A 72,089-nucleotide genomic window follows, 5' to 3' on the forward strand; every position below is an offset into this window, starting at 1 on the left:
TACTCTAAGTTGAGTAATGTAATGGATTTTTGCTAATTTGTCTTTACATTTTCGCGAAAATATGTTCATTCAATTCCTCCCCAATGAAATGAAGAAAACAAATCCGAAACACAACTCCATAAGGCTGGCCAACAACCCCAAAACTTCTAAGGATGCCCTTTTGAAGTCTTGCAAGGCAAGCAGATAAAATGAAATGAATTTTTCTTGCTTCTCATATAAAGAAGGCAAGGGCAAACAAACTTCGTTTGCTTAGTTAAAATTAAAGTGATATCAAAGGAATTCCTGTACGGCCAACAAAGGAATGTATTTGCAACACATCCACAGAACAAGCAAGGAACAAAACAGGGATGATCTCATGTTCCTTTTAGTTGCTTTTTTGATATTTTTAAAGACCTTGCCGCATACATATTTACATCAAATAAATTAAGTGCCGGTACTTTTTTGGTTATATTATTTTTATGAAGTTTTTAATGAAGATGCTTGAGTTGTTAACCCATCCATCTTTTTATAGGGAAGACATTTTGCATGACTATACATTTCTTAGAAAGCTGGTTAATATTTTAGTCCCATACCCTAGAGTTGCTCTGAACACCGATTTTATTTGTGAAATTATAATAGATCATTTTTGCCTAGGTTTAGCTTATTAGGGTCATATTTTGGTCTAATCATGAATTTAGTTTCATCCGTAAAACCGATATCACCAGAAAGTTATCTGTTGAAGCAACCTTTTTTAGATTCATTGAGTACGCATTATCAATGAATGAACCGTGGTTCCAAATTGGGTATCTACTCATACATGAGCATATTTTTGACCAAACTGTTGTTGAATTAAAGCTCTGGATGAGTTTTCTATTCAAAAAACATGTAAACAATTATAAGCTCAATATTAACCAAACTAAATTTTCTCCATGGGATGTGAAAGTTCCTTTTGAATTGCCCTGTAAATAAAAGGGTTAAGAATACATTCATAAACATAAAGAAGACAGTTTAGCAGATTCTTGAATCACAATTCTAACAAATAAACTCTACTACGATAATAAAGTTTTAATTTCCTTTCATGTCAAGTTAGAAAGCGCCCAGCCATCCTTAAAATCCAAAATAAAATGAGATTTTTTCTTTGTGCTTTTCATCATTATCTTCTTCCTTTTTGGTCCCTTATAATGGCATAAATCGGGTTTAATAAACCATTTAGATCTCCGTTCCATTCGTCGCATTCTTGGGCAAATGCTATTTTAGCTTTTCTTGTTTTTTTTTGTTTATTTGTATTATTTGCTTTAATAGCTGATGACTTTTCATGTTTTATTATCTCTTCTTGTTGTTTTTCTATTCGCTTTTGTTTATATTGTCGGTTTTTGTTTTGCTTCATTAATCATCATTTTTGTGGCTCTTAAGAAAATATGTTGTCTCCTGTGCCATTTTCCTACTTTATTTTTAATCAAAAAGAAAAACACAAGAATACCAGAAAAACACCAAAGAACCTCTTCACTTTTTATGTTTATCCTGCTGTCATAGCAAACGCTTTGGGCGACATAAAAAACCGGATATATTTGGTCAAAAGTTTTTGCTGTTATATTCCACAATAAAATAAATACTTAACTCGTAAAAATATGCAGCAAAAACAAAAGTTCGGATGTAGCACTTTTTTTGCTCGAGTATTTCGGCTCCGGCTGTTAAAGTCATCAAAACAAGAAATGGTAGAAAATGATGCGATTTCCGTCCTATGAATATTTAAATGGGAAAATATTTATTATCTGAAATGTTAATAAATGTGATTTTTTTTTTGTGCGGTAGATTTGTTAGGCAATAAAAATAATGGAGGAGACAAAAAAATTGTAAAGCAAGATAATGGGAAATGTTCTTGATGTTTCACATTAGTGATGAAGTGCTTAAGGGCCCATATACAAAAATAAATATTGGTATATATTAAGCAAGGATTCTCATGGAGTGGGCTTATAAGTTTAGATGTGCCAAAATCTGGAGCTATTAATAACTACCATGCCCTTTGGTCCTGGGAAGTATATCATCATTTCGCTATCGAATTTTCATTATGGGGCTTAATTTCCTTATAGGTGGACCACCGAAAGGTGGAGTGGTGATTAAATACTTCGTGAGGCAAAATTATAACTGTCATATTTGCCAGATCCCAAATGTCCATGTCGTATTGTCGTCCATTATCATTTTGTGGTATTTTTCTCTATTTTTCATCGACTTCGGGTTCATAGAAACCAAACCATTACGCAACTTCCTACAATATACAAACTTTCAATGATTGGTTCTTAAAGGACAAAATGGTCAAACATCTTAAAAAATAGATTTTCTTCGTTTCTGGTCCATAGAACCGAAACCGTTCAAAATTCAATGGAAAATCCAACTTCAAAAATGTACCTAATATCACATTAAACAACTTTTTTAAACATACGAACTTTCGAAGAATCGATCCTCAAGGCCAAATAGCAAAAAACCTGCAATTGTTTATTTTTACAATATTTTCGTTGGCTTTGGTTCATAGAGCCCAAACCGTTAAAAATTCAAGGAAACAGCCAACTACAAAAATCTGCCTAAGGTCACACCAAACAACTTTTTAGAACATACGAATTTTCTAGGAGAGGATCGTAAAGGTCTAAATATTAAAAAAAAATACCCGGGGTTTTCGCCCATACTGTATTCGTATGCACCTAAGAATGATAATTTACATGGTTTAATTGCTTAAGACATCAGAAAAATCTCTTAAAAAAATTAATACAAACTCAAAATATTTAATATTTCACCTATCTCCATTCCTTTAACCTCTCAAAGTTTCTTCCTCAAGTGATTGGCCATTTATTCCATTAGCTAGTGATGTTTACATTTAATTTTATATTCCTTCAAAGTACGAATTGTGTTTATTATTACTTTAGCTATCCTTTACTTTGTCTGCACGGTGCAGGAGGTGATTGTACTTTGAAAATTATGAATTCATAATTTTGTGAACTTTGTCATTATGTTTTGTGAAAGAACACTTTAAATCCTTTGCTAACTTTTTAGCACAACATTATGCCAAAACACTAAACAACAATAACTGGCTACGCACACACACACACATACACCGTTAAAGCTATTCTTGGATAACCCTACTCCACCTTCTTTTAATAATTTACTTGTAGCAGAAAAAAAACTTTTTGCAGTTCAAAGTTCAAAACGTCTAACAACCTAAAGATGAAATAACCATTTGAAATTATCACCGTTGTCGTTCAGTTATTTGCCCGACAACAATCACATTTTCCTTGCTCCGCTAGAGCTTCCCCCTCCCCCCAATCATCCATGCTGGGTAAACTGTAACAAAACTTTTTCACACGCCATCATAACAGCGAGTAAGGGTAAAGACTTCGTAGTTGTTGTTGTTGCCATTTTTGGAATAGTCTCCAGTCTGTTAGAAAGGTAGCTTGGAAGAAAAAAACACCAACTGCCATTGTGTTGGGGAAACAAAGCTGCTGCTGCCGTTTTTACTTCCACTTTGTTGTCGTGGTGTTTGTCGGCAAAGTCAAAGTATTGTCCTTAAGCTCTCCATGAGCTGTGCTCTAATTCCAAACACAAATAATTATTTAATTTATTCTCTGCCTAGGATATGACGCTTCCACTGTTGTTGTTTTTGCTACTGCTGCTGCCACTGCTATTGTTATTGCAGCATAACAAGCGCAGCAACCACAGCAAACGCCATACTACGACGACAATGGCATAAAATAACATTTACGTTAATAACATAAAAATGTATTGATGTTGTTGGCAGTACACGAGAGTTGTAACGATGTAGACGAGGTAGGATATAAGAAAAATGTATGAAAAGGGTTCAAAAAACCACACCCTTTTCGAAACTGGGAACCACGCCTTCAATAAACCACGACCCTTTTTAAATAACACGCCTTCAAGAAACCACACTCTTTTTAATATCTCTCCCTGGGAACCAGGTCTTTGATAAACCACACCCTTTCCTCAAAACTGGAAGCTACGCCTTCAATAAACCACACCCATTTTTAAAACGCATCCCTGGAAACCAGCCTTCAATAAACCACACCCCTTTTTCAAAACACACCTCTGGAAACCAAGCCTACAATAAACCACACCCCATTTGAAAACTGGAAAGTATGCCTTTAATAAACCACAATCCTTTTTGAAACACACCCCTGGGAACCACGTCTGCGATAAACCACACCCTTTTTCAAAACTGGAAACCACACCCCTTTTAAAAATTGGAAACCACGCCTTCAATAAGCCACACCTCTTTTAACAACTGGAATCCACACCACTTTTGAAACCACACCACTTTTGAAACCACTCCTCTTTTGAATCCACACCACTTTTAAAACCACACCACTTTTGAAACCACTCCTCTTTTGAAGCCACACCTCTTTTGAAACCACGTCTCTTTGAAAACACACCCCTTTTTGAAACCACGCTTCTTTTGAAACCACACCCTTTTTGAATCCACGCCTCTTTTGAAACCAGGCTTCTTTTGAAACGACGTTTCTTTTGAAACCAAGCCCATTTTGAAACCACACCCTTTTTGAATCAACGTTTTTTTTAATCATGCCTCTATTGAAACCACGCCTATTTTAAATCCACGCTTCTTTTGAAACGACGCCCGTTTTAAAAGCACGCTTCTTTTGAAACCACACCCTTTTTGAATCCATGCTTTATTTTAAATCATGCCTCTATTGAAACCACGCTTCTTCTGAAACCACACCCTTTTTGAATCCACGGTTTTTTAATTCATGCCTCTATTGAAACCACACCCTTTTTAAGACCACGTCTCTTTGGAAACCACGCCTCTTTTGAGACCATGTCTCTTTGGAAACCACGCCTCTTTTGAGACCACGTCACTTTTGAATCCACGCCTCTTTTGAAACTATGTCCATTTTGAAACCACCCCTCTTTTGAAACCACGCCCATTATGAAACCACGCTCATTATGAAACCATTTCAACAACGCCCATTTTGAAACCAAGCCTTCACTAAACAACGCCCATTTTGAAACCACCCCTCTTTTGAAACCACGCCTTCATTAAACAACGCCCATTTTGAAACCACCCCTCTTTTGAAACCAAGCCTTCACTAAACAACGCCCATTTTGAAACCACCCCTCTTTTGAAACCACGCCTTCATTAAACAACGCCCATTTTGAAACCACCCCTCTTTTGAAACCAAGCCTTCACTAAACAACGCCCATTTTGAAACCACCCCTCTTTTGAAACCACGCCTTCATTAAACAACGCCCATTTTGAAACCACCCCTCTTTTGAAACCAAGCCTTCACTAAACAACGCCCATTTTGAAACCACCCCTCTTTTGAAACCACGCCTTCATTAAACAACGCCCATTTTGAAACCACCCCTCTTTTGAAACCACGCCTTCATTTAACAACGTCCATTTTGAAACCACCCCTCTTTTGAAACCACGCCTTCATTAAACAACGCCCATTTTGAAACCACCCCTCTTTTGAAACCACGCCTTCACTAAACAACGCCCATTTTGAAACCACCCCTCTCTTGAAACCACGCCTTCGTTAAAGAACGCCCATTTTGAAACCACCCCTCTTTTGAAACCACGCCTTCATTAAACAACGCCCATTTTGAAACCATCCCTCTTTTGAAACCACGCCTTCATTAAACAACGCCCATTTTGAAACCACCGCTTTTTTGAAACCACGCCTTCATTAAACAACGTCCATTTTGAAACCACCCCTTTTTTGAAACCATGCCTTCATTAAACAACGTCCATTTTGAAACCACCCCTTTTTTGAAACCATGCCTTCATTAAACAACGCCCATTTTGAAACCACCCCTTTTTTGAAACCATGCCTTCATTAAACAACGCCCATTTTGAAACCACGCCTTCATTAAACAACGCCCATTTTGAAACCGCGCCTTTATTAAACAACGCCCATTTTGAAACCACGCCTTCATTAAACAACGCCCATTTTGAAACCACGCCTTCATTAAACAACGCCCATTTTGAAACCACGCCTTCATTAAACAACGCCCATTTTGAAACCACGCCTTCATTAAACAACGCCCATTTTGAAACCACGCCTTTAATAAACCACGCCCATTTTGAAACCACGCCTTCATTAAATTACGCTCATTTTGAAACCACGCCTTCATTTAACCGCGCTCTTTTCTTGAAACCACGCCTTCAGTAATATAATAGTAAACCACAATTCGCGCCCACACATACATATGTATGTACTCCTCCTTTTAAGTCACGCCTTTTTGAAACCACGCTCAACTCTCTGTAACGCCACCATCCTATTAAATCACACAATTCTAAAGCTGTATGTATGATCACAGTATACATTCTGAACACAAATTTCCATACCTCCCTCGTTTTATAGTACAGCTGTAATGGTAATTTTAAAGGAATTTTTGCAACTAGAAAAAGGTGGTAGCCGGTAAACTGGATGGCTGTTGTTAAAATCCAAAAATAACTAAGTTTATAATCTCCATGTTGCCATTTTTATTGGGCTTTTCAGTGAGAAGGGGGGATGGGGGTATATAACAACCAACCCGCCAGAAAGAAGAGCATTCTCTTGCTTGCTCAGTCCATGTTGATTTATCCGTACAACCCTTTTGTTGTTTTGGCACACTGATGGTGGTGTACTGTGGCGTATGTTTTTGATTACAATGAATTTAAACTTTAGATTGAAGTCATTTCAAATCAACGAGCTCTAAGTGCTTTGAATTTAATTTTTCTTGTTTTGTTTTTGTAGAGGTTTAATTAATAATAGCGTTATTCTTACAACGCTTTTGCCTGTTCACCATCAGAATGGGGGTTTGCTGGTTGGTGGTTTGTGCTGATGTCAAAGGAACAAACATCTTTTTCCATGGAGCTTAACTCATTTCAGTGGCTTTATTGTTTTAGGTGACTGCTGCCGTGGCGGCCAATGTTAGTTTATTAGCTGGGCTGGTTAAGCAACTTAGGGGCGTGATGGCAAGTTATTAACTACTTTCGCGCATATTCATTTGCCTTAAGTTGCATTTCGGGTAATTAAGTCAATTGAAGCAATTTTCAACGGAAGTTTGTGTAATATTTTTTAAGCGTTTTTGCTTTGGTTTTGTTGGTTAGATGGTGTAGGACAATGCCTGACTCTGGTGGCTGTTTGGTTTGACGTCAGTCTGCTGACAACAAACAAAACGAATTCTTTGCAATAAATGAAGAGTGTAATTAAAATAATGTGCTAATTTTTCGTCCTTTTTCCATTTTGCCATTGTTATTAAAATAGAAAATGACTTAATTTTTTTTGTTCTGCTGCTGCTGCTTTTGTTGATGATGTGCATTGAGTCAAATACTTTTTCCACCATTGTTTGACATTATTTTTTGGGTCATACACAAGTGTGTGATGACGATGAATTGTTTAATTTTTTTTGGTGAATATTTCGTTTGTGAGAATGGAATTCTTTTAATCTAAAAATAACTTTACATTTGGGTAACGTAAAAGCAAAATAATAATGAAGTTAATAAAGGGAAGAACAATGAATAAACAAAGCACCGAAAATTAAAAATACGTAACAAAGCAAGGATTAAAGAAAGAGTAGTGGTTCAAAATAAACACGATTATTTATAGAAGCTAATAAAAAGTGGAATTAGAATGGAAGAATAATACACAACTGTTTAATTTAGACTCATTACAAGACCATTGCAATGAAAGTTTGAATTAAGCGTCCTTGCAGAGGAATATGAAAATAAGAAAACAAATATATAAACGGAACAATGACCCCATTGTTTTAATTATAATTGGGATTGTTTCTTATTAAATTGTTAAAATTTGTTTCAGAATTAATGATTATACGAGCACAGTCTATTGTATGATACCGTAAAAGACTTGGAGAATATAGGGACATGAGTTGATCACGTTGAATGCATAGACCATGGCTTATCTTGGCCTTGGCAAAAAAAAAACTAAATGGCCAAACCATTTATTTCAAAACCATCTACAGTTTAGAAAAAAGTAGATCTCATTTCACTGTCAATATTAATCGTGATTACCTCGTAAACGTGTCCAGCAGTTGTCGTTGAGGTTTGCTGCCAATAATTCCTTTTTAGAATGACGAATATCAGCTGATCCAAAGTTAAAAACCAGAGAAATATAAACAGTTGGGGAGGTAACGCCCTTAAAGCCATCGGAAGAGAATATTTGCTACATCAGTATCAAGGCTGATCTGTACAAGTCTCCATAGAAGACACCCGGCGGTTAAGAATGGAAAAGTCTGTTTCATATGAATTCATGTGGAAGTATAGGGAATTCTTTCTCAGTACGTTCCTCATTGTTCCTCCATTTTAATAGATGGTCGAGCATCACACTAATTTATTTGCCATCCGTAGAGTGGTTCTGTTCCATGCCGTTAAGGGATATGATAACTCCCATTCGGAGTTTCACTGGTAAGCAATCTTTTTTCGAAAGGAAGTGCCCTCTCGTCGAGAAGCGTTCGCTACCAATCGAATGGATTCCACTCCCTGACCTGGAGGTAGTCACCTGTACATAAGCTGCGTTAACTACACCGGAGCCATTTAAGTTCGGAAAACCGGTGGTCTCATGCAGTCCGGATCCCTTGCGAACGCCAATGGTCTCAACCAGTGCTGCTAAAGCTCTTGGGGAAACAGAAGTTGGAAGGTTTCTGAAGCTTAGAATTTGCGGATATCAGGTAAACAGTTAACTACAAACTCGGTGGCAACGAACAAGTACAGTTCCTCGGGGAAAAGGAGTTCAGATTCATGCTGTGGGAACTCAGTTGGATTATACGACTGATGTTCCATCAGCCTCAAAGCAGGCTAGTAGTTCGAAGACAACCACTTCATACATGTACAGATCAGCCTTGATACTGATGAAGCTAATATTCTCTTCCGATGGCTTTAAGGGCGTTACCTCACCAACTGTTTATATTTCTCTGGTTTTTAACTTTGGGTCAGCTGATATTCGTCATTCTAAAAAGGAATTAGTGGCAGCAAACCTCAACGACAACTGCTGGACACGTTTACGAGGTAGAGTAATCACGATAAATATTGACAGTGAAATGAGATCTACTTTTTTCTAAACTGTAGATGTTTTTGAAATAAAAGGCGTGTTTGAAAAGAGTGAGGTATTCCGAGGATCCATAGCCAGGTGCGAAGAGGATGGTCCGTCGAGAAGTCATCCGGCTTCTACGCGAAGGTGGTCACTCACCAGATTGTTAATGGAGTTCAACATGGAAAGCCCTGCAAAAACCACCCAGACCTGCAAGGATGAACGCCCCAAATGACATTCTGGTAGCAATCATTGATAAGTCTGATTGTGGAGGCAGGATCAGTTAGGATCTTTAGATGCTGGTGAAAAGTCGTCGACTTCAAACGAGGTGGTCTGTAGGAGGGTGTCAAGGACATTAATTGCCAGGATAAGAATCGAACGACTTCCTTATCCAGACAATAAATGGCTTTGATGTACTTTGGAGGCTGCAAGATGGCCGCGATCCCTATTGCCAAAATCGATTCAGATATGGTAGAGGTGTTGAAGCCGATGCGGAAGTAGAACAGATGCCTCCAAATCGACAGCTGCAAGTGGGTTAACTCCTTTCAGGATGGGGGTGTACCGTTGAGATGTTCGCGATGAACAGCGAAAACGCAAACTATATTGAGGACAGTAAGGGAGAGCTGTATTTCTGGTTGGTGTGACTTCGGTGCCGCAGCCCCGATTCACAGCAAAAAACGTGGGCAGCATGGTATTTGCGTGGTTGTTGTTGTAACAGTGTTTTTGTTATGTTTATTTGTTCGTTCCTCTGTTCAATCTGGTTCTGGGTCTATCTCCAGTTCCAGAAAAGTGGCTGCTTCGATGGTATGTAGCCACAGATCCACTGGAGTTAGATTGGTAGGTTTGGCGGGGCAGTTAAAAAGGTGTTGTGTGTCGTGCGGGCCCATGCCGAATACTGGGCATATGTCTTGCACGGCGCGATCGATTTCCGCCCAATACGAATTTAGGCGACTGCAATATACTGAGCGTAGTTGAGCCAAAACTACTCTGGTTTGTCGAGGCAGCTGACGCTCCTCAGCTGCGATAGATGGAGGATGTACTCCGAGTACTTTATTCACACTATAATTGCTTAAGGCCTTGGCAACTGCGTCCGTGTGAATGCTATTCAATCCTGCTTGATATGCTTGTTGATCTAGGGGTTCTCTCCTGTATCGTTGGCCTCTCCCTCTAGAGCATGGATATCCTTCCTGATCTGCCTGAATGTGTCGGGCCTACCCACAAGATGGTGATTGGGATGGCTCACACGATAACATCCAAGCTGGTACTGCAACGAAAGCATCTCATTGTGTTGCTTTACAGGAAGAATTTTTGCCTCCTCATGTAGATGGTCCACTGAAGATTTGAGGAGGCACCCTGTCGCTGTTCTCAGGGCGGCATTCTGGCAAGTTTGAATCTTTTTCCAGTTCGAATCACACAATCTCGGGGACCAGACTGGAGCCGCATAGCTTACCACAGACCGACCTATCGCGTTATACGTGGCCAACAAGGTTTCTTTATCTGCACGCCAAGTGCTGCCGGCCAGGGACTTCAGGACCTTGTTCCTACTTTTCAACTTGTCGCAGATAGCTGTGGCGTGTGCGCACGACGTGAATGTAGTGTCGAATGTGACCCCTTAAATTTTAGGGCAGTTTGTGGTCGGAATTCTGCTACCGTCGGCCACGACATTCAACTCACGTCCAAACTGCGCTGTCCATGTTGTGAACAGAGTGGCTGTAGATTTTGTGGGGGAAATCTGTATATTCCTCGAATGGAAAAAGGTGGTAAGATCGGTTAAATAGTTGTTCAGTCTCTCACAGATGTCATCAGGGTAGGTACCCGACGCCAGGATCGTGCAATCAATCACATACGTCACGATCTCAATGCCGTCTGGAGGGGGTGGAATACAGGAGAGGTAGAGGTTAAACAGTTCCGTAGATATCACCCCACCTTGAGGAACTCCCTGTTTCACTCTACGGGGTTTGGACTTCTTATTCCTGAATTCAACGTACGACTGGCGTCCACACATATAGTTGAATATCCAACGTTTCAAGCTTGTCCGGAGGGTTGTCTGCTCAATGTCCTCAAACTGCGTGCAGTGCCTGACTGTATCAAAGGCTTTTGATAAGTCAAGCGTGGTGAAAAGCGGTGGCTGTCGAATTTCACCTCTCTCTTACTGAACTGAAGTGGACATCGCATTAATGCAGGAACCCTGTATGGACTAAGTGATGGGCGTTACTTTATATTCTATAGTTCCAATGTGGAGAAGCTACCTCTGTCAATCTACCTCTTTGCTTCTTCCTCAATAAACTCGTTAAGCTCTACGCAGAGAAAACCGCAAGGATTTGGTAGGACGTACCTGGTTGCAAGGTATCGAAGTCCATCTGGCGTATAACTGCGTCCCTTCTCTCACGATTATAAACGGGGTAGGGGTCATTACTTTTCATTCCAGCATTAGAGCTACGACGAGTTAGTGGGAGGACAACAACATGTGAGGATGTGGAAGAGACTGAAACAATTGGGCACCTTCTCTGGCGTTGTCCTTGATTGGCCGTCAAATGACACAGGCTGTTTTGGTGTGGTTGATGTGGTATCAATCCATTATATTTCCTCCATATACCCCGCAGACCTGTTAACATATTATAGGAGCCTTATGTTGCAATGTGCGGGTCATCCTAGACTCAGTAAGTTCAATTAGTCCCATTTCTCTTCCCTAACTCCATGTTACATCTATTCTCCTCTTTTCTCTTTTCTGTCCTTCTCCTTACTTTTCCCCTCCTACCCTATTTATCTTTTTCCAGAATGAGCATAAGGCACCGCTGGTTTCCAAGTGAAGAGGCAACAATCAGCTGCAACTTCGTATCCTATAACATAGGCTAAGGGCTTTATCTCAGGGTCGATTGTCCTTCCTAGGACATTTAACAGAAAGTGTGATATACTGTAGTTTTTCTTAGGATTTTTACTTTGGTTATCTACGTCCACAGTATCGCAAGAATTCAGAACAGATTTCAAGAAATCAGTACCGGCGATTCGCTTTGTTCTAATTCGTCTAATCGATTTTGATCCTTTGACTCTGCGAAATCTCCTAGTTTTTTTAACCTTCCAGGCATCTTTTAAGTTTCTGTCTGCATTATGCTTAGGCTTACTACCCTCGTAATAAGCTTTGCTACCAACCTAGTTTGAATATAAGCCGTTAATTGTTTTTACCGAAGAGAACGCCAAAACTTCTATTAAAGGCTCCAGTAAGGTACAAGGTCCAGAAACCCTAAAACTCCAGATATAACAAGTTTTTAAAATATAAATCAGTGTTGTTCACGATTAGGGCGAATGTTTTGAAAAAGTGGGAACTTTTGACAGTGTGTTTGAGCTTGAGTTACTAACCACGTTATCTAAAAGCAAAAATTAATCAAAACATTATTCTCTTTGTTTAAACTATCTTTATAAGCAGGACGTATAAGACGTATAGCCGAATAACAAAGAATGTCAAAGAACGACAATGCCATAATTACTTTGCCCAATATTGAGTGTCAATGAATGTTGATTGTCTTTAAAAGCGGGTTTAACTTCATGTATTTTAATGTTATTTATTTCTTCTTCATATATTTCTCCTTCATTTTTATTTGTATATTTTCAAATTCCTAAAGACAATCTCAGAAGTCCTTTTGGAAAAAATTAAAATATATAATTTATAGCCTCCACAAAGACATAATCGTCTTTAGTCACTGTCACTCAATTTTCGGGCTAATCAACTCATTAAAATCTCTTAAATAATAGACAGAGACCGGCTACTACGAAAAATTGCAAGAAAGAAAGAGCAGGAGTAGTAAAAAATCAAATTTTTAATGAATCTTCAAATGAAGAGGACAAGGCATGCACAAGAAAATAGTAGCATAAAGCAAACGATGAATGTTGATGATAATACAGAGCATAAATTTTATTACCATTTTTCTGGTTTTTTTCAAGGGTGATGGGTTTCTAGCGTCTCTATGTCTAAGCGACATCTCATCATGTCCAGTTTTTTTCGGAGAATGGGAGGGTAGTTCCATTACAAGGCAAAGCATTACAAAACAAAGCCTTAGTCTCAGTGACTCGTTAAAAGGGCTTTATCTTGATTTTGGTGACAATCAATTTAAGCTGAACGACATTGTGATTTACTACTTAAGCGGAGTACATCACAGCCATAATGAATGAAGAAATGAACGAACCGAAATGAATAAATGAATGTATCACTGGCTGACTTATTTGGATGGTTGTGTTCTTTCATTTGGACTGGATTGGAGTTGTGGTAGGAGGACACTGGAATAGTGTTGAAGATGGAAATGTAGACACTTGAGAGCTAGAGCTCTGTAAGTGACTGTGAACAAGCCTTGAATGTTAAATGGCAACGAGTCGAGAGTAGTTGCCATTTAGATTCTTATTTAACACAACATTGTCTGTGCAAGAAAATCATTGTACTGAATATGGAAGGAAATGGAACCTCCAAAAAAGAAAAACCAAATTCTTTACACCCTCTCCCCTCTTACTCCTTTAGTGTAACTCCCTCTGTGAGATTATTTCCTCTTCTAAACATTCACTTGACTACAATTTATTTTCTGTCTGTTGGTTGCTATGTTGATGGTGTTCGGTAACAAGGTCCATAAGTTGTTCGCTGCGAAGTCGTTTTGTGGCATTGATGCCAGTTTTTGGGATGAATGTTAATTAACAATTTAATTGCTGTAATCTTACACAAGTTAAATTGATGAAGATGAATGTTGTTCTCCACAGAAAGTAGATGTAAAGGCACATGTCCATGTTTTGCTTTCTTTTCCCCCAAAGGCTCAGAGACACACACACACTCACTCACGCATACACACCCAATACGACTTACACTTACTTAACCTAGTTGCTATTTGTGTCCTTTTGAATGTTAAGTTACATACTTAGATGGATGGAAGGTTGTTATACAAAGTAGGTCATTCGTTTGGATACAATTTTGGTGAAAACTAATATCGATCAGGGGTTCTTAAGTGGCTAATTAGAAAATATAGTTGAATGATTTCTATATTGGAAATTGCAGGAGAATTTCTTGGGAATGCAAACTCGAAAGGCATATTTGAAACAGAATATTGAAGGACACTTTGTAAAGATGTGTTAGTAATGAGGAAACACTTCATACATGCTAGCTTCAAAGCACTAAAAATCTTGTCACCTGAAGTATATTCATCCCATCTCCATTTCCCACATTTATTCATTTCTATTGCTTTATTTTAGTGTTTCCAGATATTCCGATGATTGTGGAAAAGTTACAAAACAGAACTGCTAAATATGAAATATGACAACTGTGTGAAAATCATTCTTTCATTCCAAACTTTGGATTCCAAACCCATTTAAACGTATCTATCACTTTTACAAAGAAGAACAAAAATATTACTTCTCTTACTGCAGGGTATATTACTGTCGACCATTTTCTATTATTTCTCTTCCGCACTTAAGCTTCACCTACTACATATCCTTCTTTTTTCTTCTCGAGGTATCTTCTTGTCAGGATAAAAATGTTGAATTACGAGGATTTTTTTCTCGACATAACAGAGTTGGAATTAAGGCAAAACTTGGATTTGTTGTGAATTAATGACTGCCATAGATAAGGTAAGTCACAGAGACAGAGAGAGAGCGGCAAATGGAAATTGGGTTTGTGGATCAGTGGGTTTTCCCCATGAATTGTGGCAAACATGTTACACAACAAACACAAAGGACTGTCGTATTTCATTATTTAATCTCAAACATGGCCAATAAAGTGGCGTTAAACAAATAATAATAACAACAGTTAAGCAAAGCATGGGAGTTTTATTATTCCACTGGCTGCACTTTTTAAGATAGAATCTTCTTTTTGGCTTTTTTGTTTAGATTCCTTGTGTTCCATAACTAAACTTTTTTAGCCCTTCTCATGCAAAATATGTTGTGGTCCAATTCTGTTGTGTATGTGTGAGTTTGTTGTTCGTTTTCTGTCTATGCCGCATTTATTTAACAAAGTGTTTACTTTATGGACTCATTTGTACCGCAATAGCCAAAGCAAAGCTTTACCAACAATAAAGGAATTTTTATTAAAAAACCAAACCAAGTTTTGGCCATCATTTACATGAAACTATTACAAAGGGCAGCCTGCCGTCCAGCCAGGCAGTAACCTAACAAAAACTATTAAAAAGGCTAGCAGGAATTTATATTGGCATGGCAGAGCATTTTGAAAGAAAAATGAGGAAACAAAATTGAGTGCACAAAACATTAATAATAATTTCATCAAGCTCAAAGTTACAATTAATATTGGAATGTGTACGACTATCAAAATTGAACAAAAGTTTTCCCTGCTTTACGAAAAAAATAGAAAGTTTGTTCTTGTAGTCGAAGTTATAATAAAATAGACTGCCATGCAAAAATCCTGCAACCTGTATTGGCTGCGTCCACAAAGAATCGGAAGAGGGTTTAGCTGGGCAGCTAAAGATATGTAGCGTGTCGTGAAATCCCGGTAAAAAATCTTCGTCTCCCCATTAAGATGGTCCACTGGGGTCATTGGGAAGTATCCTGCTGCAGTCCTTAGAGCTGGATTCTGGCAGGTTTGAATATTCTTCCACTGCGTAGCATAGCGCTAGCATTTACGTAGAACACTGGCGTCGAATAGATTACCACAGACCGGCCTATTGCTTTTTAAGAGGCCAACAAGGTTTTCTGTCTTCACTCCAAGTGCTGCCTGCGACTTGAGAACCTTGTTCCAACATCTGATGTGGCTTGCTCGGAAGATTTAAACCTGCTATCGAACCTTACAACCCATATTTTGTGGTAGTTTGTGATCGGAATCAGGACACCATCGGCCAGTATGTTCAAAAGGAACTTCATTACCGTATGAACGGCGGATATTTTCATGTTCCTCAAATAGAAGAACTGCACTAAGTCAGATATGTAGGTATTGAGTCTCAAATATGTTATCGGCGATAGGAACCGACGCCAAGATACGGTTGAAGGGTATGGAATTTCAGAAAATTAAATGTTAAACAGATATCACCAGAGTTGAGTAACTCCCTTTTCACTCTACGGGTGTTCGACTACTTATTTCTGAATTCCACAAACGACTGTCGTCCACACATATATGGTCTGTTCCAGAACTCCAAGAATCTAAAACTTTTTATTATTTTTGTCGATAACATAAAGGAAAAATTGTTATCGGAGTAAAAATGTGTAGATTCTTGCAGGTTCTGGAACAGGCATATAGTTGATTATCTAACGTTCCAACACTGCTGGAGGGAAGATTTCTTTATGCCCTCGAACAGCTTTGCATTGTTGACGGTATCGAAGGCCTTTGATAGGTCAAAGCCACTATGACTGTTCCTCTAGAATTTTGCTACTGGCGACTAGAGGGAGATCGGCCAGAACGATTCAACCTTGCAGGCATCCTTGCCTCGCTTCAGTAGCGTGACCACCCACAATATGGGTGGCTGACGATAAACTGAGGACACTTGTCAAATATTCAACTCCGGGTTCATACAGTTGATTAAGCATGGTCATTGATATTGATTTCACGTTACAGATGACATCTGCAACATCGCTCATCGTAAATTGTGGTGGCACCTCCTCGGTTGGGAAGGCACGTATTCCCCTATCACTCTGGGGGTGTACTATAAATAGCTGGTTAAAATAAACGCGCACCTTTTCGGATCTGTTACTATAACGTCGTTGAAAGTTACAGCCATTCTATCATCATTCGCTCCCAGATTCGACAGTAATTTAACCCTTGCCCAAAATTTACTTAATCTTGGACAAATGCTGTATTGCTTCAGGCAGTCTAGCCAATTTTCCGATTATGCTTGCCTACTAACCTGTTGAAAAGTAGAAATTAAGGGTTAAGGAACTCATGCGTCTTCAGTGTTTGTGTACCGGATCTCATCACGTTTATTTACTATTCCCGTTGCCTCTTCTGGGAAATTTGCTGCGGCTGCAGCATTGATGATCGTTCCGGAATATTCTCTCTGCTATCCGATGATCTGAGGGAATGGGTAGCTCTCTGAAGCGGTGATTGGTAAATTCTCTGAATCCTTGCCAATCATCTTTTCCATCGTTCAGAAAAGTACGGCGGTCAGAGGCTATAAAGTCGGGTGGTCTGATAACAGACAAGGTGATGGCAAGATTGTCTGAACCAAGGGAAATGACATTTATCAGACCGGGTGCCACAATGGCGATATCTGTTAGTCTCTGGCAATCTCCTATTATCCTCGCAGGAGCATCTTCCTTCGCCGTGCATCTTCATTCCGCTTCTTATACCCAAAACGTTGTAACCATTGCAACATTTCGAGCTACAGGTGATGCGGTGACAATGATGTTTTTCCGAGTCATAAAATCTACAACTTCGCCGATTTTGTTCCGCGGCGCTGAACAACAACTTATGGTGCTAAATGTTTCCTTTGTTGTTGGGGAGACTGCGGGGGTGTTTCGTATTCCGGCGACGACTAAGTTGGAAACTCGCTGGAATATCCTCTGGAAAGCAACAACATAACTCCCATTACAGTAGTCCTGGAGGCGACTAACAGATTCATGGTTCGGAGTTCCTCTCTTTCTTGGCACGGACCAAAAGAGCTCGGAGCAGGCATTCCGGGGGTTTTCTCAATCCTGATACGCACCAAATGAGCTCGGAAAAATATACGACCACAAACATATAATTGTTGAGGTGGCAGCCCCTGGTCCGAGTAAAATCGGTCGCCGTGGGATTGGCTAGCATCTAGTTGGGATGAGGAGTGCTTTCATTAGATATTTAGATAAGCTGACTTGAGTATTCTGCAGCTGTCAGTTGTTCTTTTTGTCTTGTTTCGTGTTATGCATATTCGTACTTCATTCGCTACTTTTAATTGGTTACTAATATTTACAGCAAATAGGTAGGGTCTCAAGCCCAATTCTTCTCCTGAAATTGATCGAACGCCAATTTGAACTTTGAAATAGCTTAAAATTGTCATGGTCCAGGTATATGTCATATGCTCCTCTTAGGTAAACGTAAAACATATGTATGTTTTTCTGCTCGTCCTTATCTTCAGTTTAGACATGGCTGCAGATATAACTGACGGCGCAGACAAGAGAAGCTCTTATGTAAATTGTCGCCAGTCTTTCATGAACCGGGTTGACTCCGAAGGAGAGATGTTTTAGGTTCCGCTTAACTACAAATTCTTAAGTCCACTCGTGTCTAGTTCCATTACATACATACGTTTCGTAAACAGCCCCGTAAGCAAACTTCTCCCATATCAATAAGTATAACCCGATTCATATTAGCTCAATGATATAAAATTTAATTTATATCACCGAGTCCGAAAGTCGTGTCACTTACCCTCCCAAATGATCAATGATCTACACTTCAACATTTCATTAACTTTTTCTATTAATCGCAAATATTTTTATTTAACGAAACCACAAGAAATACTATTTTTATCCAAAACATATGGAAAATTGTCCTGGTACGGCAAGGTAATTTATCACTGTTTGATACTGCCGACAATTGTATTCTGTGGCAAATAGAATTCCTAGCTAACTGCGACAGCAAAACATTTTTCTGCAATTACAATGAAATTTATATACTTTTCTCAAAACAATTTCGCATAGCATGAAACGCAATAATGTAACCCCTATCCCGCTCTCCATTGTCTTCCTTGCGTTGTTTACCTTTTGAACATTCAAAGATATGCAGGATTAATGATGTCAATTACAATTTGCCGCTGGTTAACTACTGTTGCAAAACGTTAACTTAGATGCTTGGCTGGCTGGATGACTGGCTGACTGCTTGTTTGGCAGTTTGGTGTTTAGTTCATTCATTTGCCGATTTTGCTGTGCGGTTGAATGTCGTCGTAGTCTCGTTGAATTCTTTCATTTCATTTGGTTTGTGCCATTTGCTTGTTGTGAGATTGATGACCGAATCAGATTTTCAGTTATTTTCGAGTTTTATTGATAGAGATTAAACGAACTAAAAGATACAGAGAGTTAATTCAATTTACAACACACATTCGAACACACAAACGCACATATATTTCACTCACTAGATACTGAGGACAACTTACACTTAGCTAGCTGGCAGTCTGTAAAAAACGCTAACAAGTTCCTTACAATGGTAGACAGACGACAAGTATAAGTGTTTAGCAATTTCCTCGTTTACATTCCTTCAAAAAACATGGTGAGAGATGGAAGGAAAGAGCGAAAGAGGGAACAAAAGTAAGAACCAAAATGTGTGCAAAAGTAGCTGCTGTGCCAAATCGAAAAGACGTTTAAACAATTTTATTATACAATTACCTCGTTGCAGGAAAATGCTGATTCCATTGCCAGTACCAAAGCCATCATCAGTATCGGCATCATCATCCTCATCATGGAGAACGATATCATCGTCATTGATGTTGTTACAGTTGGTTAAGTGCAGCCGGTTGCTTGCATACGCATACAATGCTTACAGAGTATCTATAGTTAGGCCAGTAGTAACCAATGTCTGGCTCTTAGCGACATTGAATGCGTAAAAAACCTAACTTTGTGCTTCTTTCCCCCTTTTCCCCAAATACATTACCAGGGAAGTGCACTGAGAGAACCAATGTTTGTGGTGCGAATGTACACGACTATACTACAGTTACCAGTTGTTGTTAGCTGTCCAGGTTGCGGTAGCAGCTATTGTTGTTGTTCTTGTTGCCGTCTTGGGTTCTCCAGTATCCGTCGACGACAATGTGCAGTTTAGTTTTTAGTGTGATTACTTGTGTTTGATTGCAAGTTAGTTAAAACTAATAGTAAGTGACTGGCAAGAAGTTTTGTTGTATGGAGATGGGTTTTGCTTAGTTGGCTGAATGATCTGGGTCTAATGGTGGAATGGAGTATGGTATGAAGAATAGGGGAAATAGAAATTCAGAATTTTTGGGGAAAATTAATGGTGGGATGGAGTATGGTATAAAGAATAGGAATTCAGAATTTTTTGGGGACAAATGCGATAATGTTGGGTGAACATAGGTGTCCAATATGAACAAATCAGAATGAATTTTAATACAATTTTGAAATTACTGCAGATATCGCCACAACGTTTCGAGTTATGAATATGCGGAAATATTTGATCGATGTAGTATAAAGAAAGTGTTTTATGAATGGGCACTTTAAACAATGCCTGGAGACAAAAGTTGTTCACCATTCAAAGGTGAAACTATGAAATTATAAATAGAAAAGACATATCCTTCTATTTGAGCCCTCTTTACAACCTTCAAATTGGAATAGAATAAATCCACCTATAGTACAAATCATTTTGCCCGTTTGTTTATTATTCACCCAATTTGTGTCATTCTACAGCTTTTTCTGAGATGCTTTCTTAGAATTTTCCCACTAATTCTATCCCACCCCTCCTAGACTATTGTAGTTTTTCCACACGATATGGGTTGTTTGTCTTCAAAATTCTATGCGCCAATATGGCCCATACGGGTGTACACGCACACTATTTGTTATTGCCTATTTGTTGTTGATTGTCATACTCATGGTCACTGTCATTGCAGGCAGGCAGGCCGGTAGGCTGTGTAAGCGAGTAGTTACCGACCGACTATGGCTCGTTTCGCTTTAAATGCTTTTAAATTGGTTTCACATGTAAAATTAAAGAAAATTGCATCGTTAGTTGGTCGGTTGGTTAACAAATCCAAAATGTTATTTCTATTTCAATTTCCCCAAACACAAAGAGGTAGCAGCAGCAACCAATTTCGTATCAAAAAATTGCAAAATGCTTAAGAATAATTTATGAAATTACCAACCAGAGAGAGAGAGTTAGCGTGGACCCAGCACTATATCTAACAATACTTGTAGTTGACATAAACTTTTAACAAGAAATAACACAAATTCCCAAAGTTAATCTAAAGCTAATGGGTCCATATTTTCACAACTTATTTATTCAATGAAATTCACAATTGTTTTTCTTTCTTTTTGTTGTTGTGTGTATTGGAATGTAATGGTCCTGAGGAAAATTTTTGTTTTATGTCATGTCGTTAAAGAATCCACTCAAGTATAGATCACAAACTCGTTAGCTAGGAGTTTGTTTTAGAAATGGCCATTATAAAATGTCATAATCACAAAATGGTGTTGTTCACCATTTGGATTATTTGTTGCTTTTTATGAGGCCATTAATTTTTCTTTGTGGCACATAGTAAAGAAAATGCTGATGAGAAAAATTATAACAAACTATACTGGGACAATTTGGGAATAAATTTCGGATATGTAGACCATGCTAAATACTGGAGTATACCCAAGAGAACCTGGTGCAAGGTTACACCATGTCTAAGACGACCCTAAAGGGCCTGTGGGTCCTCTACTCAAGAGAAGACGACCCTATGTGTCATCCTTCATATGTGAAGAAGTACTCTACAGCACACGACTTACTTACTTACTTAGCTGGCCCATTACAGAACATTTGTTCTATAGGCCGAACTAAGAAGAGATCTCCATTCCTCTCTATTTGTTGCTTTGCACTCTGGAATACCGCGCCTTTTCATCTCAATATCCACTTGTTTGCGCCATCTATTCCTTGGCCTGCCAATTCTGCGTGCACCGCCATGTGGCATGTATTCATACGCCTTTTTAGCGAGTTCATCATCGCTCATTCTTATGATATGGCCTAGCCAACGCAATCGCTGCATCTCGATACGTTTAACAATATTGATGTCGTTGTATAGCAGATACAGCTCGTGGTTCATGCGACGTCGATATTCACCGTCAACGCAGATTGGTCCGTAGATCTTTCGAAGAATTTTTCTCTCAAACACACCAAGCACTGCCATGTCTGCTTGCGCAAGTACCCAGGCTTCGGAGCCATACATCAGCACGGGTAGTATCAGTGTTTTGTAGAGCGTTATTTTTGTTTGACGAGATGTGGCTTTGTTTTTAAACTGCTTACTTAATCCAAAGTAGCATCTGTTGGCCAATACAATTCTTCTTTTTATTTCACAACTGATGTCGTTTGTTGTGTTGACGGAGGTGCCGAGGTAGACGAAGTCTTTTACTACCTCAATATTATAGGAACCAACTTCCACAGTCGGTCCGAGCTCAATGGACGCATTGCGCGTCGACACCATCAACTTGGTCTTCTCACCGTTTACCGCCAGACCCACTTTAGCAGATTCTCTTTCGACCTTTATAAAGGTATCAGTTACTTCTTTTACTGATCGACCCATGATGTCTATATCATCAGCATAAGCAAGTAACATGTGACTATTGGTGTAGATTGTGCCACTTCTTTTGACGTTTGCCTCTCGTATAACCTTTTCTAGCAGGATGTTGAAGAGGTCACACGAAAGGCTGTCTCCATGTCTGAAACCTCTTTTGGTACCAAACTCTTCGGAGAGGTTCTTTCCTATTTTAACTGAGGACCTCGTGTCAGTTAAAGTCATTTTACAAAGCCGGATGAGCTTTGCGGGAATACCAAATTCAGACATGGCTTGGAATACCTTTGAGCGCAGCGGACTGTCGAAGGCTGCTTTATAATCGACAAAAAGGTGGTAGGTGTCGATCTGCATCTCTTGGGTCTTCTCCAGGATTTGCCGCAGGGTAAATATCTGGTCAATGGTGGACTTGCCAGGTCTAAAGCCGCATTGGTATGGTCCAATAATCTCGTTGACCATTGGCTTTAGTCGTTCGCACAATATCCCTGACACGATCTTGTAGGCAATAGGGAGTAGACTTATGCCCCTATAGTTAGAGCATACAGTCTTATCTCCCTTCTTGTGGACGGGGCACAGGATACTCAGGTTCCAATCGTCGGGTACTCGTTCTTCCTGCCAGATGGTGCTAACTAGCTGATGAATACACCTTATCAGCGTGTCGCCTCCGGTTTTGAACAGCTCGGCTGGTAAGCCATCGGCCCCTGCTGCCTTATTATTCTTCAGCCGATTTATTGCTGTCTTTACCTCATCTTGGCTGGGCAGTATACATTCAATACCATCTTCTGGGATTGGGACTGTGGTATCTTCGTCGTCTTCGCTGCTATTGGATACCAACAGTTTTGAAAAATGTTCTTTCCATATCCTGAGTACACTATCTGTATCAGTTACCAAATTACCTTGCTGGTCTCTACAGGAGGATGTGCCTGTACCAAAGCCATCAGTTTGATGCTTGACTCTTTGGTAGAATTTTCGGACTTCATTCTGGCTCCTGTACATCTCGATTTTTTCACACTCCCGCTTTTCCATCTCTCTCTTTTTCCTGCGGAAAAGACGTTTCTCCTCTCTCCTTTTCTCCCTGTATCTCTCTCGTACGCTACGCGTTGCTACGGATTGTAAAGTAGCCTTATATGCCGCATTTTTCTCTTCGGTGGCAGCACGACACTCCTCATCATACCATGGATTCCTTGGTGGAGGTCTCTGGTATCCAAGTATGGATTTTGCGGCTGTTTGCATGGAGTGGGCAATGCTTTGCCATTGCGCTGATATGTTATCGGGATGAGGAGGGCTTTGATTAAGCAATTGGGCTAGTTGAGTGGAATATGCTGTGGCTATCTGTTGTGATTGCAGCTTACCGATGTCTAACTTTCGTGTGGTGTCTGCTCGTACTTTGTTTGCTACGTTTAAGCGGGTGCGTACCTTTGCTGCAACAAGGTAGTGGTCCGAATCAATGTTTGCGCCTCGGAACGATCGTACATCCAACACGCTCGATGAATGTCTTCCATCTATCACAACATGATCAATTTGGTTTCTTGTTTTCTGATCTGGAGACAGCCAGGTGCCCTTATGAATATCGAGATGATTAAATCTGGTACTGCTAACTACCATGTTTTTTGCAGCTGCAAAGTCTATCAGTCTCATACCATTGTCAGATGTTTCACTGTGGAGACTGAATTTCCCGACTGTTGGGCCAAAGATATTCTCCTTTCCAATTTTGGCATTAAAATCGCCTAGAATGATTTTAATGTCATGGGCAGGGCAACGGTCATATGTTTCTTCTAAGCACTCGTAAAATATATCTTTGGTCTGTTCGTCCTTTTCTTCAGTGGGAGCATGAGCGCAAATAAAGCTGATGTTGAAGAATTTAGCTTTTATTCGAATTGCAGCAAGTCTTTCATTCACTGGAGTGAAGCTGGATACAAGATGTTTTAGTCTCCGACTAACTACGAATCCACAACCAAACTCATGCTTTACGTCATGGCAGCTATAATACAGTGCGTCACCTTTAGGTGTTGTTGTGACGCCTTTCCCAATCCATCGTATTTCCTGTATGGCAGTAATATCGGTCTTGTACTTTTCAAGTACGTCTGCCAATGCGAAGACTGCACCTTCTCTATAAAGAGTGCGAACATTCCAGGTGCAGATTCGCAGATCATGGTCCTTAAAACGTTTGCGGGGTTCGTCAACTTTAGAGGGGTTTGTTTTTCTTTTCTTTCGTTTTTTCATAGTAGGCTGTTTTTTCTAGGGGAGGGTTACTAACCCGACGCCCAAACCCAAGTTTTTAACGTTCTTATGGGTGAACGCGCGGCACATTTTAGCTCACTACCTTTAACGGGTGTTAAAGGCAGTTCCCCAGGTGACACCACGGGGAGGTCAGTGTCCACTTGGGATGAAAGAGGGACCAAGATAAATCCTGGGCTTTGCCATGTTAAAACCGGTCAGGACCGTTCCTTGGTATCTTCCATCCCCTACGTCACCCTACAGCACACGACACCAATAAAAATTTTCTCAGCAGTAGAAAATGCAATGGGTTAACTACCCAACGATAGTCGACGCTATGGAGGGTTATGGTTGCAATAGCGGACAAACCAAACCTAACAGCAGACTTCCCGAAGTGGCATCTACTTAAAAATAATCTATGGCATATCTACTCGCCGACCCTATGCACGAACCGACTCTAGAGGACGGCCTATGGGCAATGTAGACAATCTCTCACTCAATCTACTCTACAGTAAATGCAGTAGAAGACCCAAGGGTAGTCCATCTTCTCAACAGTAGGCAACGCTATAGTCAAATTACACCACATCATTTGGTTTGTGCCGTTTGCTTGTTGTGAGATTGATGACCGAATCAGATTTTCAGTTATTTTCGAGTTTTATTGATAGAGATTAAATGAACTAAAAGATACTATACTGGGACAATTTGGGAATAAATTTCGGATATGTAGACCATGCTAAATACTGGAGTATACCCAAGAGAACCTGGTGCAAGGTTACACCATGTCTAAGACGACCCTAAAGGGCCTCTGGGTCCTCTACTCAAGAGAAGACGACCCTATGTGTCATCCTTCATATGTGAAGAAGTACTCTACAGCACACGACACCAATAAAAATTTTCTCAGCAGTAGAAAACGCAATGGGTTAACTACCCAACGATAGTCGACGCTATGGAGGGTTATGGTTGCAATAGCGGACAAACCAAACCTGGCTATGAAAATTGCCCTTTGAGCCATAGAAATAGCTCTATGGGCCGTATGATGACCCTATGAACCATCAACTCTAAAGTAGACGACCCTATGAGCAATCTATACAACATCTACTTTACAGTAGGCGTAGCTATCTACTCTACAGTAGACGACTCCATGGGCCATCTACTCTACAGTAGACGACCCTATGGGCCATCTACTCCAACGCAAATGACCCTATCGGTCATCTACTCTACAGTAGACGGCCTTATGTGTCATATACTCTACAGTAGACATAGATTGACAACCCCATTAGCTACTCTACAGTAGACGACCCCATGGCACATCTACTCTACATTAGACGACCCCATGGCACATCTACTCTACATTAGACGACCCCATGGCACATCTACTCTACATTAGACGACCCCATCTGCTCTAAAGTAGACGACCCCATGGGCCATCTACTCTAAAGTGGATGACCCCATCGGCCATCTACTCTACATTAGACGAGCCGACCCTTTGGACCATTCATTGAGCTGCCCATTTTCTCAGATAATTGGGTAACTCAGAGAATTTTCCGAAACATCATCACTGCTGCAGCCATTCGCTACATATCTGCTGTTCGGATACCCGAAATCAGACCTAATTGCCCACCAGAGGCGCAAGACAAGCAAATGAGTGTGATGAGTTTCGTTCGTACGAACCCTGAAGACCCAAGAGTTAGTAAACTTAATCTTGAAGCCAATAGGCTACCGTAAGCGCAAAAGTGGCTAGACCACCTGAAGCAATGAAACATTGGCACAGGTTTAAGTAAATTGCGGGCAACAGTTAAATCAATTCTCGAATCCGGGAAAGAAGAATAAAAGAAGGGCGCTTACTTTTAATGGCGTGACTGTAATAGATGCCAAGAGGTGAGCGTGTTATTTTAACCGGCAGTTTATGGAAGACGGCGAAAGTGATAGGGCGAAGAGCAGTATGTTGCGACCTATAAAAGCCCTCCAAACAGAGGAGGTACCGCCGCAAATTACGATGACCGATGTGCGAGACGCTAAATCACCCAAAGCGTTGGGCCCTCACGGAATCTCAATGGTTATGCATAAGCTACTCGATGAACCAGGGGTTGAATATTTAACAAGCATCTTCAACCTGTCGTTAGCCACCCATATTGTACCGGAAGCCTGGAAAGTTGGCAGGGGGTTCCGTTGAAGCACGGCAATGATGCCAGCAGCGTTGAATCGTACAGACCGACATCCCTCCTGTTGCCAGTTGCGAAGGTTCTAGAGACCTTACTCGTAACCATGATGAGAAGCAGGTTCTCAGTTGCCCACAATCAACATGGCTTTCTGAAAATGCACAGTACTACAACAGCATTACACGCCATGTCCACACATATCAGTCGATGACTCAACCAGAGCAGGCCGTGCGACGGAACAGTTATGGTGGCTCTTGACTATCGAAGGCTATCGATGCCGTCAAGCTGTTCGAGGATATAGAGAAGATTGCCCTATAGACGAGTTTACAAACGATATAGTTTATTATCCAACGTAATAAACTATATCGTTTGTAGAAATCGGAAATAAGAAGTTGAAACCCGGAAAAGTGAAACGGGGATTTTTCCTGAGCGATCTTGACATCGGGTCCTATTGTCGATGAAATATGTGATAGCTGACTTAGTACAGTTCTTCCATCTGAGGAATATGAAAATATCCGCCACAATATTCAGTGCAATACTGTGGTGAACGGCTGAGACAAGGATACTCCTGAACATATTGGTCGAACAGTAACTAGCACAAGATATTAAGTGTAACGTTGTAACGCTATTTACGACAACATCAGAAGTAGGAACAATGCTCTCAACACAACAAGATGTTGTCGATGCAATGCCCGCTTGGGTGTTACCGCAGAGAGCATTTTTGTCATTATATAGTGGACAGGTTACCCCCACCCAGGTCACGTCATGAAAGATCTCCGTTATCTGGAGAGGGAGGTCCAAAGGTATAAGCTAGAACCTCTATATTAACGAGCCTATCAGACAGGTTCGGATAGCATTCATACTGATGCAGTTGTGCAGGCAGTAAGAAGGTACACTATGAATGCGTTACTCAGAGACCACCCCCTATCCATCCCAGCAGAAGAACGCCAGCTACCAAGGTAACACGAGTGGTTTTAGCCCAGTCAAGATCCGGACAATGCATTCGCCTCAATTTATATTGGGTTCGAATTGATGACACGATACCCAACACATACCCTGCCCCGTTCTATGGGGGCTATATCAAAACGAGAACCTATACCGACAAATTTCAGGTGAAAAGTTGTATACCCCCTACGAAACTAAATACCAAATTTCAGCCATTTCGCTGTGATCATGGGGCTAAAACCTTCAAAATACCGAAAATCGGGAGGTACTGTTCTATGGCGAAGGCGTGGACCTATACCGACAAATTTATTATGGAATGTGTTAGACCCCAAATGAAGACTAAATACAAAATTTCAGTCATTTCGGTGGATTATTGTTGTCCCAACCTTCAAAATACAGAAAATCGGGGGTACTGTTCTTTGAGTGCTGTATAAAGTCGTAGACCTATACCGACAAATTTCAGGTGGAAAGTTTTATACCCCCTACGAAGACTAAATACCAAATTTCAGCCATTTCGGTGTGATAATGAGGCTAAAACCTTCAAAATGCCGAAAATCAGGAGGTACGGTTCTATGGGGACTATATGAAGGCGTGGACCTATAGAAGGGAACGTTTTATACCCCACATGAAGCCTAAATACCTGAACATATTGGTCGAACAGTAACTAGCACAAGATATTAAGTGTAACGTTGTAACGCTATTTACGACAACATCAGAAGTAGGAACAATGCTCTCAACACAACAAGATGTTGTCGATGCAATGCCCGCTTGGGTGTTACCGCAGAGAGCATTTTTGTCATTATATAGTGGACAGGTTACCCCCACCCAGGTCACGTCATGAAAGATCTCCGTTATCTGGAGAGGGAGGTCCAAAGGTATAAGCTAGAACCTCCATATTAACGAGCCTATCAGACAGGTTCGGATAGCATTCATACTGATGCAGTTGTGCAGGCAGTAAGAAGGTACACTATGAATGCGTTACTCAGAGACCACCCCCTATCCATCCCAGCAGAAGAACGCCAGCTACCAAGGTAACACGAGTGGTTTTAGCCCAGTCAAGATCCGGACAATGCATTCGCCTCAATTTATATTGGGTTCGAATTGATGACACGATACCCAACACATACCCTGCCCCGTTCTATGGGGGCTATATCAAAACGAGAACCTATACCGACAAATTTCAGGTGAAAAGTTGTATACCCCCTACGAAACTAAATACCAAATTTCAGCCATTTCGCTGTGATCATGGGGCTAAAACCTTCAAAATACCGAAAATCGGGAGGTACTGTTCTATGGCGAAGGCGTGGACCTATACCGACAAATTTATTATGGAATGTGTTAGACCCCAAATGAAGACTAAATACAAAATTTCAGTCATTTCGGTGGATTATTGTTGTCCCAACCTTCAAAATACAGAAAATCGGGGGTACTGTTCTATGAGTGCTGTATAAAGTCGTAGACCTATACCGACAAATTTCAGGTGGAAAGTTTTATACCCCCTACGAAGACTAAATACCAAATTTCAGCCATTTCGGTGTGATAATGAGGCTAAAACCTTCAAAATGCCGAAAATCAGGAGGTACGGTTCTATGGGGACTATATGAAGGCGTGGACCTATAGAAGGGAACGTTTTATACCCCACATGAAGCCTAAATACCAAATTTCAGCCATTTCGGTGGATTATTGAGGCTGTAACCTTCAAAATACCGAAAATCGGGAGGTGCCGTTATATGGGGGCTAAATGAAGACGTGGACCTACACCGACAAATTTCTTATGGAAAGTTTTATACTCCAAATGAAGACTAAATACCAAATTTCGGACATTTTGGGAGATTATTGTGGCCACGACTTTCAATACACCGAAAATCGGGAGGTACCGTTCTATGGGGACTATATCAAAACGTGGACCGATATAGTCCATTTGCAATACCAAACATCCTGGAAGTAATATAAACTTCTATACCAAATTACATAGCTCTATCTTAAAAAATACGAGCTGTATCTTGATTTCAACAGAAGGACGGACGTTTCCGATGAATATTTTGATGTGTTACAAACGGAATGACAAATTTAATTATAATATGCATCTTCCTTTTTGTCCTCCGAACGAAATCTTTATATCAATCACACAACTACTCTTAAATACATCAACAATTTCCCCCAACTAAATTTAATGTCCCAATTTAGTTTCGGAAAATTGGCACATTTGTTACATTTTCCTTTCACCAAATTTCCATTTGCACGCAACGGAATAAAAAAGGAATTGTCAAATAAAACAAACTACTGAAACTTTCATTTCCAACAACCATTTTAGTAATAAGAGAATTGGTGCAACATTTTAAAACGAAGCAAACCATTTGAGACTTTTTGGGATCATTACTTTCTGTAATTTGGTCATTTTGAAAGTGGGTTGTTTCTTTAGATTTCTTGTTAAAAATATAAACGTATGTATGTACGTACAAAGAAACACACATCGGCAATGCAATTGCAACTCTCACACACATTTGGTGTCCAAATGTGACATTTGCACGCTGCGAATGTTCCAAAGGAAAAGAAGACAAAAACGTTAACATTAAAATACGAAAATGTATTATAGTGTCAAGTTAAATGTTTGCCAAAAAAAAAGAAAGACAAATATATAGAAGTCCACTAACACACTTGCATCTATACAGTACATACAAATATGTTATGCCAACAATTACTTTTGCTGCTTTAGCCTTGGTAATATGTGATGCTGAATTTATAAACTCTTTTCTTTTGCCATTTTTTCTAAAGACATAAAAAAGACACACGAGGCGACTCACTGCTGCAGTAATGTCACTAAGGCCAGCGCCTCAATGTAACCCCGTTCGTAGAGAAAAACGTTGGTTGAAGAAAGAATTAAGAAAAAACTACAACTTGTGCATATTAACGCCGCCATGGTAGCCGGTCGTCGTACTCGACTTAGTCGTAGAAGATCAGCATAGAAAAAATGCGTTTCTTTGGTAGATTTAATCACATGCGCAGTTAAGTAAATTACACAAAAACCCCAAAAGAACGGGCACACACACAAAAGAATGTAAGGCAAATGTATGGCAAAAAAGGTACAGGATACTGAGAGAGCGAGGAAAAGATACCAACAAATGTGCAAAATGCGGAAACCTAGCGTTAGCAAACTTCTTGGCTTAGCATATGAATGTGTCACGAATAAAATATAGCCCAGTGAAGAAAGTAAGGAAAAAAGTAAGGATTTTATTAAACAGAATCTGTTTGACATTTCCTGGGAAGATTTGGAAAAATTGTCACTCGAATAATGATATGCTTCTCTCTAGGTTGAGGCTGTGAGAAGACAGGTATATGATTGTGCTTCAATAGAGCCTTTCTGAAAGAAAGGGTGCTTCTATAGACCCATTCTGAAGGAAAGGGTGCTTCTATAGACCCATTATGAAGGAGAGGGTGCTTCTATAGACCCATTCTGAAAAAGGGCGCTTCTATAGACCCATTCTGAAAGAAATTGAGCTTCTGTAGACCCATTTTGAAAGAAAGGGTGCTTCTATAGACCTATTCTGAAAGAAAGGGTGCTTCTATAGACCCATTCTGAAAGAAAGGGTGCTTCTATAGACCCATTCTGAAACAAAGGGTGCTTCTATAGACCCATTCTGAAAGAAAGGGTGCTTCTATAGACCCATTCTGAAAGAAAGGGTGCTTCTATAGACCCATTCTGAAAGAAAGGGTGCTTCTATAGACCCATTCTGAAAGAAAGGGTGCTTCTATAGACCCATTCTGAAAGAAAGGGTGCTTCTATAGACCCATTCTGAAAGAAAGGGTGGTTCTATAGACCCATTCTGAAAGAAAGGGTGGTTCTATAGACCCATTCTGAAACAATGGGTGCTTCTATAGACCCATTCAGAAACAAAGGGTGCTTCTATAGACTCATTCTGAAAAAAGGGTGCTTCTACAGACCCATTCTGAAACAAAGGGTGCTTCTAAAGACCCATTCTGAACAAAGGGTGCTTCTAAAGACCCATTCTGAACAAAGGGTGCTTCTATAGACCCATTCTGAAACAAAGGGTGCTTCTATAAACCCATTCTGAAACAAAGGGTGCTTCTTTAGACCCATTCTGAAAGAAAGGGTGCTTCTATAGACCCATTCTGAAAGAAAGGGTGCTTCTATAGACCCATTCTGAAACAAATGGTGCTTCTATAGACCCATTCTGAAACAAAGGGTGCTTCTATAGACTCATTCTGAAAAAAGAGTGCTTCTATAGACCCATTCTGAAACAAAGGGTGCTTCTATAGACCCATTCTGAAATAAAGGGTGCTTCTATAGACCCATTCTAAAACAAAGGGTGCTTCTATAGACCCATTCTGAAACAAACGGTGCTTCTATAGACCCATTCTGAAAGAAAGGGTTCTTCTACAGGCACATTCTGAATGAAGGGATGTTTCCATAGACCCATCCTGAAAAAAGGCTGCTTTTATAGGCCCATTCTGAAAGAAAGGGTTCTTCTACAGGCCCATTCTGAAAGAAAGGGTTCTTCTACAGGCCCATTCTGAAACAAAGTGTGCTTCTATAGACCCATTCTGAAAGAAAGGGTTCTTCTACAGGCCCATTCTGAAACAAAGTGTGCTTCTATAGACCCATTCTGAAAGAAATAGTGCTTCTCTAGACCCATTTTGAAGGAAAGGGTTCTTCTACAGACCCTTTATGGAAGAAGGGATGTTTCTTTAGATCCTTTCTGAAAGAAAGGGTGTTTTAATAGAAAAATTCTGAAAGAAAGCGTGCTTCTATAGACCCATTCTGAAACAAAGGGTTTTCATGGACGCTTTCTGAAAGAAAGGGTGCTTTAATAGACCCATTCTGAAAGAATGGTTTGCTTCTATAGAACCATTCTGAAAAAAGTGTGCTTCTATAGACCCTTTATGGAAGAAGGGATGTTTTTTTAGATCCTTTCTGAAAGAAAGGGTGTTTTAAAAGACCCATTCTGAAAGAAAGGGTGCTTCTATATACCTTTTGTAAAAGAAAGGGTGCTTCTATAAACCTTTTCTAAAAGAAAGGGTGTTTCTATAAACATTTTCTAAAAGAAAGGGTGTTTCTATAAACCTTTTCTAAAAGAAAGGGTGTTTCTATAAACCTTTTATAAAAGAAAGGGTGCTTCTATAAACCTTTTATAAAAGAAAAGGTGCTTCTATAAACCTTTTATTAAAGAAAGGGTGCTTCTATAAACCTTTTATAAAAGAAACGGTGTTTCTATAAACCTTTTCTAAAAGAAAGGGTGTTTCTATAAACCTTTTCATAAAGAAAGGGTGCTTCTATAAACCTTTTATAAAAGAAAGGGTGCTTCTATAAACCTTTTATAAAAGAAAGGGTGCTTCTATAAACCTTTTATTAAAGAAAGGGTGCTTCTATAAACCTTTTATAAAAGAAAGGGTACTTCTATAAACCTTTTATTAAAGAAAGGGTGCTTATATAAACCCTTTCTGAAAGAAGGTGTGCTTCTATAAACCCTTTCTGAAAGAAGGTGTGCTTCTATAGACCCATTCTGAAACAAAGTGTGCTTCTATAGACCCATTCTGAAACAAAGTGTGCTTCTATAGACCCATTCTGAAACAAAGTGTGCTTCTATAAACCTTTTATTAAAGAAAGGGTGCTTCTATAAACCCTTTCTGAAAGAAGGTGTGCTTCTATAGACCCATTCTGAAACAAAGTGTGCTTCTATAGACCCATTCTGAAAGAAATGGTGCTTCTATAGACCCATTCTGAAAGAAATGGTGCTTCTAGACCCATTTTGAAAGAAATTTTGCTTCTAGACCCATTTTGAAAGAAATGGTCCTTCTAGACCTATTTTGAAAGAAATGTTGCTTCTAGACCCATTTTGAAAGAAAGGGTTATTGTACAGACCCTTTATGGAAGAAAGGATGGTTATTTAGATCCTTTCTGAAAGAAAGGGTGTTTTAATAGACCCATTCTGAAAGAAAGCGTGCTTCTATAGACCCATTCTTAAAGAAAGGGTTCTTCTATAGACCCATTCTGAAAGAAAGGGTGCTTCTACACCCCCTTTCTGTAGGAAAGGGTGCTTCTCTTGACCCACTATGAAAGATCCTTTCTGAAAGAAAGTGTGCTTCTATAGACCCTTTCTCGAAGAAGGGGTGTTTCTATAGATCCTTTCTGAGAGAAAGGGTGCTTCTATAGACACTTCCTGAAAGAAAAGGTGCTTCTATAGACCCTTTCTCAGAGAAAGAGTGCTTCTATAGACCCATTCTGAAACAAAGGGTTTTTATGAACACTTTCTGAAAGAAAGGGTGCTTCTATAGACACTTTCTTAAAGAGTGTGTGCTTCTATAAACCCTTTCTGGAAGGAGGGGTGTTTCTATAGATCCTTTCTTAAAGAAAGAGTGCTTCTATAGACCCTTCCTGAGAGAAAGGGTGCTTCTATGGACGCATTCTGAAAAAAGGCTATTTCTATAATATGTGTATGTAAAACAACCTACAGAGAGTTTATATCTATAGAAGGAAAAAGAAGATTTTATCTCTATGTAACACCTAAGAAGACTTATAAAATTTATTCTATCTGTAGATGATATGCAAACTATTAAAGTTGTTCATCCTCCCAAAATGTTTCCTTGGTCTAGCCAAGCTGGAACATCAAAATATTACCATCTCGATAGTTGGGCATAACTAAATGGGCACATGTAGCTGCAACGCGGCAGTAGCCTATCGCCTGCGAATGTAAAAAAATCCAACTAACTGCTCTTTGGAGGCTAGCAGATATCCTCACATCTACAAATGTGCCTTGACTGCAATATTCAACTCCTTTGCAATGGCACACATTGAAACAGTTAAACATTTAAAAGCGTAGCATTGCGTTTTTGCTCCCTCCTATTGTTGGCTATTGCCACCGTCACGGCTTTTTTGCTGCATTTTGCATTGCGTTCCCAATGACAAACGTAGCGAAAGAAAAAAATGTTGCTGTTGAGATAACGAAAAAAATTGCTCGCTTCGTTTTTTTTGGTTGTTGGCTGCAACTTGCAAGCCTCTCCTACAGTTGTTGTTGTTACGGTTCTTGTTGGCAATTTAGTTGTTGTTGCTTCTGCTTCTGGTGGAGCCATAGTGTTTTGGAATTAATTATTTGTATCTAACGAGATAAAAACGTTTACTGTAAACGCAAAATATGTGCTGTTGTTAAATAAAAAACAACAGCAACAACAAAAAACCGAAAATGCAACGCAGCAAATCCACTTTCTCTACAGGGATCAAATACAAATAACTCACACCTCGATTACAATGCTCAGAGGAGTGAAGCCAGAATGTAACAACGCATAACGGCTGCTTTTTGGTCCACATGAGCCGATTACAACTGTGCGATTGTTGTTGCTGCTGTTGGTGTTTACCAAAGGTATGTTCGATAACATGCTGTGTTGGAAAACATTAAGTGGAGCCTGGACAATACACATAGACATGTGTATGTGGGAAAAGTGGCGGTGGTTGTGTTGTTGTTTGCTTACCTCGCTTGGCTGGCTGACTGCCGCCTGCCTGGTTGTTTGGTTGGTTGCATGGCTCCGTTTCATCAATACTTGTTAAAATTCCAATAAAAGTTTGTAATTGACATTTGTCTTTGTTGCTGGTGATGATGTTATAGCTGTTACCAACTCCAAATTGCGCTGCTACTGCTGCTCCCTGTTGTTTATATCAACGAGGAGGAACAACTACAACAACAACTCCAATGACAACAATTGCAGTCAAACAATCTAAATCATTTCTTTCTTTCTTTTCGTTGGTTGTAGAATTTGATGCAGGCTAGAAAACATGTTGTGTTCTTACCACAAAACATGATTAACAATGTTCAAATAGGGGCGAATGGGGTGGAGGCTGCTGTGTCACTGTCATTGCCACAATTGATTGTTGTTGTTGGTGTTTGTATTGTTTGTCGTTGTTGTTCTTCAATGGTCAAGTTTGGCTTTTTTCTTGGCATTTTTCAAAAATATCGTTTGTTTCTTGTCTGTCTAAACAATTGAGCAAAAAGGTAATTGGTTATAGGGATAGACAACGACTTATGTTTTTGGACAAAAGAATAAGGGCTGCAAAAAGAATTTTGATGCCTGTAGCTATCAATAGCTTGACAGAAGTTGTAGTTGTTTTGAAAGAGTTTTCGATTTAGTGGCAAAGGGATGATGTATTTGGGAGTTGTGGGTTGTTTGCCATTATTATATCGTGTAGCGACAGGTTTCTCGAAACAAAAGTTTATTTGTATGAGTGTGAGAGAAAGAAAATGACTAGAGTGTTTGTCGTTTAATACTCCTAGTTATGTGTCTTCTGGAGACCTTGATAAGTAGAGTAAAGTGTAACGCTGCAAGTAATAGCTAATAGTGTAATACAACAAGAGTTCTTACTAAGTAATCAATCTAGGGTTTGTAACGACATTGTCGCGGAAAACGTTTTAAAAATTCAATTTAAGATGTGGGTAAGACTATTCTTCGAGAGACTTTTATATGCACTGAAGGTATGGTAAGGTTAGAATTCAACTTTAAGAGACGTAAACAAGCTCTCAAGAAATGATATGGGGATGTTTCCATCGTAAGATATCTTTGATAATATTCAAGCAAGAAATAGAAGGACAGTCCTACAGAACATACAAATATTTTTTACAGCCTTTAGACTATAGACACTTAGATGCGACCAGAATTGTGTCTCATCGGAATAATAGTTTTAGACCCCAAGTATGTTTGGGCGAAGTCCGTTTCAGACAATTTGGAGTTGTTTTGGCCATGTCCGTCTGTCTGGCTGGCTGCTGCGTACCATCAACCGATTGGTTAAAATTTTGGGTATCGTAATTTTTTGTCCAAACTTAGTTTAAGCTCGAAGATAGGTCATATCGGTCCACTCCATAACGTACCTCCCCACAAAAGTTAAAAAATGCTTAAACGTTGCGCACGATAACTCTCGAAGGGAGTACCCAAATTGGTCATAATTTTGCATATTATGGATATGGACTAAATTGGTATACTACTTTATGTACCCTTCACACGGAATTTGGGAAAAGTAAAGACCAACAGCTCGTCTCGGATCTTTTTAATTTTTTTACAAGTTCTTCTTGTGAGTCCTTTTACTCAATACTTTCTGAGATAATGGCTTAAAAGCTTCAAAAAAGCCTCCCTGCACCAACTAAACGGAGTGTTACGTAGTGTTAAGTTGTGCATAGTATTATTTCTTACAGTCTCGGATTATGTCCGAATATTGACCACTCTTTCGGGTACCTCCTACACAAAGTTTGGAATGAGAGGAAAGGACTCGCCTGGGATCATTTTTAAAATGTTTGTAACATGTTGTGAATGCGGTCGTAGTAACAACGGTAAAGTTTTTTCTGTTGCATGTCCATTCGAGAAATTGACCCAAAAACTCAAAAAATCCCTATAGAAGTCAGGAGTATTGTGTTTACTATTTTTCTCTAGACTGAGGGTATATTTCTGTCGGCACAGCTGACTGATGCTTTTTTACTTGTATTAAGACGAGAAAGAAGACCCATGGAATATTTCATATATTGGAATACCTAGTTTTCTTCCTAAAAAGTTGTTCTATATCCTTAGCCTTATGGCTAAAGAGGCTATATGCACTACAATACGATTAAAATAATGGTTTTCAACCAAATCCGTTTCAGACAATTTGAAATCCATTTAGTCCATGTACATATATTTGCCCCTGACAATTCATGTATGGAATATCGAATTTGGTAGAAACATTTATCAAGATCGAGGAAAGGCAATATCCAACCAAACACTTTAATTTGATAGTCTTAATGAGGACCTACAGAAACTGTTCTACCTTATAACGAGGGTTTTGTCTAAGGCTGAGGTGAGTTCAGTCGCAGCCAGGGTCAAGGACCCACGAAACCTTAAGTAAAACACGAGTAATGACAATTTAATTCTTTATTATCACCTCTTGGTGCTTAATTTATGATTAACATGTGGATACTTATGTTATATATGCGATTATATATGGTGGTTGTTCGTCTCAGCTGGGTGGAATCTTACTGTGGGCTCGTAGTCAATCGTCTTCGGGTGACGCGAGAAAGAGTGATGTTGGTAAAGTTGTAGTTGTAGCGCTGGCGGCAGGTGTTGGTTCGATCGTACCCAGTGGTAGTGGTTGTCATGTTGATGCTCGGCTGTAGTACTCGTACCCAACGACTCGGCTTGTTGTATTCTGGTTTATGTAGTCGTGTTGAATCGACTCGGGTTGATGATACTCGGCTTGGTGTAGTCGCGTTGAAGCGACTCGGGTTAATGTTACTTGGCTTGGTGTAGTCGTGTTGAAACGACTCGGATTGATGTCTTCGGGTTGATGATACTCGGCTTAGTGTAGTCGTGTTGGAGCGACTCGAGGTGATGTTACTCGGCTTGGTGTAGTCGTGTTGAAGAGACTCGGGTTGATGCCTTCGGGGCGATGATACTTGGCTTGGTGTAGTCGTGTTGGAGCGACTCGGGTTGATGTTACTCGGCTTGGTGTAGTCGTGTTGAAGCGACTCGGGTTGATGCCTTCGGGGCGATGATACTTGGCTTGGTGTAGTCGTGATGGAGCGACTCGGGTTGATGTGGTCGTGTTGAAGCGACTCAGCTTGGTGGCACTCGGCTTGGTGTGATTGTTTCTATGGCCCTCGGCTCGGGCTGATGATACTCGGCTATGTGTCGTCGGCTTGGTGTGATGTGTTGATAATCCTCGGCTCGACCTGATGATACTCGGTGTCGTCGGTTTTGTGCGATCGTGTTGTGACCCTCGGCTTTGGATTCGGCTGTGGTAGTCGGGTTGGTGGTTCTCTTTGGGCCCCTTAGGTTTAGTCAGACTGGAACGAGAAGACGATCTTATTTATAGGGAAGCGAACAAGTCGCGGAAGCGAACGGATCGCGGAAGCGAACGAATCGCGGAAGCGAACGAGTGGCGGAAGCGAACGAGTCGCGGAAGCGAAAGAATCGCGGAAGCGAACTAATCGCAGGAAGCTTTGGTTATGTTGGGTACCAGGCGACTGCTGACACTGCCACACGTCAACTTCGTGTATCCTCGGTTAACTCCAGCACTTCACGACTTCTGGTGTTAAAACCTGGAGTACTTATTCGGGGGGCAATTCAAAGGGAATGAGAATTACTTTCCCACACTTTAGAAATAATCATAATTTATGTGCACTGAAGTAAAATAATTCCATTACAAGGAGAGTTATAAATTGATGGTATTTTAAGAAGATGGCCAGGTATGTATTGACGAAAGGTAAATTCATAAGTAGCGGTACTCACGGAAAGATGTACCTTAAGGTGGGGCATATATTGAGGTGGGTAAACCACAAAGTAAAATATTATTAAGGGAAAGAAATAAATGTAATGGTCACGTTACAAACTGTAGAATGCGAATAATAGGAATTGAAAGGTCTGGAGATCTAGAACGAGATTTTTGGTAAAGAAGACGGTTCTGTCTCCATGTGATCCTTACAGAAGGTATTCTTCATCCATTCTTCTTCCGAATGCCTTTTAAATGTCTTTTTATGGTAGATTTATGTACGGTATATGGGAGTTTCTAATCCTTTAAAAATATTGAAATCCTAAAAGTCTTTTTATCTACAAAAATTTTTATAAGTTTGTCTGAACATCCTTCTTATATAAGGCGTTCTATAAGTCGTCCATAATTAGAAGATATTTGTGGATCTTGAAGAAAACCATTATCGGTCTTTTATGCTCTATAGAAATAATGTCTTATATACATATATATTCATAGATGAAAGACCTTCTATCTAAATAGGGCTTTCTTCCTATAGATATTTTTTGTCATTGAAGACTATTGTAAGAAAGAATATCTTCTTTAGATTTTCTATAAATAGAAGATATTTCACAGGTATTCTATAGATTGAATACCTTTTGTAGGACTTCTGTGGTTGGAAGATCTTCTCTACTTTCGAACATTCTGTAGGTCCATGTATACCACGTCAGCTTCTATCTAAAGTCGTGTACATGTTTTTTTTTTTGTTATAGAAGACCTAAAATCATAAACCTACACATAAATCTGTGTACGAATTCCATTCACAGTTCATGTAAACCTTAAACCACATTAAATGTTTCAAATTCCCAAATGATTTAATTTCCTTTTCCTTGCTTGCTACAAAATTTAAAACGCTGCTTATAATTGTCACAATGTCTGGTCTGATCTCAATGAATTCTTACCAAAACCTAAACAAATACCAACAAACTAAATGCAGCTGATGTTTAAAGCCCTCAACCCCTATTTCGGGCAGATAACAAATAAAACTCCTCTGAAATCTCTACAAATATTGAGGAACTCAGTGTAAATGGGATGTGCGCTAAAGCTTACTTCCCACTATCAAAGAACCACAGACAAGTGAAGAAAATACTTGTTTACCGACCACCATTATTGTCGGACTGTGTAAATATGTACTGTGGACATACATACATACACACATATGTACACATAAACACACACATCAAAACCATCAAACAATTGTTGTGTGGCCGCTCGTTTGCTGGCAAAATGAAAGTAAATTTTGGTATTTGTGTGTGATTTTGATTGAAAGCGGCGGTGGAAAGGCATGGTCAATATCAATGCCGACCGATGACCACGGATATTGGTAGAATACATATGTATAAAATTCAGACATGAAACCATGACCATATGTCTGACCATATCATTTGTTCTATACACACAACTCCATCTCTCTCTTTCTTTAGCATGCAAGGAGCAGAAATATCACAGTATTTTATAAAACAGGCAGGCCGGACAGAATTTTTGTTGTATAGACGACAGCTCAATAACAAAATAACAAACAAATTTTATAAAACAAAATGAAAAAAGTTTCAAATTTTGTTATTTTTTCAAAAATCGCCAAAGCTATATTGCAATTTTTAAAGCATACTTTTAGTTGTTTTTAGTGAAAGTTTTGTATTTTGTTTTTGTGTTGGATACGAGCAAAGTTTGAAATTTCTTGAGCTGTTTATAAGTGAATTATAAGTATGTTTCAACTTTTAGCATAACGGCAAAGTTTATTTAGCGTTTAACATTTTGCCGCTGCCGTTTACTGCTCCGGCTGCTGCTGTTGTTGCACTTTACTGTTTGGCGAGTTCATAAAACTTGCAAAGGTTTATTCTGCAACATGGCTAATTAGCTAAAGTAAACGAAAAACAACAACAACAACAATAAAAATTCCAGGTATACTTTTAGGTTGCACTTTTAATTATTTTTGCTTGTTTAGTGTCACGGATATCATCGTCGAGAAAAACTAAAGGAGCTAAAAATAAATTAACAATAGGAAGTGTTAAAGAAAATAAGGAAAATTTTAAGAGAAATTTAAGGAGACAGTTACTTAAAAATGATGTGATGTAAACAATAGTTCAAAAGGATATTGCATATACAAATATTCCAAGTTTGAAATTAAGTTAATGTTCGCCTAAGCAGCCGTATCCATTCTGACAATATTTTCCAAGAATATAATCAATGTTTCGAAAAAACATTGCATATGTTATGGCGCATATTAAAAATTTTATTTTGAATGTTGTATATTTTAGGGCGCAAATAATTTTTATTTAAATGCATGTTATGTGTTTGTTTCTGTTAAAGTCCATATTTTGTTGATTCAATATGATTGCTTAAGTCTGGAGTATTCCCCCATTGGCTTAACTTCATCATTACCTTTGAGAGTAATGTTTACAAAACGCACTGACAGCCTGCAAAATTTACTGATCGCTACCAATATCATGATTTCATCCCGGCGAAGGGAATTATCAATTGGCTTTTCAGTTTTTGAAATGATGATTTTTTAGTGAAAACCTGAACTCTTTGAGCATCGAGTATTCTCGTGTTAATGAGAATGATGCTCACTTTTCGACTTTCCCAAAAAACACCAGAACAAAATATACAAAAATTCAATTTATTAAAAATGTTGCATATTTTAGAAAACAAAGACTCAAAAACTTGTAAAATTTTTATAAAGAAAAGAGTAGTAGCAATATCGACAAGTAAGAACGGCGTTAAGTTCGGCCGGGCCGAACTTGTTATACCCTCCACCACAAGTTGTATTGAAGTAAAATGGAATAATTTGTTTCCTTTCGTGTATGAAGAAGACTTAATACTAAATTTCAGCAATTTCGGTAAAACAATGTGAGGCACCATTCTATGGGGGCTATTTCAAAACGTCGATCTATACCGACAAATTTCTTACGGAAAGTTTTTAGGCTCAAAGAAGACTAAATACCAAATTTCCTATATTTCGGTAAGAGAATGTGGCTAAAACTTAAAAAATACCGAAAATCAAGAAGTGCGCTTCTATGGGGATATAGGAAGACGTGGACCTATACTGATAATACTCTTCTGGAATATTTTATTACTCTTGGAAGACGAAATACCAAATTTCAGCCATTTTGGTGGAATATTGAAGACCCAACCTTCAAAACACGAAAAATCGGGAGGTACCTTTCCATGGGGGCTATATAAAGGCGTGAACCTATATCGACAAATTTAAAGGGGAAGTTTGAGTACCCCCAACGAAGTCTAAATACCAAATTTCAGCCATTTCGGTGGAATATTGAGGCCACAACCTTCAAAATACCGAAATTCGGGAGGTACCGTTTTATGGGGGCTATATGAAGGTGTGGACCGATACCAACAAAATTCTAGGGGAAAGTTTTATACCCCTAAAGAAGACTACGTACCAAATTTCAGCCATTTCGGTGTGATAATGAAGCGAAAACCTTCAAAATACCGAAAAACGGGAGGTACCGTTCTATGGGGGCTATATGAAGGTATGGACCGACACCGACCAAATTCTGGGAGAAAGTTTTGTACCCCTAAAGAAGACTACGTACCAAATTTCAGCCATTTCGGTGTGATTATGAAGCGAAAACCTTAAAAATACCAAAAATCGGGAGGTACCGTTCTATGGGGGCTATATAAAGGTGTGGACCGATATATCCCATTTTCAATACCAACCATCCTGCAAGTAATAGCAACTTCTGTACCAAATTTTGACTCTCTATCTTTAAAATTGCGAGCTGTATCTTGATTTCAACAGACAGACAGACGGACGGACTGACGGACGGACGGACGGACGGACAGACGGACATGGTCAAATCGACATAGAATTTTATGCTGATCAATAATATATATACTTTATAGGGTCTCCGACGAATATTTCGATGTGTTACAAACGGAATGACAAATTTAATTATACCCTCCATATGGTGGAGGGTATAAAAATGGTAGATTTTTGCAGGTTCTGGAACAGACCATTGCTGTTGTATGTATGTTTTTGTGCAGTCTCATTCATATCCAATTATGAGATTTCCATCAATAAAAAAATCTGATACTACGTTGCGTTCATCTTTGAACGTTGCACAGTGGCCAAATCTCCAAAAAACCTGGCCAAAAATCGAAAAAAAAACTTTTATCAATTTAAACTAAATAGTGTCAAATATTGTTTATAGGGTCCCACTGCGTGTAGTTATAAAAAAATATATACGTTTCTTGTTTAGTAAGTGGGTATACAAGCTGGTCAAAGTGAGCCTATTTAGAAACAAATTTTTTCTCAACATATAAGTTCTTTATTAAAATATTCTTTATTAAAATATATTACACTGTGCAACAGGAAAATTATTAACCATATTCTGACACCGCAGCGTGATAGAAGAACAAAAAATAGAAGACACGTGTCTCGCCGTTTTTCCCCATCTCATCAACATTCGCGGTTATAGGCCTCCAAAGGTTTGAGGCTTTGATGTAAAAAGGGGTCATTTTTCAAGACTATATCTTCCAAACCGTTAGGAGTTTTGAATATATCTCAAAGGCAAAGTTGTAGATATTGTCTTAAGGAACAAAAATTGTGAACACATATAATCCATCAAACTTCATCTGCAAGGTCAAAACCGCCAAAGTCAAATTTCTTTTAAAAATTTTTCTCGGGTTTTGGTCTGTCGATCAAATTTGAAGCAAACAACCTACTACAAAAATGTACCTCAGATCCCAATAAACATCTTTCTAGAACATACGATCTCTGTATGGACGGTTCTTAAAGGTCAAAATAACAAAGCAAATGGGATTTTTATCCTGTTTTCTCTGGTTCTGGTCCACAGATACTAAACCGTTCAATATTCAAGAAAACAACCAACGGCAATAATGTAGCAAAGACATCAATGAACAACTTTCTGGAACATGCGAAATGTCAATGAACGGTTCTTAAAATTGAAAATAGCAAAAAACTTTTGAAAATATTCAATTCTTCACTATGAAAAAAAAAAACCAAAAAATTGAAACACAAAAAATGTCATAACGCATTCATTTTTCAACAGATTTTGTTGGTTTTTCCCATTTTGGAAAGCCAACTAAATTTCCTACTTGCTAACTGTAAATAATTTTACTGTTAGGTGTCATTTACGCAGCCTAGAGCACAAGGAAAAACATTTTACTGTTTTTTAATACGTTTTTGTCACACTTAAACCACTATTACTTTGCCATTTGTTAACCGATTTTAAAAATCTATGGCTTGTTCGAAAGGCATTACTCTCCCCTTTATAATGAAAAACAGTGTGTGCAAATCGGTTGTGGAAAAAATAAGTAATGTCCGTTTAAAGTTGAAAATCCAAGAAAGTCCATTTTTCACTACATTTACCGTTATAAAATGAAAAACCGAAGTGACCCAAAGAAACCGAAGGTATTTTCGTCTTCTGTGGACTCCCACAAAACCGAATTTATGCATTAGAACCCCTGCAAATTTTCACTGTAGCACAGTGTAATTGGTGTTCGTACTTGTTGATTTTTTTTTATGGGTAAATTTTCACAAAAATGATGAAAATAGTTGTGAGTAAGATCGAGTTGGGCTGTATACCTTAACATTTTATAAAAAGGGAAGAGTTTTTTACCAATTTCCATCGAAACATTCTGCACATATTTACACTTTTCGTTTTTATGTGATATTTTGTCTTGCAGGTATGTACAGATTTTCTTTCATTCAGAATGTCAGAGTACTGTATATGGTAACTTTCTGGCGTTTGGGGTATAATTTAGAGTTTTGATATATTGTTAGACCTATAGTAAAATTTTATGGCGAACAAATTTTTAGAATATTTTGGTCTGATCCTACCACATTTTATAGGAGATTTTAAAGATTTGCCGAAAAGGGACCAAAAGGACCACTTTTATGACTCGCACGAGGGTTAATTTTTTAAGAAAAATATTCCTCGCATTCTTGTCTGTAAAGTTGCCAAAGGCATTATACACCTAAAGTGCAAGGATTTCAACTGATCCTAACTAAAATATTTTCAAAACTGTAGAAATGGTGGAAGCTTGAAACCCTATTTTAGTTTCTTGGTTTTTTGGCAAAATTGATACCGATATTTCCTTCGTATGTGATGCAAATAGAGATTTCATTTCTTTGGTGACTTATAGTGAAGTTTAGTGGAGAACATTTTTGTCTTTGACGCTGTTCTTCTAAAATGATGCTTTGTATGTCAATTTTGCCAAAACCCACATGAAGTACCACCTTAGCCCTAAAATGTGCTTATATTTCTGGAGTTTAGGTAAGATATAGAGTTTTGGTGTATTCTAGGACCTATAGTAAAAAATTATGGCGAACAAATTTGTAGAATATTTTAATCTGATACGATCACATTTTATAGGAGAAGGGGTCAAAAGACCCCTTTAATGAAATAAGCGACCCGAAAAACTTAAGAACTCAAGTTTAGGTCTAAATTCATTCATTTTTAGAGTTTTGGTCAGGTTTTTCGTAAAATTGGCCACTGTGCGTTGATTAAATGAACATTTCATATTTTGTCATTTTTTGATTCGCCATATGAACTGTTCTCTATACCAGTTACATACTTTTTTTTAATAAATTCAAATCTCCTTTAAATTTCCTCATAAAAATTCTCAAACACATTTAAAAATAATACAACACTTTGACACAACTATTTGTTGAATTCGTAATTATGGCACATTTTTGGGGTCTCACTCAACCCAGAAAACTTTTGCATAGTTTTAGGCTGAACATTAAGGTTGAAATGCATCACTTTTCTAAGTTTCTTTTAAAATTCTTTTGGGATAAAATATGTTGACAAGTAAAACTTTTACTTTCAACAACCGCATATTACAAGCGTACATCATTCACACACACATACACATCACAGAGGAAATTTACACATACTTGGAGTTACTTAGCGTTTAAATGACTTGACTTTCATATACAATTTAAAGGACACGTTCCGTTTATGTAGAGTTTCTCGTTGTGGGAGTTTAGGCGGACAAATTTGTGACATGCCTCATATCTATCTTAGCTTACTGATGGACTGGCATTTATATGATTATGTAGTATTGTTTGTTTGTAACCCCTACATACACTTTCACTCACATATATATTTCTATGTTAATTTCATAGGAAACCGAAAACAGAATCAAACATCAAGTCAACAAACAACGCCCACACTTAAGGCAAATGTAGAACAAATTTTTGGAGGATTTTTTTTCTTTCTTGTCTTGCCTTTCATCTCTGACACGGGCGGACGGACACACAGCCACAAAGCTTGTGTTGTCATCGTCTATGCGGGGCCTCCGCATACCACATCATATGAAGATCATAAATTTCTGTTCCCCGAAACATTATTGTGACTTGAATGGTTTTGTAGAAAAGATATAATAAATGTTATTTTGTGGTTCATTTTGCTTTTATTAGTCTTTCAAAATTTTTTGATGACATTCTTGTTTTCTTGTAGTACCCCGCCGCTACCCAGAAAAAAGTCCTTTGTTCTCTATGGGAGTTTTTGTTTTGTTTTCTGATATAGTGATTTTGTGGTATATTAACATTCCTCAACTTATTTACTTGAATTTTGTTATTGCTTTTGGGTGTTACTGTTTTGTGTTTACGTGTGTGTGTGTTGGAAGCATTTGCGTAAATAGTTTTATGAGCTTTTTTCCTACGCATGATAATAATTTGTTTTTTTTTTATATTTATGTCTAAGTTTATTATAATGTACTTATTATACAAATAGATTTAGTTCTCTTTTGTTTCGGGGAATGTGTGTTATTTCGATATTTGCATATAAATGAGAATTTTATTGTTTTTAAAAACACTTTTAATGGAAACAAAATTTGATACAGAACAAAAGGCAATAATCATTAGGATTAGTGCTAACGATTTCAATAGTTGTTTGTTATTTGGTGTGACAAATGCTTTTGTAAGTCTGAATGAAATATTTGCATATTCAGCCTAAATGTAGGCAGTGGTGGAATTTGCAAATTAGCGCCTAGATGTGGGCTATATAATTTCCATATTATTGTAAAATTACAATAACAAAAGGAGTTATTGTGGGGTTTAAACAGACGTTTGTAGGAAAGGGTTACTTTATCGGTTTTTATGGGCGTGGTGATAGAGCGTCAAAGAGTTAACAGTGGTTGGCAACAGAGACAGCCCGGCGAACGTTAGCGACATGCAGTTTGGCGAAAGTTTGACATTACGGATGTCTGATAAAAGTAGTGTTTTTGTAGGATTTCGGCCCGATGAAAGATAAGCACTGAATGTGCTTTGATGGCGACTTACCACATCGTCGACTCAACTAATTTTGGGAGTAGGTATTTTGTTGGCAACTTGATACAACATAGACTTCCCGAACGCAGCAACTCACAGCAGCATCATGATGGACAATGACTACATGTAAGGTAACGACAGCTTTACACAAAAGTTGCCTAATGAACATTGGCATTGCTTCAGGGCGGCATAGCACAGCAGCTGCCCCATAAACGATGACGACAGAAAAAAACTATCTTTAGATTCGCGGGAACGTTGACGACAATAAACTGTCCTAAAATGGAAGAGAATTGTTAAACTTCTTTTTCTTTTAAGACAACGATGCTTAGAATTTTTCAGAGCATCCTAAAACTTTGTGACTTTGAAGAAAACTAGCGTAGCAGGAAGCGATGGGTTCAATTGTAGGTGGCATAAGTGTTCTTCCCATCGTATTTTAAAATGTATCCAGTGTACTGTGTTAATTCGGGCTTCTCAGTAAGGCTTCTGACATTTCAAATCCACCATCGAATAGGACTTTTCTTTGCGTCAAATTCTGGGCAAGGCCACAGGAAACAGAATTCATACATACCATATCATGGTCGACCTATAGCTGACATCCCATATTCAAAGGTGTCAAACTAAGGTTCTGCAAGGTTCTGACGGTAACTGACACGTGGTATTCAGTTTAAATTGGAAAGGATCTCTCCAAACAGTTCAATACCTAACAAGTTTTCGTACAAGTTGACAACCTATCATGGGAGTACCCAAGGTGGAGTACTGTCCCACCATTTCATTAAACATCTATCTTGCTAATTTCTCTCCTCCACCAGTAGATACTTCGGTGGTGTCGTTGCAGATGATTGCACTATAATTTCAACTGATCTCAACAGCGACGACGTATGTGCTAAAATATCCAACTATTTAGCCACCGTCACAATTTTCTTGCGGCAGAGCAATCTAAAGTTATTTCCAGCAAATTCTTCACTGTTCTTATTCACTATCTGTACTGGAGAAATTCACACACAGAATGATATCCTTATCGATAACAGGCGTATTTCCATTGTTCATAATCCAAAGATGCTTGGGGTGTTCTTTGACAATCTTTTGCACTTCCCTTCGCACGCCACCCACATCTACCAGAAGGTGATATGAAGGGAGCATTAGCTTACACCTCCTGAGGCAGAGATCAGGAGATATTGATAGCGACATATAAGGCTATTGGTCGCTCTGTCCTTAACTGTAACGTCGCGGTGTGAACTACCTTCCTGAATGATACGCAATGGAGAATCTTGCAAACGTCACAAAACAATTGCTTCCGGTTGCGTCCGCATTACAAATCTGGATCACCGCCACAAACGTCTTCTTGGAAAGCAATCTAAGTCATCTCCCGCAAAATCTACAGCATTCTTATTCACTTCCTAGACGGAAGAATTCGACACACAGCTTGATATTTTCTTCGATGACGGGGATACGCCTCACCACTGTTCATAGTCCAAAGATCTTTGGGGTATTCTACGACAATATTCTTCACTTCTCTTCGCACGATACCGACATTAAGCAGAAGGTCAAATCCATATTGTGGCAAAGATAAGGAGATATTGCCTATTATTGGCCGTTCTGTCTTAAACTATACCGCCGTGGTCTGGACTTGCTTCCTGAGTGACACCCAATGAAGAATCCGGTTAATGTCACAAAGCAAATCTTTCCGAATTGTCACGGATTGTGTCCAGATTACAAATGTGGGTCATCTCCATGTGGAGACCGGGATGGTGCCAGCCAAGCAACATAATGTGTTGCTGACAAGACAGTTTCTGCTGGTACGGTATCAGCCGAATTACCGTAAATATCACTGATGGAAGATCCGCCACTTAGATGAATCTGTAAATACGTCAGGTGTTATGGGGAGGACAACCAAGGCACCATTCCATTGGCCGTCAACCGACTGTCTGAACACCAATCATCAATAGGTCTCCGAAGCAATAAATGCCTACAGATGCAACATAGTCCTAGAACAACATCCTCCAGCAATTCTGATAGTTAGCGGCTTCTTCCAAGGCAAAAACGTTCCATATTGGCACTACTGGGGTCCTGTTGACTGTATATTACTACAGAGAACGTAATATTCCTGGTACCCAAAACAAATGTTCATTATGCCATCAAAGACCTCACGACACCCAGCATCTATTCCAATGCAAGTCTGAACCTGCGGTTTCGGGCATGTCATTTAAACACGGCATTAAAATGGAATGCAATATCATTGGGGTAAAAATAAAATCTAGCTTCTGTCATTGATATTACAGATGGGTCTCATTGGAGACAAATGTGGAAAATGTTTTGATTACTCTTCGTAGATATTGAATAATGATCAAGATCATTATGTAAAAATGAAACGGATAGGCTCAAGTCATGGCTGTCTGCTCAGAACATGGACTAGAGCTGAAGACTGACGTGCTTGCAGATCAGTTTTATTTTTGGCTCCAAGAAGACATGTTCTGTAAATTAGTAGATGACTCTGGATGTTATTTGAAACTTTTCGTTTTGTAGTTGTAGCGAGTGACTGCCAATAATTAATCTTAATAGAAACCAATGCGATTAGGTTAGGTTGAAAAGAGGGGTGATGCAAAATCACCACATGTCCGTGTGGACATACACTTAAGCCATGAGGAGGCGTATTGTGCGCTCTAATTTGGGGTCAGGATGAGGTTGTATATTAGATTATAAGAATTTATTACCCAAATTGCTGATTATTTTGTTGACGTTAGTTTAGGATCTCTGTCCTATTGACATAGTCTCTCAAATTTTGAACTCGATTGTCCTAATTTGGTCGAGTCCTTGTTTTATGTCGCTCCCTAGTTCTCAGGTTTGTGAAGGCCTGGCAGTGACAGAGGTTGTGTTCCAACGTTTCTTCGTCCTCTCCCCATGCTCTGGATTCACTGCTTTCTGCACCTATTTTGTGCAGGTGCGCTTGTAGCCCTAGGTGTCCTGTAAGGATACCCGTCAGTATACTGATGTATTTTTAGTTTAGTAGTAAAAGTTGTTCCTTTGTTTTGTCCTGATCTGGATTCCCCCATAGGATTATTGTGTTTTCCCTTCTCTTCACTACTTCAGAGGGACATATGTGAAATTTTTGTCCATGCCTTTAGCTCTAGGCGTTATCTAGACCCCGTAATTCCTATATGCCCTGGTACACATATAATGTTTACCGTGCCATGTTAGGAGTAGTTGTTTATAGACTTTACACATTCAAAGACAGTTCTAAATATCACTGCTTCCCACAGCTTCCAGCGGGAATTTGTGGTAGAGCTCCATCGATCCACATGTGTCTGTCTGGTATTAAAAGTTCACACAATGCTACTTCACTAGTTTCAGGTATACGATCTGATACTATTTGTTGGTTTATAGATTCACCCGTTGTAACCTTTAGTATATTTTGGTGGTATGTTTGGTGGTGTCTACCACTATCCACTCGCTCATCGAGTTTAGCCTTGTAGCTGCAATGGCTGACTCATACCTTACCTGAATTTCTATTGGGTGTACAAACAAAATTGTTTCTAAAGCCCTAGTCGGTGTGGTCCTCATTGACCCGCTAGTGTTAGGCAACATGTTCTTTGGACTTTTTGCAATATTTTCACATTGCATTTTTTGTCCATAGCTGCCTACCATACCACAGACGCGTATGTTTGCCTAATTCGGGATGAAGGTTAATATTCCTTTGAAATCACAAAATTGTTGGTAATTAAAAAAATATTCTTTGAAGAATTGTCGATGCATTTTTTCATTTCTTGTTATTTTCTATTTGTAATTTCATTTTAAATTTACCTCAGTTTACCTCCGAAGGTACGTAATGCCTACTTATATAATTTTTTATGTGATAATTGCGTTTTTTACTTGTTAAGGTCTAAAAGTATACTTTAATATTCTTCTCTTTATGATAGCCATAAAGTAGGCTTCAGAATAATTCAATTTGTCTCAGTACCTTTCCTTTCTTAAATGCAGAACTGCATTTGCGTTTTGTTTGTACCCAATGCCACAGTTTCCAAATGGTTTTACTCCACTTAAAGAAAAAAGGATGAAGTGAATGAATGAAGGTATGAATGGAACAATTTTGCCCCTTCTTAAAATAAATGCGGTTTGAGAAACATAATTCATGTTAATACTCTTGAATGCAACTCAGCATATTTTGCCGTGCAATTTCACGACAATTTCATTTTCTTAATTTTCCTTTCAGAAAAAAAGAAATGAAAGCAGTTTTCTTTAGCAGTCCCCTGCACAACATTTTTCTTGGGCAATAGCATTTGCAAACTGCTATAGTTAAAGTCCATTTAACATATAACTGTTTTTTCTTCTTCTTTTTAGCAGCATCCAATGATGCTGGATTCCTTAGTTTTTGGAGTTGGCATAATATGCTGGTGGTGGTGTTGATGCTGTCGCACATGGATAAAGTTGCAGTTATTCTTATTTTTCTTCCTTACTTGTGAAACAACTCTTCAAGCTGGCAAAGTTGTAAAAAGATATGCTACAACTTGCATGTACGGTACTTTTCTTTTTTTTCTCCTCTTCTTAAAATAAAAGCTTTGCTAAGTATTGACTAAGAAAATGCACACATACACACACATGAATGCATCCATATCCTTTTTTAATAAAAATGTCAACTGCAGTGAAGTGCAGCAAACCATTGTAAAAATGATGTAACGTTTTTGGTGCTGGGAAGAGAGGGAGAACAAAACGAAATAAAAACCAAAGATGTACTGAACTCCTTGTCAGAACTATAAACCCCATGAAATATTAGATTAAAAATGGATCTGATTATGACGAGTGTAAAATGTCGTTATGGTGGTTGGTTATTTTAAGAAATCGACTAAATGATGATGTTAAAATGGCATTTTTTTCTCGGAAAGAAAGAAAATTCTAAGGAATATGGAAAAGATTTACGATATTTTAGTAAAGACAAAGGACATTTGTCTTGCTTTAAAGTGTCACAGACGAAATCATGGCTTGTTACTCAAAATGCTGTATTTAGTGAGATGTTCTCTTAATTAATCTCTTGGGATATGATTTGATGATTCATCAACCGCCCCTCCCCCCGTTGTTTGACTTAAAGTTTATTCCTTAAATGAAATGGTTATTTTTAAGTATACTTCTAGGCTCTTAATTAAAATAGAGTAATGCTTAATTTGCATAACATAAATTAAGGCGTAGATAACAGTAGTGTTGCGTTGTGCCCTTTAGCTTGAAACTGTTGATTGTTAATTTTAAATAATGACAATTTGATGTCCGGTAATTTTTGCCTGACTAATGAATATAAATATTTAAACAAGACAAAGCTTATCAAAGTACACAGCAGCAGTAATCATCCCCCGAACTATGTTTGAAAGCTTGTCAAAATGTAGTCAGATGTTTACATGTCTTTGGGGAGGAATGTATTAGTGAATAATTTATCAAAAAGGAGGATATGTACTTTTCCTGATTTTTGGAAATATAAGTACAATTTCAGAGGTCTAAAGTACAGTCGAAATTCTAAATTTCTAAATTTCTGCATTTCAAGAACGCATTTCATAAGAAAAATAGCGGTTTCTTCTAAGAGATTGAAAAAAACAATTTTGGCGAGTTGTTTTGTTTTTATTGACTAACAACAACCACCACGCACCACCAACCAAAACAGAGACAAATTTTGCTGCTTTTTTAATTAATATTATTATTGTTTTTGATTTACCGTTTCTTCTAATGATTTTCACTGTAGTTGTTATCACCTTGTGAGCTTAGCAGAACAATACGTACCATATGTACATACATGTTGAGTCTATCAGCACTAGGTTGAGATATTAGATGTTTCTCTTATATTAAAGAAATTAAAAAATTTTGGATGCGAATTAAATTTTACAGCCAATCACTTTGTTTTGTTCGACACCAAACGCACTGTAGTTGTTTGGTTTGTCAGTTAACTAACAACAACTGTTGCGACAGTGGTAGTTGTTGTGTGTGTTGTGGTTTGTTGATAAAGTCTCAATGTAAGACGATGGTGGGGATTGTTTTGTGGTTTCTTGTTACAGTGTCAATGTGATGGTGAGACGATGAGACCATTCAAAAGAAACCGAGAACAAAGTTGAGAGCATTTACCAAACAAGAGAGAAAATATGAGAGGAAATAATGGGAATATAGGGAAAAATAGGAAAGTGATTTTGCATCTCATGAAAATCTTACATATTTTAAAAAAATATATATATTGGCTTTCGGATGGATATACGAAACTGCACATGTCTCTTCTTCTTCTTTATTTCCACTTAACTCCATGGGGAGCATAGGGCCTAAACTGCACATGTACTCGTAGCTTATGTGATGTACCTGTACAGTATGAAAAATCTACATCACGAACGAGAATATGTAAAAATTCTTGAAATATTTTTATACCCTCAGCATTTATGCTAACGAGGGTATATACACTATACAAAATGTGCCTCATCGAAATAATGGTTTAAGACCCCAAGTGTGTTTGTACGAAATCCGTTTCAGACAATTTGGAGTTGATTTAGCCATGTCCGTCCGTCTGCCTGTCTTGCTGGCTGGAGAGCACGATAACTCTCGAAAGGAGCAACCGGTTCGAACCAAAGTTTGGGTATCTTATTATTTTGCCCAAACTTAGTTTAAGTTTGAATATGGGCCATATCGGTCCACTCCTTCGGGTACCTCCCCACAAAAGATCGAAAATGTTCGGAAAATTTGTGCGCACGATAACTCTTGAACGGAGTATCCGATTTAGTCCATGCTTTGCACATCCTGAAATTTCTACCAGACTTACATGAGGTTCCAATATGGACTTAATCTCCATTACGACGGTAAAAGTTTTTTCAGAGGCAAGTCCATACTTCTTGAGAAAAAAAGACCGAAAGGTGTAAAAAACCAATGTGACACCATGTGTAATGGCTGGAGCGCACTATAGCACTCGGCTGGTCAACCGATTTGGTCCGAAATTTGGTCTTCGATATATTTTGTCCAAACTTAGTTTCAGTTCGAAGATGGGCAATACCGGTCCACAACTTCCAGTACTTCCCTCCAAAATTTAAAAAATATCACTAAAATGGTATGCACGGTACACTTTCTTGAACGGGGTAACCAATGTGGTCCAAACTTTGGATCTTGTAATATTTTGTCGAAATTTAGTTTAGCTTCCGAAAATGGCCTATATTGGTCCTCTACTTAAGGCACCTTCCCTGCAAAAGTTCAACGTTTTTGTTTAAGTGCAGTTTAGGGTCGTTTCGAAGATCCTTTGGAAATGTATACCGATGCTATTCGTTGTGGCCCGCCTGACCCACTGAAAAGACTAGTGGGTGTGATATCTATGGAAAGATATAACTTCCAAAATAATATCCACTTTCATAATGGACTATGCCGGTCCATTCCTTCAAGTACCTCCTCCGCAACACTTTTGAACTTTAATCCTAACCCACATTTTTATCTGTAAGTTCAAATGTTCAAAATTCTGAAAAGACCCTAAATACATTCGATGAAAGTTTCAATTCACATAGGCTGAGGGTATATCTTGGCTTTGCCGACAGATACTTTTTTACTTTTTATTACTAAAAAGAACACAATGGGGTAATTTTGAACTCTTATTATACTCTCCACCACAAATTATGTATATTCAAACCAGATTTCAGCCGTTTCGGTTGAATGATGTGGCTGAAACTTTAAAAATACCGAAAATCGGACGATATCTTTCTAAGGGCGCTAGATCAAAAAGTGGACCTATACCGATAATTCTCAGTCGGAATGTTTTATACTCTTAACGAAGACTGAATCCCAAATCTCAGCTTTTTAGATATGATCTAATGGTGGATAATGTGGCCAAAACCTTCAAAATTATCTAAGTCGTGCGGTACCTTTCCATGGGGGCTATGTCAAAACGTGGATCTGTACCGGAAATTCTCTGTCGGAATAATTTGTCCCCCCAACTTAGACTACATACCAAATTTTTGCCATCGGCTGGGTAATAAGGCAGAAATACCGAAAATCGGGAGGTACTGTTATATCGGAGATATACCAGAAAAAAAAATATAAAAAGTATAAAAAAATACAAATTTGAACAAAATATCAATAAATGAAGTAAAAAAATAGTCAATTTAAAGCTATTTTTATCTAAATTACGAATAAACATACAATAAAACATCGACTTTTATTTTCTGCACGGTAGATCTGTATTTTTTCCCACTGTGCCCCGCTTGCCATCATCTTCTCGCCATCTGGCTTTGAATATTTTTCAGTATATCCAAAATCTGTACTTTATGTAATTTGGTAACGCAAAACTCTTGATGTAGACTTGCTCTTCTAATGTCTCTTTTGTTATAATGATATTTAACTTCGAAATTATAAAAGGAAATACTTCATTCATATATTTATGTATGTCTTTGTACTTTTTGTGCATTACAAGTGTATTATGGAACATATCATCATCAACAAAATTGTACTCTATATCATTGAGACACATTGCAACACAAACGAATGAATTTCAATACAAAAGGAATTTATAACAAATGATTCTTTTGATTGTCTGCTAGGATATCCTTTGTTTTCGCGTTTTTTGGAAACCTTGTGCAGTGGATATGTCAACAGACATGTTCGTACACTAGGGTTATGACATGTTGATTTTTTTTTCTCAAAAATGATTTCCTGTAGCAAGAATTAATGAAATTTTGCCTATTATTGACTAATATAACGTTTATTCTATTTAAGTATTTGAAAAGATCACTCACAAACCACTTTGACAAATATTTGAAAAAATACTATGGAATGAAAAAAAATTCAAAATATTCTTTCCTGTTGCACGAATGAATGACCTTTTGCTTAGTATTGTCTTTAATATAATAACAGGTATTCCATTTAAATATTGAAAAGTCATACACAAACCACTTTTAATTGTTGTGATATATTAAATAAAATTATTTATGATACAAAATCATATATATGTATGTAGTGATATGATGATAAATTAAGTGAGAAACAAAAGGTTATGCCATTTTGGTTATGTCATGTGACTCCCAAGCTTATTTTCAGTTATATGCCTGCTTATAAGTCACAAAAGTTAGCCAAAAATGCTCATATAGAAAAAAAAATTCAAACGACTTTGTCGCTGAGATTTCTTATCGAATCTCCTTATAATTATGATTTCATCTAATCTTAGGGGAAAACTCATCAAAATATGATACACGGGGATATGAGCTTGTAAAAAAGTCATAACCCTAATGTACACACAGGCAAACAGACATTTGCTCCGATGCGTCACTCAGCAACCAGTGCTGACAATGGTCACATCAGTGACATCTACATAACGGAAATCCTTGCACAACACACTTCACACAACTGACAGCATGAAATATTCCCGAATCACAGATCTTAATAATTGCATTTGTATGGGAGTAAGTACATCTAACCATCCTCCGAAAAAATGTCACAGATGCTGTTACATTTTTTTCATTTCACAGAGTTATGAAAATAATAACTGAAAATTATGTTTGTGAAATCAATGATGAATGCTGGATGTCGCCCCTGGATGAGTGGGTGGGACGGAGGTTCGATGGATTTTGGGTTGCCCTTTTTTGTCCATACCATGTCATAACTTTGCTCTACGAAAAGATTATGATAAAGGCATTTATGTCAAAGTGCTGAAAAACTTTTTCCAATTAATTTCAATTAAAAACTAATTCATTTAGCAAATGACAAATGAGGTTAAAAATTTTGACAGAGCTGCAGGAATGTTTTTGGGAAAAAATTTGTATTTGTAAAGGACTAAGAAAAGATGTCGCATAAGTTTTCTATGTGGTCAAGGAAATTTACATTTTGAAAAAGAAAAGGTAATCTGAAAAGGTCAGAGTCTTGAAACGGTTCGTAAGTTATATATCGCAACGTCACTTCATGATATCAATTAATTATTTAAGTAAATAAGGGTAGTTCAGGGTTACTCCTCAAAAACAAGGATAGGATAAATCTGTTTTGTAGAGTTGAGAAATTTAGTTTATAAACATATGAGTGATTTCACACATTCGGTGTGCCTTAACTAAATTTAAATGAAAAATGCTTACACCTGGGAAGTTTTTGCGGACTCTGAAACTACAAAGTTTATTGACGAGAAAAATAAAAAAATCGCCAGAAGGATCTTTAAATAAATCGAGGTCAAATGTCACATTTTAGGATTTTTTGGGTGTAGAGATAATATTGTAGCTGTGATAAGTCTCTACAAAATTGACCTTTATGTTTTTTTCCTAGGTTGTAAATTTTTTGAGATATGGAAGTTCAAATTGGAACATTGCACCGACTCCATCGCCTGCTTCCAGAAAATGTTAGTCACGACATTATTTTATAAGCTGGTGATGGAGTCAGTGCATTGTCCAAATTTTAACTTCTATATCTATATATTTATTTATTTATATATTTATTTATTTATACATTGCGATAGAAGCCTATTGGCCAATTGGCATCGCAACACAGCATGAAACTACAACATTATTTCATATTACAAAATGACTTACAGATAAGAGATAAGACAAAATAGATATATATTACACAATGTAATTTAAAATTATTAAAACAAAAATTGCAAAAAAGGCTCCCCAGCCTAATAGAAGAATCAAAACTGAAACTGAGAGAAAAAAAATATATATTGCTGGTAATTCAACATGATCGAAAAAGCATGTATTCAGAACAATGTACTACTCAGTAAAATACCATATATGTATTAAGTATTAGTATTACTATTAATAGTAAAGGCTTCAAACTTACGCCGAAATTCAAAACATGGGAAAGAGAAGTTACGTAGCTCATTGGGTAGGTGATTCCACAGCCGAGCAGCACGAACCACAAAAGAATTTTCTAACCAAGATGTGGAAAAAATGGGCAGAATTATCTGTATGTTACGATTATATCTTGAAAACGAAAATCGTTCCCGAAGTAATACTGGCAGATCCAAGTATATCGATTTATAAAGAAAAGACACAACACGTTGTTGGATAAAAACTTTAAAAGGTACTCCTAAGAAATTGTGCGCATGAGCAGAAATGTGGTCCCTTCTGCGCAAACTGTAAACAAATCTGACAACCATATTAAAAAGCTTTTCTACTCTCTTCAACTGCACATCAGTTGTACCTGATATAACCTCAATGCCATAAGAAATAACTGACATTAGCAGTGCGTGAGCCAGATTCCTTTTAACAAAGAGGGGCAGGTAGAACTCAGTGCTATATAATTTACGAAGAACGTTTATGATCTTTGGAAACAAAGCATCAATATGTGCGGAAAAATCAAGTTTAGAATCGATAATGACACCTAGACACTTCATCTTGTCCACGAAATGTATAGGGGAACCATCAATAAGTATATTTACACTACCACCTAGACGACTAGTGGGACCAAATATCATCGACTTAGATTTAGAAACATTAATCACCAAATTGTTGCTATCTAACCAATGTGATATGTCGCATAATGTAGAATTAATATTAGACTGCAATTCGGCAGCAGTTTTACCATTAAAAAATAGATGAATGTCATCAGCATACAAAAACGGAGTACACCCACGTCTGTGTACACTGTTGGCAATATCATTAATGTATAAAATAAACAGAAGGGGACCCAGGATGGAACCCTGGGGTACTCCACTGTATATATTACGAATATTGGAAACACTACCATTGAATGTAACGAATTGGGAGCGGCCCAATAAAAAAGATGAAATTAATGCACAGGCAGATGAATCGAATAAATAATTGGATCGAAGTTTACTTATCATCTTCGAAATATCCACTCGATCAAATGCTTTGGATAAATCCAATGCTACGAGAACTCCATTTTCACCTCTTTCAACTGTCTCTCTAATGGCATCAGTTAAATCAATCAGAAGCGAGGTAGTACTAAGCCCTCGTCTGAAACCATACTGGCATGATTTAAGAAGACGATGGTTATCAATAAAATGCTCAATTTGCTCCTTAATTAGGTGCTCAGCGATTTTAGATAAGGCTGGCAAGATACTAATAGGCCTCATGTTTTCAATACCATTTAACTCCCTATCTTTGGGTATTGGCACTACGCGTGCAACTTTCCATGCTTTTGGAAAGACTGAAGTTGTCAATATAGTATTGAAAAAATAGGTGATATGTCTAGAAATATATGGAAAAATCAATTTAATAAATCTTATAGGTATGCCGTCTACACCTAAGGATTGAGATTTTATCCGCGACAAGGCTTGAAAAACATCCACCTCATAAACACAATTAAATGAAAATGAATAGTTACCATTCACATTGCTTGAATCTACTACAACTGCACTACCAACAATATCATTTTGTACAAAGAAGTCATTCAAGACTGTAGCATCAAAGTTCGTTTCATGATTGTCGTCATTACCAACAAAACCTCCTGCACGTAGATATCTCCAAACCTGTGTTGGGCCAAGCGTACCAAAAACTTTTGTATAGTGTCTCCTACGCTCACTCCTAAGGACAGACTTCGCTCTGTTTCTAAGAGAGCAATATATTGTCCAATTAGGCTGAGAAGGGTTTCGCAAATACTCCTTATATGCCATATCACGTAGAGAGTTAGCCAAAATTACAGATCGACATTTTAGCCAGGGATCAACAACATTAACAACTCGTTTCGTGATAATCGGGACAAAAGAAAAAAGATTCTCAATAAGCGAATCAAAAAAAGAATGTTGAGCATCAACATCCGAGGTGTTATATATCCAGCTAAAGTCGGTCTGAATTAAATAGTTAAGCATACTCTCCCAATCAATATTGTTGAAGTCACGATACTCTACGATGCGTTCCGAAACAGTTAAGTTTATATTAACTACACCAAATATAAAGGCGTGGTGCGAAATTGCTGGACATTGTACCTGACCAGAAAAACTGAGTGGACAAGAATTGCTGCAGGCAAAGAAATCGATTAACGACACAGAGTCAGTAGCAACATTATAGTGTGTAGGCAAAGAATTATGTTGAAGAGAAAGGCCAAGCCGAAGACAGATGCTCCTCATGTCTGTAGACTTGGATATATCAAAAAGGTTGCAGTTGAAGTCACCAACCACAACAATCGAGTCATACTGTGCCAGAATATCCCCATGTATATCTTCAAAACTAGAAATATTACCATGTGGAAGATAGACCACTCCAAACAGAACTTTCCTAAACCCCAGGATTAGTTCTATAAATAGCGATTCGCATACACAAGGGTGCCCAGACCGAAATACAACTTTATATTTAAGACCTTCGCGAATATAAATGCCAACACCGCCACCCCTAACATTCGGGCGATCATATCGCACAAACGAGTAGCCAGGGATAGCAACTGCTCTGGTTGAAACATAGGGTTTCAACCATGTCTCAGAAACAGCAAATACAGCAAGACCACTATTGCAGACCAAGTTCTTAACTTCACTTAATGTTGTGTTGTAAGCAGAAGGACGTAAGCTCTGACAATTCAAATGGCCAAAAGACATGCAGTTAGAAAATTGGTTCAATCTATTCCTAAAAAAGGACGAATTACCAGCAATAGGACCAAGATTATTATTTAATGACATGATCAAAAAGTACGAAGGATGAACTACTGGGGAACCTAATTGCAATGAAAAATGAGATCATGAAAAAATAAATAAATGAAAGTAAACTTATATAAGAAATTAAATGCAGGATTAGCAAATTTAAATTCATAAAAAAACCCTTAAGGGGAAATTGAATGCGGAAATAGCTAAATTAAATTCATAAAAACCCTCAAGGGGAAAAATTACTAATGTACTACTCCAAAATGGTAAAAACAAGGAAAAAACATGGAGGTATACTAAAAACATAAAAAACCCATTAAAAATGTCTTCTTACTTAGATAGCTTTTATACTAAACAGAACGTCTTGTTCCATAAGCCGAACTAAGAATAGATTTTCAAACGCACCGATCTTTTGCCTTACTTCTCCAATTTTGGACGCCATGTTTTGTGATATCTTCTTCAACTTGGTCCTTCCATAGGAGTTTTGGCTTTCCCTTGTGGCATATACCGTCGAGTGGCTCGTAGTCAAATGCCTTTATGGCGAGGGCATCTTTATCCATCCTGCTGGCATGGCCAAGCCAACGCAATCGTTGTAGTTCGATACGTTTTACTATATCGATATCGGTCGGCTGGTATAGCTCGTGGTTCATACGACGTCGGTATTCACCTTCAACGCATATTGGTCCATAAATCTTTCGAAGAATTTTTCTCTCAAACACTCCAAGTTCTGTCTCATCTGCTTTCGCAAGTACCCATGCTTCAGATCAATACATAAGAACGGGTAGTATCAGTGTCCGGTAAAGTGTAAGTTTTGTTTGACGAGAGGTGGTTTTGCTTTTAAACTGTTTATTTAGACCAAAGTAGCATATGTTGGCCAATATTATTCTTCTCTTTATTTCAAGGCTTATATTGTTGGTTTTATTTATGGCGGTGCCGAGGTAGATAAAGTCATTTACTATCTCAAATTTATAATTATCAACATCCACAGTTGGTCCGAGTCTACTGGACGACTTGCGTGTTTATAGCATAAACTTCGTCTTATCGCCGTTGACTGTCAGACCCACTTTGGCAGACTCTTTTTCAATTTTTGCAAAGGTGGATGTTACGGCTCGCGCTGATCTACCGATTTTGCCTATGTCATCTATTGTATATCGTGCTGTTTTTGTCTCTGGCCGTATATATATTCGCATCTCCTATGACCTTTTCCAGTAGGATATTAAATAGGTCACACGATAGACTGTCACCTTGTCTGAAACCTCGTTTTGTGTTGAAAGACTCGGAGAGATTCTTTCCTATTTTAACCGCTGATCTTGTGTCAGTCAATGTCATCCTGCATAGTCGAATTAGTTTTGCAGGGATGCCAAACTCAGACATGGCTTGAAACACCTTTGCTCTAATTGGGCTGTCGAACGCGGCCTTATAGTCGACGAATAGGTGGTATGTGTCGATCTGTCAGTGTGAAGATTTGGTCAATTGTCGACTTACCAGGTCTAAAACCGCATTGGTATGACCCGATTATTTCATTGACCATGTGTTTTAACCGTTCACACAGTATGCCCGACAACACTTTATATGCGATGGGAAGCACACTTATACCTCAGTAATTTGGACAAACCGTTTTGTCTCCTTTCTTATGCTGAGGTTCCAATCGTTGGGTATGCTTTCTTTCTGCCAAATTTCGAAAATTACCTGATGCATACTCCTTACCAGCATTTCGCCACCGGTCGTGAACAATTCGGCGGGAAGTCCATCAGCTCCTGCTGCCTTATTGTTTTTCAGCCGATTAATGGCTGTCGTAACCTCGCTTTGGCTAGGTGGTAGACATTCAACATTGTCATTGACGATTGGTTCTGGGGTATCTTAATCGCCATCCATATTCGATACCAAAAGCTTCATAAAGTGTTCCTTCCTATCTGTATCAGTTACCAGATTCCCTTGGTCATCTTTGCAGGAGAATGTGCCTGCACCATATCCTTCAGTCTGGTGTTTTACACTCTGGTAAAATTTTCGGACTTCATTCTGACTCCTAAACATCTCGAGTTCCTCACGCTCACGTTTTTCTTCCTCCTTCTTTTTTCTCCTGAAAATACGCTTTTCCTCTCTCCTCTTCTCCCGATAAGTTTCTTTCGTTCTTCGTGTTGCTACTGAATGCAGTGTTGCTCTATATGCCGAGTTTTTTTCTTATGTAGCTTTACGACACTCCTGATCGTACCATAAATTTTTAGGTGGAGGTTTTTGGTACCCTAGTATGGTTTTTGCGACAGTCTGAAGGGAGTGGGCTATTCTTTGCCAACGTGCTTCTACATTATCGGGACAAGGAGTGTCGTTTTCCAGCATGCGAGTCAGTTGAGCGGAGTAGGCTTGTGCTGTCTGTTGTGTTTGCAGCTTCTCGACATCCAGCTTCCGTCCTGTGTTAGATCGCACTTTTGCCACAACATAAAGACGAGTGCGTACCTTGGCTGCTACAAGGAAATGCTCCGAATCGATGTTCGTACCTCGAATCGATCGGACATCTAACACACTGGACGAGTGTCTTCCATCTATCACAACATGATTAATCTGATTTTTTGTTCTCCCATCCGGGGATATCCACGTAGCCTTGTATATGTAGAGGTGTGGGTGTCTGGTGCTGCTTACTACCATGTTCTTTGCCGCGTTGCAAAAACAATCAACCTCATTTCGTTGTCGGATATTACCTCATGAAGGCTCAATTTGCCGACCGTGGGACCGAATATATTTTCCCTTCTAATTTTAGCATTAAAATCTCCTAGAACAATCTTAATGTCATGGCCAGGGCAGCGGTCATATACTCTCTCAAGGCGCTCGTAGAATATATCTTTGGTCTGTTCGTCTTTCTCTTCGGTCGGAGCATGGGCGCAGATGAGACTGATGTTAAAAAACTTTGCTTTTATACGGATTGTGGCAATTCTCTCATCAACCGGAGTAAAACTGGATACAAGATTTTTAAGCCTCCGGTTTACCATGAATCCAACACCTAGATCATGCTTCGTTTCATGGCAGCTATAATACATTGCGTAATCGTTTGTGATATTTACGTCTGCCCGATTCCATCGCACTTCCTGTAAGGCGATAATATCAGCATTGTACTTGTCAAGTACATCCGCCAATGCGTAAACTGCACCTACTCTGTAAAGAGTCCTAACATTCCAGGTGCAGATACGCAGATCATGGTCCTTAATACGTTTGCGGGGGTCGTCAACTTTAGAGGGGTTTGTTTTTCTTCTTTTTCATTGTTTTTTCATAGTAAGCTGTTTTGACGGGGTGAGTTGCTAGCCCAACGCCCAACCCAAGTTTTTATCGTTCTTATGGGTGAAGGCGCGGCACATGTTAGCTCACTACCTTTAACGGGCTTTAAAGGCAGCTCCCCAGGTGACACCGCGGGGAGGTCAGTGTCCACTTGAGATGAATGAGGGACCAAGATAAGTCCTGGGCTTTGCCATGTTAAAGCCGGTCAAAAATGTCTTCAATTTATTTAAAACCCTCTTCGGCTTTGTTTTTGTTTTTTGATTTTTATTATCTATGAACATTGTAGGTTCAGAATCCGCAAAAACTTCCCTTGTCTAAGCACTGTTCATTTAAAGTTAGTTAAGGCGCACCGAGACGAACGTATGACAGTTTTTCGTACAAACGATGCGATTTATTGGAACTACATAGAGATCTAGATTGTTTAATTGAACGAGATTGGCACAACTTTACTGTTTTGTAACAAGGGTGCGTATAACTATTGTCGTAAAGTATACGTCCCCCTATTAGTAAACTACAAAATTTCAAATAAATAGCTTGTGTGGATCATTTCTTTAAACATTTTTTTACTAATATTATATCATTCTAGTATTCATCAAAGGACAAAGTTATATTAAATGTGTGAGGTCATTTTTCCTGCCTCGATCATTAATAAAGCTAAACAATAGATCGTTTAACTGAACTAGATTGGCACACGAGGGTAGTTATACGCACAGCCGTTATCTTAAGTATTAATTAGTCCACTTTTTTGTGAAATACAAAATCCATAGGATTTTCAAATAAACAACGTCTGTGTAACATTATTAACGTTTTTTTAAGATTCATCAGAAGACAAAATGATAACAAATGTGACTGGTCTTCTTTCCCTGTATCGACCTTTAATAAAGCTCAAAACTCTAGATTGTCTGCTTGAATGCCTGTAACTGTTGTAACCGTTAGAATATACTTCTTTAAAATTAACCCCCATAAAATATAACTGTCTTATGAAATGAGAATGATTTTTACACATTATTTCCTCTAAAAAATTGCACGTTGATGAGTCACCTGCAGCGCCCTCCAAAGCATAAAGAAAACCCCCCTCCTAAAGCAAATTGATTTATTATGAAATATAATACTTGAACAAAATTTTCCAGCTAATACGAATAGGTACTACTTATGAAATAGCTCATTAGCATTCATGCATTCTTTGTGCAAATCAGAGAAAAATGAATTATGTATTTTTTTGTGGTGATGCTTTGCTGGCGATGGATGGCTTGGAAGTATCATCCGAAAATACTGAACGAAATACGTGACTGTTGTCATGTTCAAATGTCGTATGTATTTGCAAAAACATGTGTCCAGTAAATCGGTTTATAATTTAAAATCCAAGCGATTATTTTGTGCAAAATTGTATCATTGACATAGCAAATGTTCGGTGCGGTGCGCCTCCTCCCCTTTTTGCCTCCTTACTTCGATAATCGATTTGTATTTTATCTCATTATGGCGCATCTAAGCTTTTGACAACGAAACGAAATACATAGAATCAAAATAGTGTCATTTATTTCAATTCGTTTAGGGGAGTCACAGACGCACTTGGAAACGCAAAGTTTGTGACATCGTCGTCAAAACAGAAATACCAAACAAATGTTTAAAACATTCCTCTAATGAACTTGACTCTGAAATGATTTGAAATCCATCGGAGCAGTAATGGCGCAGCGCAAGCGTATTATCTGTTGTCATAACGTGTCTAAACATGTGTTGCATGTTGAAAGCGTTTATTGGTGGCGGGGCAATTTTATTCTGCTTGTTGCCTTCGAAATACAACACACACACAAAGAGCAATGACAAAATGCGATCACGATGACGATAGTGATGATGAAACGATTTCACAAAATACAGAACATGTGGTTGTTTCCTTTTTGTGTGAGATTGTCGTCATTGTTTTGGGGCTTGTGTTTTGAAACTGCAACAGTGGAGACTTCATAAAGGTGGATTGATGTCATAAATTTCGCAATTAAACGAATTCATCGGTCACGTTTATTCTTGAGATCTAAAATTGGGGAAGAGTTCTTTGTTTCAATACAAAGAACTAAGAGAACTGATGTGTCCAAGTGGCGTTGGACGAAAAAAGTCTTCTCTGCCTTTCCGGAAATTAAATCAATGTTAAATGCATCCTACTTCAAAACTCGTTGTTTTTAAAATTTAAAAATAACAAAATTGAGATTACGCTGTATTACCTTACAATAATAAAGTAATAAAAATTTCAACAAAACTGCCAAAGTGGATCTAAAAATTCTTCAAAAACTCTTAAAGCTTGAGGTACAATGGAGTACAACCCCACTGCCAAAAAATATTTATTGATAACACTGTACAACACAAAAAATAATTACAAGAGAATTTGTCCAGATTATGAAAGAGGACCGAAAAGAGAAGACACGTGTATCGGCGTTTGTGAAGTTTACGTCGGGAAGTAACCTAAATAGGCGTGACAAGTTCCGCCCATTTCTAGAGGTTTTGAAATATTCGGCATCAGATTCCTTGGAATACTTGCATTTTAGGTATAAAAATTCAAAAAAATGTTGGCGATTTTTGGATAATATTTTGGGAAGATATAACAAGGAGGGATTGACGAATCTCAATAATGAAGGTATTCCTATTGAGGATGATGTTGTTAAATTTCAGGTGATTAAAATTACTTTGTGGATTCGGTTCTTATGTTGAAGAATGGCATAAATAGACATATTTGTGATCACTCTAATCAGTTGATGACTTTGAATAGACATAGATCTGACTTTGAATTAATGATGGTCACTTCTATTGCTGTCAAAAATGTCATTGAAAACATGAAAAAGTCAAAGTGTCCAGGTGAGGACAATGTTACATCTGAACTTTTATGTAAAACGTCTGACATTGTAACACCATACATCACCAACATTTTTAATACGATGATTGTAACTTCAATCTATTCCGACGTATTAAAGCTTCATAAGGTTATACCCATACCGAAAATGTCAAGCCCTACACTCCCACAGGATTATAGACCTATAGCTATATTGTCATCGATTGATAAAATATTCGAATGTTTATTTCACTCGCAGTTACTACAGTTTTTTGAGGAGGGAGGTCTAATATGTAACACACAATTTGCATATAGAAAGGGTCGTGGAACGGATAAGTGTGATTGACTGAGTGTGGTTAATAAAATATGTCAATGTCTTGATGGAGGTTCTTCAGGTGTATCAGGTGTATTCTATGATTTTACTAAGGCTTTTGACCTGGTAGAACATAACATTTTGTTGAAAAAGCTAGGTTTTTATGGCGATAATGAAAAGACTGTGGATTTGTTGAGGAGTTATTTATCAAATAGAAAACAGTTTGTGCAAATTGGTGATGTGAGGAGTTCTACATAATCGGTGCAGTTTGAAGTTTCCCAGGGAAGTATTCTGGGACCACTTCTATTTATGATCTACATCATCTAAGTGACAGTTTTAGAATTTTGGTCAATGGTGATTGGATAAGTGAAGTGTCTAGTCTTACTTATTTGGGTATAAGACTTCAGGGCAATCTAATATGGGATGACCACATTCGGTTTTTAAAATCGAAGCTGTCTTCGGCACTTGGAGTATTGTACAAATTTAGAAGAAAGCTCAATGTAGTTACAAAGAAAATGATTTATCAGGCATTAATCCATAGTCATCTTGAATATTTGGCGATTGTCTATGCTTAGAAATTGACTTCTGAGTTAAAATCTTAAAAGCTGCTGAAAACAAAGCTCTTAAATGTGTGTACAATCTTGATATCCGTCATAACACTATATCGCTGTACAAACATTATGCAAAAACTTTTTTACCTATCCGCGGATTATACAAAAAACAACTCGGACACGTATGTCAGGTGTATATTCACTGGACAATAGCCGTAGACTATCCCCGTATTTTCACATACAATATCAGGACTTATCCTGATGACGTTATTTTAGTTTATAGTACTAAAATACGTAATTTTACAAAGTCCGATCTGGGTTATCAATATTTTCCCTATATTTATATTCACCATAGACGCTCCAAGACAGTTTGGATCGAGCACACATAGTCTTCTGAAAGAATTTATTGTGAAAAACATCAATAAAATATAACGAAAATGTGAATAACAACGGTAGAATATGGCCCTAAATCATATATAAAAAAGCGAAAGCTTCTGGAGATGTTAAATATTATAGCTACAAATTTCATTTGTTCAGAGACTCATAATGAAAATTGATTTGGAACATTTCTTCTTTTGACACAATCCCCTAAAAGTGAAGTATTTTAGGAGATTTTGACTCAGTATGGAATAATATTTAATTAAGAGTCTAAAAGTTTAACAAATAATTACTGCCTATAATATCTAATTTTCTTAACAAAGTATTTTACTTAGATATCTAGTTTGTTCTGGGATTTACAGTGAATTTTTTTGTAGAATATTTCTTCTTTTAACGCCTTTCGTCTAAAACTATATTTTGTGTTACTTTCATGCATCAACCCGATAAAAGAACAAAACAAATTTATTCAAAAAATATTTGGGTGTTTTTTGCTGGTAAACTTGATGTATATATTTTCTTGATATGATGGAGAATATTTTTGTGTTGACAAAACTTAATAAACTCATATAAAGTACAACATTAACCCTAAAACGTGATTTTACTTTTGGCAGATTCCTGGTATTAAGGTGCGATTTAGAGTTTTGATGTATTCGGGGACCTAAGTAAAATTTTATGACAAATAATTTTGTAGGATATTTTGATCCGATCACATTTTTAAAAGTTTTTGAAAGAAAGGACCAAAAAGACTTCTTTAGTGACTCGCATGAGAGTTATTTTTTTCATAAAAGGATACCCCGCATTGTTGTCAGTAATATTGCCAAAGACAATTTATACCTAAAATGCAAGAATTCCAAGGAATCTGATGTTTAATATTTCAAAACCTGTAGAATGGGCGGAACTTGCCACGCCTATTAAGGTGACTTCCCGACGTAAACTTTTAAAACGCCGATACACGTGTCTTCTTTTTTTGGTCCACTTTCATAATCTGTGCGGGGTTTCTTGTAATTTAAAAAAAAAGTTCAATTTTAATTTACTGTGTAGTTAAGCCCTCAACTGTGCTCCCTCTCTCTATATGCATTAAGTAGACATGTAACATGTAATGTTATCACCTTCCCAGTAGTATGTATAATGATTTTCAATATTGAATGTTTACTGTAGATTTGTGATAGCATAAACGCTAAGCTTCAAATGGATTTGTTTTCGACGGGGCATAATGATTGCATTATGTGTTTATGAAACTATAATTTATAGCAAATAGCAGGAATACTGAATGGTATAAATGTATGGTCACATACGCGCGCGTACACACGAACACACTTGCATAGACATGAACATGGGGGTCATGTGGAAATAACAAACATGCCGGAGATTTCGATTTAGAATTAAAATCTAAATGAAATCGAGTGGACTGTTAGAAAAAAATTCAATTATGGTCAGAGCATCCAAACAAACAAATGGGAAATACAAGCCACAAAAGAAGCCAACAAAAATGTGGTTCTTAGTGGTCGGTGCCTGTTTTTGTGGCCTCTACAAACATTTCATTGGAAATTTAAACAATTTTTTGCATGCAAGCATATGCTTTACAATGTTTATACCAAAGTAATCCTAAAGGTATGCAATGGTTTGCACACAATGTACATATAATATAATACTAATACATATTATTTTGATTGAATAATTTATTTAATTGATTCCTAGATTAGAGGTTTCAAATAAATAAAACAAATTCTTTTCAAGTTTTTTTTTTCTTTCTAAGAAATGTCGATGAACTACAACATGTATATGCTGCAAATACCAACAAAAGTCTAATTGATGACCATGACCTTGTGTAGAATGATTGATTTGTGGAATTATTTTAATTCAAAAAACTAGAATGACCTTTCTTTGAGGGCAAGTGATGTTAACTTGGCTTAGCATTTAAACGCCAGACTAATTTCAAATAAAAATTTAGTTTTTCCTGGAAATTGGTTTCATAGGTTTTAATTGAAATATATTGTAACAAGGCATCAATAAACCTACGTATCAATCGCTTTTCTTTTAGTATTTATATTTGTATGATGTGTATTTTATGTGTGAAATTAAATTGGATACTTTAAAAAACCATATGATTTGAACAGTGCGAATCCCTGAAAATATGCTATGATTTCATAACACAATATTATTCTCCAAAATAAACATTTGTTTTTTTTTTCATGTTCAACATTTTCACAAGGAATCCATTTATTCCACTTGAAAAATGGTGTTCACATTTAATGCATTTCATATTATTTAAATTTTGTATTTATTTTTTGAGCTTTTGCATAAAAAAATCATGGTATATCCCAAAGGGATTATGCAGGTCTACTACAAAACATGGTGTGATTACACACTCAAATGGAACTGGGGAATAACATTCAAATGGGGGATGAAAAAGTCAAAATCAGTTGATTATTCAGAAGTAAAACAGCAGGGAAAACTCAATCATAATCATTATCATCACCACCATCATCATCAGTCAGCAGTCGGTGATGCATGTTTTTTTTTTTGCACCAGCAATAAATGAACCCAGCTTTACCATTAACATGCAGCGAATCATATGTATATTGTTCGGAACATTTATTTATGAATATGCATGTCTGATTATATAAAAAGGATGTCGTTGTTGCTTTTGGGAGTTATTGTAACGATTGTCTGCGTGTCTCCTGATGTCAATGATGAAGTGATTAAATATGCAAAAATATACTCACTTTATTGCATATGTAATTGAATGAATTCCATTGACAAGAATATCAGGATACGCAATTTTTCCTCCATCATGACAATCAAGATATGTTCCGCTATGAACAATTAAATATTTTCACAAAATTGAAATAAAGTGTAAATTTAATTGTTTTATGTTTATTGGAGATGCATATGTTGCAAATAATCCCCACTATTGGAGTAGGAAATGTGCAAAACGGAACAAAATTTGCAAGAAAAACTATTTTGATGAAAAAAATTCCAAGGAAGCATGATGACTTTTTGGCCTTTTTTCTCAAAAATGATTTCCTGTAGCAAGAATGAATGAACTTCTGTCTATTAATGGCTAAAATAACGTTTGTTCTATTTAAGTATTAAAAAGGTCTAGCGCAAACCACTTTTAATTTTTTAAATACTATAAAATTGAAAAAAACCTTAAAAAATTATTTCCTTTTGCACGAATGAATGACCGACCTTTTGCCTATTATCGACTATTATAACTTTTATTCTAGTTTTTAATTTTGAAAAAGGTCCTGGCACAAACCACATTTAATTTATATGATATATGAAATAGAAATATATATTATATAAAATTATATATATGTAACGCTATGATAATAAATTTTATTAGAAACAAAACCTTATGCCATTTCGGTTATGTCTTGTGGGTCCAAAGCTTATTTTCAGTTATATATTTGCTTATAGTGACTTCAAAAGTTTGTCAAAAATCTCATATAGAAACATTTCCAAATGACTTTGTGCCTGAGCTTTTCTAATCGCATCACCTTATAACAAAGATTTTATCTGATCTTATGTAAAAACTCATTAAAATATGATACAGGGTTGGGGTAATATCTTCTACTCCTCCCCAAGATGAGAAGAGGTTTTCCAGTTGCCCAACATCAACATGGATTTCGGAAAATGTATAGTACTACAACAGCATTAGACGCTATATCCACACATATCACACACACACACACATTGTTCTACAACATCCCATACGGGACAAGCGAGACTTCTCCCATATCAATGAGTGCACCCCGATTCACATTTAGCTCAATGATATGGACCTACAGTTTATCGCCGAGTCCGAACGGCGTGTCTTAAGAAACCACTTGTGGAGAAGTTTTTCAATGCTGAAATACTCAGGAAATGTCGCCAACATTACTGAGGGGTATTTTGCCACCGTTGAAAAATGTTTGATGTTGCCTGGCCGGGGAATCCAACCACCAACCTTCTGCGTGCAATTCGGGCGTGCATACCATTGCACCACGGTGTCACCCCACACATATCAGTAGAGGACTGAATCAGAAAAGGCCGTGCGACCGAACAGTCATGGTGGCTCTTGACCTATCGAAGGCTTTTGATACCGTCAAACATGCCAAGCTGTTCGAGGAAATAGTGAAGACTACTCTTCAGCCATGTTTGAAACGTTGGGTAATCAACTATATGTTCGGACGCTAGTCGTTTGTGGAATTCAGAAACAAGAAGTCCAAACCCCGTAGAGTGAAAG

General features: G+C 37.9%; 1 long non-coding RNA gene across 2 annotated transcripts; it reads right to left on the reverse strand.

The window, feature by feature from the left end:
* Positions 1 to 18,388: 18,388 nt before the first annotated feature.
* On the reverse strand, positions 18,389 to 20,482 carry LOC141406269 (uncharacterized). Of its 2 annotated transcripts, XR_012413354.1 has the most exons (4): positions 19,299 to 20,482; positions 19,070 to 19,168; positions 18,639 to 18,975; positions 18,389 to 18,567 (listed from the first exon to the last, which is right to left on the reverse strand). It is a non-coding gene; the product is annotated as an uncharacterized lncRNA (long non-coding RNA). The 2 variants fall into 2 exon arrangements; XR_012413353.1 differs by having other exon boundaries at positions 18,389 to 18,975; positions 19,299 to 19,844.
* Between the last annotated feature and the right edge of the window lie 51,607 nt (positions 20,483 to 72,089).

The sequence above is a fragment of the Musca autumnalis genome, unplaced genomic scaffold (genome assembly GCF_047663935.1).
Source record: "Musca autumnalis isolate F117 unplaced genomic scaffold, ASM4766393v1 scaffold_5, whole genome shotgun sequence".
NCBI lineage: Eukaryota > Metazoa > Arthropoda > Insecta > Diptera > Muscidae > Musca > Musca autumnalis.